The sequence below is a fragment of the Saccostrea echinata genome, unplaced genomic scaffold (assembly GCF_033153115.1).
Source record: "Saccostrea echinata isolate AGI-Se365-2 ecotype Australia unplaced genomic scaffold, CSIRO_AGI_Sech_v1 ptg000086l, whole genome shotgun sequence".
Classification (NCBI taxonomy): Eukaryota; Metazoa; Mollusca; class Bivalvia; order Ostreida; family Ostreidae; genus Saccostrea; species Saccostrea echinata.
Window position 1 is genome coordinate 23,493 of NW_026889835.1, and position 72,089 is coordinate 95,581.

The 72,089-nt window shown below is 33.2% G+C and overlaps 4 protein-coding genes across 5 annotated transcripts; 3 read left to right on the forward strand and 1 right to left on the reverse strand.

Moving 5' to 3' along the window:
• The first annotated feature begins 26,678 nt into the window (after positions 1–26,678).
• On the forward strand, positions 26,679–28,689 carry LOC133177024 (adenosine receptor A2a-like). The gene has a single exon (XM_061312107.1). It carries the CDS (start codon positions 26,685–26,687, stop codon positions 27,648–27,650), a length of 966 nt encoding a protein of 321 aa, XP_061168091.1. The 5' UTR covers positions 26,679–26,684; the 3' UTR covers positions 27,651–28,689.
• A 14,253-nt stretch (positions 28,690–42,942) lies between these two features.
• On the reverse strand, positions 42,943–55,609 carry LOC133177025 (cystathionine gamma-lyase-like). Of its 2 annotated transcripts, none has more exons than XM_061312109.1 (13): positions 55,412–55,609; positions 55,222–55,303; positions 52,657–52,752; positions 51,475–51,584; positions 50,781–50,915; positions 48,901–48,958; positions 48,418–48,495; positions 47,473–47,625; positions 46,964–47,085; positions 46,803–46,855; positions 46,448–46,586; positions 43,236–43,298; positions 42,943–43,137 (listed from the first exon to the last, which is right to left on the reverse strand). In XM_061312109.1, exons 1-12 carry the CDS (start codon positions 55,553–55,555, stop codon positions 43,251–43,253), a joined length of 1,218 nt encoding a protein of 405 aa, XP_061168093.1. In that variant the 5' UTR covers positions 55,556–55,609; the 3' UTR covers positions 42,943–43,137; positions 43,236–43,250. The 2 variants fall into 2 exon arrangements, with proteins under 2 accessions (XP_061168093.1, XP_061168092.1); XM_061312108.1 differs by having other exon boundaries at positions 42,943–43,145.
• A 2,806-nt stretch (positions 55,610–58,415) lies between these two features.
• On the forward strand, positions 58,416–66,030 carry LOC133176997 (ubiquitin-conjugating enzyme E2 U-like). Its single transcript, XM_061312072.1, has 10 exons — positions 58,416–58,511; positions 58,725–58,792; positions 59,568–59,652; positions 60,082–60,174; positions 60,640–60,737; positions 60,841–60,967; positions 61,627–61,815; positions 62,170–62,266; positions 62,364–62,485; positions 65,635–66,030. The coding sequence occupies exons 2-10, from the start codon at positions 58,727–58,729 to the stop codon at positions 65,748–65,750; spliced, it is 993 nt and encodes a 330-aa protein (XP_061168056.1). The 5' UTR covers positions 58,416–58,511; positions 58,725–58,726; the 3' UTR covers positions 65,751–66,030.
• Positions 66,031–69,389: 3,359 nt separating this feature from the next.
• On the forward strand, positions 69,390–71,190 carry LOC133177138 (uncharacterized). The gene has a single exon (XM_061312243.1). It carries the CDS (start codon positions 69,397–69,399, stop codon positions 71,173–71,175), a length of 1,779 nt encoding a protein of 592 aa, XP_061168227.1. The 5' UTR covers positions 69,390–69,396; the 3' UTR covers positions 71,176–71,190.
• Positions 71,191–72,089: the final 899 nt, after the last annotated feature.

Here is a 72,089-nt window from a genome sequence, read left to right on the forward strand (position 1 = left end):
GAGTCGCGGAGTAAGGAGTTGATCCTTAACGTCGCGGGTTCGAATCCCAATGTGGGACGTGGAAATCGTCCTTCGGATGAGACTGTATAAACCGAGGTCCCTTGTCGCAGTAGCTAGGTGCTGGCACGAAAAAGATCCCTCACTGCTCAATGGCCCCGAGTGCCGAGTTAGGTCAATATGCAGCTCTCCATCGAAAAGTGGTGGCGTCTCTATGTGAGTGAAAAATTCTCGAGAGGGACGTTAAACAATAGGAAACAAACAAACAAAGAAAACGAACAGGGAAAAAACAAGGACTCCCTGGAAACACAAGAGAGGGAATCAGGTGCATAGGAGGAGAAAGCATTCCCTGTCGACTGGGTCACATCCGCCGTGAGCCCTATGTAATGATCAGGTAGACGGAGTACTCCGTATAGTCAAATGTAATATAAAGTAAAATGGTATAAAACTCGTCAGACAGAGTACCCAATGATAGGTCTTATTTACAAAAAAGGTCATTATAACGACCATAAAATTTGCGGAAAGCTTACTTAGTAATTTTGACGGGGTTGTTGAAATCCTTGTTAAATTAACTTATCTGTAAGAAGCTTTCCTCTATTTAAAAAAAATGATCTTATTCAGAGCATGCTGTTGCATATCGATAGTTGGAAGGCATAAACACTATATGCAGGTGATGTTGGAATATTTCTACATCAATAAGGGAAGTTGACGATGGAAAATCTTAAGTCATCCCGTTTGTCACACAGTTTAGTTATTAGTTTGACATCTACAGTCTACAGACTCTGTAGTGTCTTTTATTTCGAGTTCACTTGGATATATCGAGTCGACGTATGAATAAAGTAACTGCTGTTAAATGATAAAACGTCGTCGTTATATCTACAAGTTAAGCTGAGGACCACAGCAAGAATTTTCTTCTTCTCACGAAGAAGTTTTGAATAAACTCTGCCTCATAGGAATATAAAAAGATAAGTTCAATTAAAAGTATTGGAAGTCGTTGAAATCGTGACCGATCAATTCAGTGGTCAGCCGTCAAAAGTCGACCAGACATTGTCCAGAACGTTCTGAAATGCGCGAAACGTCAACAACTAATTCGACATTAAAAGCATTAGATATAACATCATCATAAGAGTAATTGTCTAGTTTCAACAAAATAATATCATTTTATATTACCACTTAGGAAAGATGACGGCATGATTTGCAGGTGTCATAACAGTATATCAGTTGAGGTTCACGTCAAAACATGGCTGACGCAAAATAATTCCTGAATTTTCCCTCCCGATTCGGGCATTTTGGCACGAGACTGGAGCTGAATTTTTTTATGAGATGAAAAACTACATGTATATGTAAATTTTCTGTATTGACCAGATTCATTTTAATTGAAGGCGTGCTGGTTTTTCTGTATACTGTATTTGAGTGGGAAGTGATTAGGTCCTGAACTTGATTTTCAAGCACCTGCTTGACTTCGACCTAAACAAACTTGCGTGCTTTAATGGATGGCTATGTATTTTTTGGTACTAAGTTTTACAAGGTCTGAAAAGGAACCCTCTCAAAAGTTTGTTTAAAATTAAGACCACTACTCAAAGTTGCACACTTTTGGTGAGAGTATATAGCAAAATTTAATACTGTTGTGCAACCTTTAGTGATTTCGGAGAAGTAAATATTAACTTGACCAAAATTACATGCCTGTTGCCCCTAGCTATCAAGTACGCAAAGATGATGTTTATCGAAACAAAACATTTTTAAAGTAACATATAATTATTGAACAAATATCGGTTAATGGCCACAAAGTCATTAGGGTTTTTGTTGTCTCAGTTGCTTTAAGAACAAACCATGGTACGAATTATTCTAATAAAAGATAGTTAACTATGATAATCATCCGCTTTTAGAGACACTGTGATGATAACTGAGAAACAAATGAGTCTTGCAATATTGATCGACTAGCCTAAGGTCAACATTAACTATACACCCGGACACCCACCTTGTTTTTTTTTTAATATTAAAAAGGAGAGAAAGAGAGCATACTATACAAAAACAATTTATAGTTTACATCTATAGAAGAAAATTCATCGTACGTAAATTCATATTTACGTTTTGATTTATTGTCCCCTCTCCCACTTTCACTGAAAGTGGGAATATTAATTTGAGTTTCTCCGTCCGTTTGTCGCTTTGTCATTCTGTCTTGTGTAACAATATATACTTATTTCATGATTACGAGGGAACAGACAAACTGTTGTCCCTAGGTAATGGGGAAGACCTTGGAAACTGTTGACCGAGGTTTCGGACTCGGGCAAAAGTTTCCCAGGTCTTCCCCATTATCGAGGGACAACAGTCAACTGTTTCCCAAGTTGTCATAAAATAAGTGTTTTATTACCTACCTACCATGGCCGTAGGAACCGGGGGGGGGGGCGTGCCCCCCCCCCCGAATAATTTTGCCGATATATAGAATACTATAGAAAAAATAGCTGCTATATGACTGTGCCCCCTCAATAATAACGTCTGATGACATTCTTTTTTTTTTTTGCTTGTCAAGGAATTTTGGTAGCTGATAGTGCCCCCCAACTGAAAATATATGGTTGTGCCCCCTCAAAGTGAATTTGCTTCCTACGGGCCTGTACTATAAAATTTCTTAAAGATAGAGACATAATAATCAATGGATTTTAAAATACATAGACAAAAGTTTGTATTATTTCTTGAAACCAAACAAGATGAATATTAATAAAATTCTCACAGTGATTGGTGTAAAATCAGAAAAATTAATGGGGGTGATATTATCATGTACTAATAAATTGATGTATCGTAACTCCCAATGGCTTAAAGGAGATTACTATAGAGTTTTAGGTCTAAAGGCCAAGGACAAAAATTCATATCTTTTTTTTTTTTTTTAGATCTTCTCCTTTTTCATTGTTATTGAAAATCATGGTCAGTTGGGTCAAAACCTGCTGATACATCCCAAACTCATGTAAAAGTTTATTCCATGCCAACGCTAGATAAAATACCTTAAACTAAAAATGAGACTGTTGAAACCCCCGTTTTATCAATTTATTTTCAGTGACCTGCCTCAGTTTAAAAAAAAATCTTACCTACTGAATCAGTTGGGGACATAAACACCAAAATGCAGGTGATATGGAATATTGTTATTTTGGGAAGTTGATGATGGAAAAACCCCAACTGATATCATTCTGTTCTCCATATAGTTTAGTTATTAGTTAAACATGAACATCTACATTCAGTAAACATCAAAATATAACCTTGTTATTTCTTTTATTTCAGGTTCACTGGGTCAACTAATCAACGTATGAATGAAAATGAATATTGTTTTAAATTGACAAATGTGAATGTCGAATAAAAGGCTAAAACAAGAATTTTCTTCTCATGTAGAAGTTTGAATAGATTCTGCTTCATCAAGAATACAAAAACAGACTGACAGATAAAGGAACACTATTTTTGCTCGTGGTGATTCCAATAGATTAATGAAAACCTGGTCTCCAAAGACTACATAGCTATTGTCAATGAAAAACTCCAGTGTCCTTTTAATATCAACTTCACAGTACTGGTAATCATGTGTAGAATTAGGATGATTTTTGAAAATGTAATATTTTATATAACCAATCATAAGATAGGAATATTTCACGTTCCATTATCATTGGAAAGGCATTTTTCTAAGATATCAAAAAGCCCGATGTTTAATTTATCGTGAGGAATAGTTGTATAAAGTCTTGAAAAGTTGTATGTTACGATGTCATTGATTTTGGAAATTTTTTGTTAAATCTTAAAGTTCTCTTACAAAGTGTCAGGTCTTCCCCTTCATAATTAGCCCATCGTCAGGAATATTCTTTGACGGAATTCATAATAGAAATGAAGTTTTGTTCCATTTGAAATATAGGGCTTCGGGGCCTCACTGGTTTTTGAACTTTTTAAAACAAGTGCTTTCATTTTCAACTAATATTACATCACCAGTAATGTTTCCAACAGGGCTATAGCTGAAAGGCGAGAAAGAACACTTTGGAGGATTTTGGTTAAGATGGTCATTATATAGGCACTATAGAGTTTGTTTAAAAATAAAAAGCTTGGATGCAACAGTTAAATAGGGTGTAAATTTCAATCATGGTTTGAATGCATGACTTAACTTTTTTATAATTACGAATGAAATTAATGTTTAAGCATCTACACCTTTGTTGGAAAATATCAGCTAAAAGAAATTCGAATCGACGACTGATACGAAATTATTTTTTCCGTTACATGTAGCAGTTTAAAGAGCCTATGATGGGCAACATACATGATGACAAAAACCAGCTTGTATTCTGGTGTTGAAGAATCCAAGTATGGACTTGCATAAGTCTTTTCAAATAGTTTATTTTAAAAGGGTTAAAGGAACAGAGTAATGTTTTGTGCTAAAATGATGTAGACCTAATTGTTTATTGACATTAGGTTAAATCGAATCAGATGATACATTGTATATACTACTGTTTGGTTTAACTGTTTGATCGATGCCTATGACTACACCAACAAAGTTTGTGTATTTTTGAAAGGTCTCATCGCATTCACATTGACACACTGTGGGCTTGAACGATTCTTCTCATTTTTTTTTTGATATGGTCGTTGCAACCATATGGGAAGACAGTGTCCAGTTTCCTGATCCACTTTTCTTCTCAATGTCTACGGAATGGAGTACCTAAAGTGGGCCATTGGTAGGATCTTGATGCACCCCTCTCCAAATGTTTATCTTGAATGATAAAACGATCGGTGATATTGAAATGTTTATAAAAGATGTTGATTACCCCTATTGTCTATTGCAAACCCATATCCTGACATTCTCTTGATCAGTGAATTTTTCGTTAATCCTTCCTTAAATGGGGCTCAAAGATTGTATTCAATATGATAGACAACGTTAAAGATGTATAAGTTAGATTTTCCAAACTTAAAATATGAAAAAAATTAGTTGATGAGGTTGTTTTTTAATATTTACATTTCTAATTGCTTTCTTTTTGATAACTATTTGAAAGTAAGTTGTGGTGATTTATCGATGATTAATTTCGCCAATAAAGGTCAAGTTCCTAATATGCATGTCAATCTCTCGCGGCTATTTCTGTCTGACGTCATTGGCGGGGACTATGGAAATTAACATGGAATGCCTCGGCATATTTTATAGTTTATATTTATACTTTTATTTCACATATTAATGTAAGGGATCACTGTCTTGTTTGTTGGGTATGCCAACACATCAGCGACAGTTGGAAACTTAGCCCGTTATGCAATTTATCCTACGTTTTCAATTATCGTTGATTCGCTGGCATACCAAATAAACCAGAGAGTGATTCCTAAATATTTACATTTCCAATGTCTTTCTCCGAGATAAAATTACAAATTGTAAAAATACTTTATTTCTACATAAATCTACTGGTTCATCGATAGGCGCGGTTAAAAAAAAATCACGTGCGGGGCGGGACAAACAGAGACAGAAGCGGGGCTATTAGCACGGGAATTTGCAGAATCAGGAGCATGTAAATATAAGGAATAACTGTCAGATTTTTTGGATTCATGACGATGATCAATCGATTGGCTTGCGTGATAATTTTATGCATAAACGCCTTCGGCGTTTATGCAAATTATCACGCAAGCCACTCGATTGATCACATCATGAATCCAAAAAATTAGACAGTTATTCCTTAAATAAGCTGTATTTTTGGTTATCAAAATATCACATGATTATTTTTTGGAGGGCACTTAAAAATGAAAAAAGACGTGGTTCGGAAAGGAATCTTAAAAACAACTCTTACTGAAAGGTTACAATAATTTTAGTAAAGGTATTGTTTGTCTTTTACCAAAACCTGTCATCTTATTATTATACATGACAAAATTTGTATATTCCGAATGGTAATTCAAGAAAACGATAAACAGATCTTGGGTGATCAGATGCTTTACTTCAATGGCATATTGTTATAATGTTTGAATGTATATACCAGTACACGCTGATGGATAATAAACCATGCTTTAAGCATATATAAGACGTTGTCCGGCTACATTTCAATGACAAACTGCAAAGAACTTTCTTATGCAATTATCCGGGTTACTCCCTCCTAATGTACATCATTTAATGTTCTCCTGATCAGGTGTCGTTCTGCAATACTATATTAATATACATACCCAGTGAAATTAAAATATGGACGGTGATCCTTTATTTGGATCCAGAGTCCTTATCATACAGAAATAAAAATGATGGAAAGTTTTGAGTGCACCTGAGACAGGGTTTGAAACGAGAACTTCTGATTAAAATTTCAATGTGTGTATGGCGCTGTCTTTTTTACTGTTGTCTTTAAATGAGACATACAACACAATTGCTTCTGTTCAACCTCTTCCTCTCTTTAAGAAGTTTGAATGCAATGGTCAGTAAAATTAAAACAACGCCCTTATAACATTGTCTTCTATTTTGACGACTGAATGCACTGTTTAGGGCTTAAAAGAAACGTGGAAGTTACAGAATGCTGTTAATAATCTTGTAAGTCTTGCCTTAGCGTTTGGACATGAAAGCCAAGCGGCTTACAAAAACGTAAGGGTTTAGACTTATAAGGCAAACCTTACCGTGTGTACGGTCTTCATCAGTTTGCAGGTTCTATGTTCGATACAATGACCATATAAGCAAATACAATCTGTCTTAATGTTGGATGCTGACTGACGTTTGTCATACTAATTGTTAGACTATTATTTACACACTGAATTGTCTAAGGATTTCTCCGTTTTCCATCTCATTACAAGAATCACACGGCGGTTGTGACCGGTTTACAGGGGATGCTTACTCCTCCATGGCACCTGATCCCACCTCTGATGTTTTAGAGGCGTGTGTTTGCTCTGCTCCCAATTTGTATTGTCTCAATGGATTTTTGAGCTTGATTAATGTTTGTTTCTCTATATTTTATTCAAGAGATTGTGCCAAAACGTTAAGAAATTGCAAAATAATTTAGGGTCAGACGCGGAAGTCGTACGGAATCTTTTTTTTTTTTTTTTGGGGGGGGGGGGGTTATATTAACACACAATATGAACAATGATGGACAATGATCTCCTAATTTCAGTACTTCACAAAAATTGTAAATGCAATGTGCGAGTATTTTAGCTTGATCACATCATGCAGTGCAATGATATCTTCTTTACAAGAATAAGTGGCATTATTTGATGTCCTTAAATATCTTTACATGCACTAGTTCAATTCTGCATACTTTTTAAAAAGAAATGATTTTACTATGTCTTAGAACAAAGTGTATTTAAGTTCACCTCTTTAATTCCAAGTTGTGTGGACGTTATTTGACATGGGAATATGCAAAAAACATGTACATATGTAAGTCTTTATCAAAATACTGATACATTCAGCTTGTGAATGGAGACATCGAATATAACGAATATCACATATAACGAGTTTTAAACTGATATCCCAAGCATCTCGTTACTGTAGTAATTGTAGTCCACTGTAGTTTAAATTCTGAGATTGAATTGAAAATCAGTACACAAGGTTGAAATAGAGACCAAATATATGTATTTTTTTTTTTTTAAAAATCGTTACAATGGAAAACTTAACATCATAGTTAACATTGACATTTTATACTGTTTGTACTCCAGTCGTATCAGAGGCAAACACTCTAACAGCCACTTATCACCTTTAAAGCTATATTTTTTTTCCATCATGGCGCTACCATTTATTCCAATTAAAACAAATTGCTTGATATTAAATCAAGAATGATATGTTTCAACTTAATAAACCCTCTTAAGATCAAATATATATTTTTAATTATGTCATGTATCATTTGATTCGGTATTATCTTTCGCCTATAAACAATTAGGTCTACATCACATTTGCACTAAACTTTACTCTGTGCCCTTGAAACTTTTAAATTGATTATTGGAAGAAGCTAAAGCAATTCCATACTTGGATTTTTCAGACTAGTGTTTGCGATTATGGATGTTGCCCATCATAACCTCTTTAAACCGCCACGAAGATAATGATTTCGAATCACCCCATCCATTCCTTAAATTTTAATATATCAAAGGTATAGACATTGTAAACATTAACAACATTCTTAATCATAGAAAAGTTCAGATTTGTATTTCACCACATTTTAAGTTGAAGTCTACACCTTGCATTTCCTACACTTTCCGGAACCGTAGCATCCAATTCTTTTTAATTATAAACAAACTCTACAGTGCGTTAATATTGGGCATCTAAAACAAAAGTTGTTTTTGTTCTTTCGCTTCTTTCAACTATACTCCAGCTGGAAATATCATTAATGGTGATGTACGTATAGCTTAAAATGACGACCTAAAAGCTATAAATTGAAAAGGTCCTAAATTCAAGGAGCTAAAATCTCTCAAATGGAAACAGAACTTCATTTCTTTTATGAATTCCGTAAAGGGTATGCTACGATGGGCTAAATATGAAGGGGAATACCTAGACACTCTGTCACGGTTTTAGATTTATACCCAGTATTAAAAATCGCATTAGCAAATAAAAGGGCAAAATGAGAAGTATCTTTCCTTCCGTTTTCAATAGACGGAAGTGATAAAAGAATTAGAAAGACTACTTGAAAAGTATATTTTGATTCCAGCCGACAAAGTTTTTAACAAAATAGTCTTTGTTTGATAGGCTTATTATGACAGATGAATTTAGAACTATTCGGTTTTTAAATTTCATATCTTGTAATCAAATCTATACTCACAGTTCCCTTTCAAAACATGAAATTCTTCGAAATCACCTTTCAGTTTTAAGTACTTTTAACATTCTAGTCAATGGAAGTGGGTTTGATTTTCCTTACCTATACCTGATTCCAATAGAAACATGAGGTTATTCAAGTTCGAAATCGGTGAAAATTTTAATTTGAACGTAACTAACATATATCATGTTTATCTACACTCAATCTCGTATTTTTATTTTTTAGCTCAGATACGCCATATATATAGCTTTAAATGGTCAACCAAGCCGGGCCCCTATCCTTACTCCTCACCAAAATAACTCCTGTGAAGGAGAAACATCAGGCGTATTGTGCTACAACATATTCAAGAAGTGGATTCTAAAAACACTCCAGAGATCTTTTTGAAAATTTAAATTTTCAAATTTTTTTAAAACATCAATAGAATCAAAACAAATGACTTTTCTACGCTTTACTCAACCATTTTTCACGATAAATTAAAGAAGAGGTTTTTAATATCATAGACAACTGAATCCTCAATAAAAATGGAACTCGTAAATTTTCATATCTTGTGACAGGTCATCTACAAAATTTATTTGTTAAAATCCATTCTGATTCTCATACAAGTACTCTGAAGTTGATTTTAAAAATATGCTTGAATTTTTCATTGACAATATCATGGATCACGGTAGGGTGTTCGCTTCGTGATCGGGGTTCCGGGTTCGATGCTTGTTCGCCGTGCCACGTCAAATCTAAGATGTAAACAGAAGTAATAAATGTTCCTTTGCCGAGCACCCGGCACTCCTCACCACACTAGAAGTGAAAGTCACGGGTCATCGTAGGGACTGGCACGATGAAAATCTTCACTGCTCAACGGCCCTGAGTGCCGAATATAGGTATAACTTTGAAACATTTCACTGATATATGGTGACGTCTCTACATATATATGTAATCTATGGAGACCAGGTCTTCCAACAATCTGTTGGAATTCCGTAGGTACTAACTGTACTCCTTTATTAGCTGACCTGTTTTTATATTCCTTTGAAACAGAATCTATTTACAAACTTTTACATGCGAATCCATTCAACATTGAGATGTATCGACGACGTTTTATCAGTTAACAATAGTAACTTTCATTCATATGTCAACTCGATATACCCACGTGAACTCGAAATAAAATGTTTCGTATTGAGATGTTTTACTGCTCATAGACGGTAATGGCCATTCCATAAATAATCTTAAAGGAAATGGGATGACTTCAGCTTTTCCACCGTCAACTTCCTTAATTTTTGAAGTAATATTCCAATATTACTTGTATATTATATTTATGCTTCCTAACTGTTTCAATACACAAGAGGATGCTCTGGGTACAATCAATTTTAAACCGAGGCAAGCTACTGACAAATAAGTCTATTTACAAGGATTTTAACATTCCCTTTTAAAGTCAGCATTTCATAATTTCTATGGTCGTTACATTGACCTTGTTTATAAATACAACCTATCATTGGGTCGTATTTTGTGTGACATGTTCATACCATTTGTTAGATTATTGCTTTTATACTAAATTTGACTACGGATTACTCCGTCTACCTGACCAATACATAGGGTTGACGGCGAGTGTGACGAGTCGATTGGGGATGCTTAGTCCTCCTAGGCACCTGATCCACCTCTGACGTTCCCAGGGGACCATGTTTTTACCCTGTTCATGATTGGTTTTGTTTAATGGATTGATGAGATGGATCACTGTTCGTTATCTTCATCTTTTATATCATAGTTAATGATGGACATGGTTTGGTTTTTCTCATTGTTATGCCAAACTTTCTTATTTTATTTCATTGTGTCTTGCGAATAAAAACTATACATTATTGACAACATATTTATAATATATTTTACATATTTTTCAATACCTAAGCTTGACACCGATTCCATATCGATGTTTTCGAATATCACCAAAGGCATTGATAGTTTTAAATGAATTTATTATCATTCGTGATTCCTCATGACCTTAGGATAAAAAAAAATTATATTTAAAAAAAAACTCGTTAATAAACTTAATTCAATTGCCAATTTATCTGATAAGCATATCACCAACGCTTTGTCGCATTAATCACCCACTTCAAGAGTGTATTGTCACAGAGAACTCAAGTTCTCGACAGAAAATAGTCTATAGGTACTTGACTACAAAATAAACAATAATCTCTTAACAACGTGCATTATCATGCCAAGTTTTAATATCACTTTTCATTTCAATGCTAATTTACATTTTTTTGGATAAGTATGTTTTTACAATGCTTTGCCTGTGAATGAAAAATGTGCTGTTTAATTCACCATTGTGTAATTCTGGAAATATAAATTATAGGCCATCGAAGAGAACCCATTGAAATGAAACGTTTTATAAATCGTTTGAAATGATAACTTGACCCCGTGTAATCAGTTGTTTGTCAAGCAGAGTTAAAATCTTTTGATGTTTGGATTGATAAATCCGCTATACGAAAATATACTTCCACTCAATGGAGCACCATATATATAATCCATTTTCCAGCTCTATTAGAAAAAATAAAAGTGATCAGCGCTGTTGCATCTTTCATTTCTCCTGAATGTTGTAGGATGATCTGGACAGATAATTGTGTAGACAGTGTTGATTAAGGGATAGGTTGTTCCCATAAGAATTTTCGAATACATGTTATAAATGCATACAATAGATAAACTGAATATTCCAGCATTAAGTATGTTTGATATACATATTACCATAATTTTAAAGCTGCTTTTATTTAAGCCGTTGTTTGTTCTCGTTGAATACTGTTAATATTGCTGGTTTGTTTGTTTGTTCTGTATACTTCGACTGACCTAGCCCTATTCATAACCGATATCTTGTCTCTTTGCAAAAGTGCGGTGGATTGTCGCCATATCTTGTTCGGTTTGGAAGAAGGTCGGATTGGGGGCCTACCCAAACCAAATTTATTGTATGTTTTCTCTATCACATAATCGGGAAACCACATGGTTCTCTCCGTATTCAAAGTCAACATCGTGCTTTGTTTTGAAAAAGATGGAGTTGAGGTATTCAGTCTTGGTAACTGTACTGTATTCATTTTTGTAGGTGACACAGTATGAAATGTCAGTCCGCGCCGAATCTTTGGTCTTCTTGGTGTTAAATTTTGAGTAGGTGACTTTTGCAAAATGTTGTTGGCTTTCTCAGCTAATGTTTTGGATTCTTTCACGCTGTGATCTGTTGTTTCTACTTTCTCTACAGCTGCATTCTTTCGAACATAGGCACTTAAACGTTCATTAAAGCGTTTATCGCGTATTCTAGGAATTGCTTTGGTTGAGGCATCGATCGAAAGTTTGACCACATTGACATTTGTATTATTATCCCTTTCTAAACTGTTTTGGATGGAGTCTCCACCTCTAGAAACATCGTCTCTCAATTGCTCAAGGCTTTCACCATAGAAACCATGAAAATATGGTTTTCTGTCTATAAATAAATGCCTGTCCCTCTTCACGTCTTCACTAAATTTGTAGATATGTTCAAGAGTGAAAACTGGAGAAGGTGGATGGAATTTCCTCGGATCAACGATTGTTCCATCAGCACGGGGAATAAAAACATTAATGTATCCGCCTCCGTAATCAAATTCTGTTGTTGTTTTCCCTTCGGACATTCTGAATTAATTCAGTAGAACTTTGTCCACAGGTTCATTTTGAAAGAAAATCGCACATGGCAAATCAAACACAAATGTTTTGTAATTCTCTTTTGCTCCCAAATTGTAAATATTTGTTCAGAAAAGAACACTGCTTTGAATTTCTTCAAACTGAAATCTAACGATGTTTTACGAAGGAAAATATTTTTAGAACCTCTCAAACTTAAATCCCAGTTCTAGAAAAAAATCACGTAACGCATTAGCATAAATAGTTTCTTTTCTTTAAAAGTTGATACATATAAACCTAAATTTAAAGATCAGATAAACAGGACACGCAAAACGCTAAGTTACAGAAAATTAACATATCCTTTAACTGTTACCATTCACCGACTTCGTGTCCAAAACGCATATATACCTCTCCGCCACTTAGCGGAGTTATTTAAATTTTATACAAAGAATCAGTAATCTTCCAGCTGAAAAGACTTTTGAGGGACAATAAAAGATCACCAGTGATAAACTGTATACATTAATTATCGTCATCGATCTCCAGAATGACTAGGAGATTTTAATACACGATTTGAATGCACAAATAAAGGGATAAAGGCCTTTTTGCATCCGCCATACGTTCTTTTGTCCCGGTGTGTTAGCATAACCCCGGTCACTTCAGTGGCCTTTATCAGCAATATATCTGATCTAATCTAAGAAGCCCCCTTGTACCCTGTCATATTGCAAATATCAAAATATTGTATTAACTACCTGCGTGATAAATTTAATAGATTCCTAAATATGTAACATATTTGTGGATGAATATCCAAGTTTTTTTTTAAACATACAGATCTCTCAATGCTACCCCCAGAAGGTTCCAACAAATGAGTTTTTTTGTGGATGCCACCTCTGTTCTGCATTTTTGGACATAGTTTAACCTTTAACTTATCGCAACAAGTATTCTATCTGTTTAGAAGACCATGATGTGAAAAAAGCATGCAGCTTCTAACATATTACGGGCATATTTTCTTCGCTTACCTTGTTATGTCGCTACACAACTGTAGTTTTCTAAGAAATAGAATTCTGACAATCTGGTATGTCTGTGATCAGGTCCGTAGAACGCTGGGGGTCGGTGTTTGCTTCCCCCTATTATTTCTGTGTATAGTATTTTGCTATAGTAAATTTTCATTTAGATGCTGGCCCCGCTTCACTTTTTGTTGCGGTGTAAGGTCGAGCAGTGGGAAATACCAGGTTTAAAAAAAAATACCAAAACGTAATAGAAAGCCCCCCCCCCCCCCCGCATGATTTTTTTAAGTATGGACAGTTAAGTTGTTTTTTGTTTTTGTTATTTTTTGTGGTTTTGTTTTGTTTTGTTCTGTTTTTTTTTTCAGCTTGTCAGATTATTTTGAGACCCCCCCCCCCCACTTCTTGGACAGTTTAGTTTTCCCCTTTTTTTCCTTCTGTTTTTAGCTTGTCAAATTAATTTGGAAGTCCCTCACTTTTTGGTAAGGTTTTTTTTTAAATGTCAATTTGTTTTTTGTTTTTTTTTTTGAGGTTGCCACCCCTTCCCTTTTTTTAAAACCGTTGCTATGGGCCTGCTGTCTGATTTTCATTTCCCAGAGAGAATTACAGCTCTGCATCTATTTGTTAGGTTAATTTTTAAAGGTGCTTGGACATAGATTTGAAGTTAATATTTTCTCAAGTTTTCGATATAATATCATAACTTATATGTTGTTATAGCATTTCAAACGGAAATAAAATAAATTATTGAAACTACAAATTTTGGGACTCGTTTGATTGACACATCATAGCACTTTCATAAAGCAAACTTTATCCTTAATACTTAAGAAAAGTAATATTTTTGTTGTGTATTAATGAAATATATTCAAACTATAATCCAGAAAATTCAGAGTAGAAATGTAAGAAAGCAAAACCAACTCACCAGTATTGTCAGTCCGTGGTCAGTGATGTGTGCAGAGTTTAAAAAATTAAACACACCAGTTGAAACGTAAACATTAACAATAACAGATTTCGTACCCTGTTTACAAAAACAGTTTACGTTTCATGGGTGTGTTCAATTTGTTAAACTCTGCACACACCACTGAGCACGGACTGACAATACTGGTGAGTTGGTTTTGCTTTCTCACATTTCTACTCTTTATTTTCTGGATTATAGTTTAATATTTTTCATTAATGCACAACAAAATTTCTACTTTTCTTAAGTATTAAGGATAAAGTTTACTTTGTGAAAGTGCATAGATGTGTCAATCAAACGCGTCCCGATATTTGTAGTTTTAATAATTTCCAGATAAAATAAGGTTTTTTTTTTAATTTTATTTCCATGTGAAATGTTATAAAAACATATAAGCCATGATATTATACCGAAAATTTAAGAAAATATTAACTTCAAATCTATCTCCAAGCACCTTTAAAAACGAAATGAGTAAAGTCTTATTGATGAGAAGAAAATTTTGATTTTTTTCTGGTCCTCATTTAGAGCCAGATGAACGTTCATTAAAATCGCGGTCTGTTTTCAATGGTTTTGATAATAAGCCTTCATATAATACCAACATTTTCTTTAATTCTTTTCACAGGTCATGTTTCTTGTATGAACACGCTACTCAAGTTCACACAACATCAAGTACTATAGAATGTTTGCAAAATATGAAAATAAAAAAGTATATGTCATAGACCTTGATTCTTTGACATCATTTCAGTCAGCATATTTTTTCCCTACTGATGTCACAAAAGAGCTGTGAAATGTTGGTATAGTACACTTTCATAGCCCGTATTTAAAACTATTTTTTTTAAAATTGTTTATCTGACATTTTTTTCGTAATTTTTACAAAATCACTAAAGTCTACAAAAAAGAATATTATGTGATATGATGAGATAAACATGTGGTCATTGTCTATGTAATTAATTTCTTTATACATCATTTCTTTGTATAATATTTCTCATTTGCGCAAACTTGAAGCGATACAAATGTTATGGTATTGATTTTACTAAACACTATTTTAAATGAATAAATTCGAGTCCTTGTCTAAATTGCATACCTTTGATCAGATGAAATAGCCCACAGTGTACATTGTCTGATCAAGTTCATCTCTATTTTTTTTAAGACAAGCAATGTATTATTCCAGGAATTCAACAGGAACTGGTATGTCCCTACATTTATTATATTTCATTAAACATTTCTGAACACCTGAGGTGCAATGTATATTGAATTGCTTGTCGAACTGAGCATAAAGGATTTAAAATACTAATAACTCTAGACACAGTAAAACAAAAGATGATCAAATCACTAGTACGTCTCCTATTTTACTTTGAACTTCTTCTTTTTTTTTTATACAAAATAGAGGAGTTAAATTTCCTTATCAAAGATATCAATTAAAGATATATGCTCATTACTCTGCTACAAGAACTTTTTTACGTATTTGAAAAAAGCTCTCGATAGTCAGTTTACAAAATCCATTCGCTCTTTAAGCAGCAAAAGTTTTGCCACTAGACAAAGTATCACTATACTCAGTATGCACTTTTAGCCCACTTTGCTGCACACAAATTGTTTAAAAGGTTTTGTCTAATCAACTTTCAATCTTTACAGCTGTTATGAGAAGGCATATCTCTCTACATGCCTTTTCTTCACCATTGAAAGCAAATCGGTGTTCCCTTCTTTGAGATGTTGTAGAGTGCGGCTTGCTGACAAGTCTTAAGTGATGATGAGCTACTATATTTTTGTCCACTAATGTAAGACTGTTTGTTGCAGCAGTAATTATATTTTAAGACCACCTGAGTACACAAAATGATCTGTTTAAATCCATTTTTGTTCGTTACTTCCTATTTTCAATATTTTTATCAATTTTCAATTTCTTCTCTGGAACCACTGGGCAAATTTCAGGCAATCTTTCTATTTCTTAAAGTGGTATCCTTGGATGATTCGGATTGGGTGGGGTCATTTGAAAACTCCTCCCTGGTAATAACCACAGATGAAATAAATTCTCCTAAAATTACATTTTTTTCAATTTAGTCAAATCTTATCCAAAAAAAGGAGAGAAGTTTTATATAGTAAGTCGCCTTATAAAAATACTAGATTTTAAAGTGATTTTATTATACATTATTTTATAGGACATTTTACTTCATAAGACATACACTAATAGCAATTGAGGTCAACTAGAAACGTTAACATTCTACTTATCAATTTTTGCTTATATTTATTAATAATTGATCAACATTTTTGTTGCACTCCTGACCAAGATCTTTAAAGTAAAATTGTGAAGCATAAATTACATCAGAACATGTTCCATGTATAAAAATGTGTTGCACTTCTGACGGTAGAAATAGAAATCTGGAATACAGAAAAATCCTGTGAATGATAGATTTATTTGGTAAAAATGTCCCTTGTGTCTTCATTTTCCAAAAAAAGAAAGCAAAACATTGTATACTGATAATTTTTTCCAAGTTGAGGGAGGGGGAGATGTAAAAGGTAAAAATAACAAACAGTGATAGATCTCAAAAAATCCACAAACAATACAGATGCGTGAATAGGGCAAAAAACGCGGACCCTTAAAATTTCCAGTGGTGGGATCAGGTGCCTAGGAAGGGTAAGCATTCCCTGTTGACTGGTCACGCCAGCAGGTCAGTCAGAAGGGACTATCCCTAGTCAATTCAGTACAAAACAAAGGCTTAACAATTGATATGAAACAAGTCAGCCAAAATACGACCCAATGATAGGTTATATTTGCTAAATAGGTCATTATAACGAGCATAAATTTAAAAAAAAAAGTGCTGAAATTAAACGAGGCTGTTGAAATCCCTGTAACATCAACTAATCAGTGAGTAGCCTGCCTCGCTTTAAAAATTGATCGTACTCGGAGCAAGCTCTTGAGTAGCGAATACGTTGGGAGACATAAACACCATAAGCAGGTGATAGTGGAATATTACTACATGAATAAGGAAAATTGACGATGGAAAAGCTAAATTCATCTTGTTTGTCATACAATGTAGTTGTTAAATGACATGTTACACTCCTGACATAAATGGATATGCACAGATACTTGACTCTCTTTAATACTGCTTCTGATTTATACGACATTTTAAACCTTTAAATGATATATCGGTTATTGTTTTACACTTTGAAAATTCAAGTTTGTCAAGAGTAAGTTACTACATTCTAATATTAAAGCTCAATATATTAATTTTTTTAGGAAAATCTTTATTTGTATCTTAAACCATCATTATTTATTGAACAAATCTTCAAAAAATAAGAAATTTTCAAAATGTCACGGAAGGAAATTGCACTCTTGATATTGTTAGGCTCATTTTTGGGTATAACGTTTTTGTGTCTTAAGATATCAATGAAATGTTTGGCAGACATTTAGTCAGTATTAAGACACATGCTGAGCTACAGAAATTTATTCACTTAGCCTGACTTTTTAGTGCAAATTGATCATGATGTGCCTGGTCATTATTTTTAAATTCGCCCTACGGCAAAATTGGTGGAGAGTTGCAATATATTTCAATGTAAAGAACTAAAAGACAGAATGTAAAGAAAATCTCAAAAAGGTTTTTTAACTTTATTTTTACTGACTATAGACAACAAGGGCAAACTATCAATTAAATTGTATGGTAAACGAAACGACATCTTTCCATCGTCAATTTTCCTTATTTATATAGAGATATTCCCCTATCACCTGCATATGGGGTATACATGTACGTTTCCCATCTTATTCGATACTCAAGAGCATGCTCTGAGTGTGATCGATTAAACCGAGGTAAGCTATTGACAGATAAGTTGATGTTACAATGATTTAACAACCTCTTTTTAAGTCAGCATTTTGCAAATTTCTTGATCGTTATAATGACATTGATATCAAATATAACCTATCATTAGGTCGTATTTTACTTTGTTTTTATATAAAGGGCTCAAGGCGGATGTGACCAGTCGACAGGGGATGCTTACTCCTCCTATGCACCTGACTCACCTCTGATGTGTCCAGCTGTCCGTGTTTTTGCCCTCTTCACCATTCGTTTTGTTTACTGGATTTTTTATATTTATCACGATTCGTGATTTTTGCTTTTTACATATTCTTGGCATATCGCAGTAGCAGTATTATTTATTCTTTCCTGCTCAGAATATATATATATATATATATATATATATATATATATATATATATATATATATATATATATATATATATATATATATATATATATATATATATATATATATATATTAGGGATGGCAATCGAATACAAAACTGCTAATCGGTTAACCGCAAGACGTTCCGACCGATTAACCGGTTAATCGTATCAAATACACATTTTTCTGACCTTTTTTTTTTTAAAGTAAACTCTATTCATATATGCAAGAAAACTTTACAAAAAAAAAAAAAAAATCAGTAATATTTTGTATATGCTTAATCACTACACTTCATATGCTTTATTTAAATTTCGATAGAAAAAAAAAATAAGAAAACCATGAAATGTCCATCAGATATTTAAGACTGATGATGTTACGCAACATTATTTTGCATTATCACCATAAACAGAAAATGAGACCGAACTAACACTTAATTTGCAATGTTTGTTTAAAAACATAATTTGGCAGACAACTCTAGAAGATAGACGGGTAATATACACATTGTAATCAGGTCAATGTACTCAAAAGAAATTTTAATTAATTAATATCATTAAAAGAGATACAGGAAATGTACAATGGAGTTTAACGGCATGGTGTTTAAACAGCAATTAACACTTCAAAAACTGACCAATTACCCCCAACGGCCTCAATTTGAAGAGCCTAAATCAATTAATTACCTCCAAGTTGGCTGAAATAAATGTGGAAAACTTATCAACATTCAGAGAATTTTTATGATGAAAATTGATTTCTGAGGAAGTTTACACATATATTTTTTCCCGACTAACCGATTACAGATTTGCCAACCGATTACCATCGTTCCGACCGAGTAATCGGTTAACCGGTTAAAAATTGCCATCCCTAATATATATATATGATGGGAACACCAGATGGTGATATACATGTATGGTATTATTGAATGAAATGCATGTTAGACAGATTAGTATCCTGTCATAAAAGGCTTTATCATCAGGAAGAGAAAGAACCAGATCATGTTATTATAGAAAATCATGGTTCCCTGTTGTGAAACAAATTTATATGACATACCTTAGTTGATTTTCAATCTCATGAGGATTATCTACATTGTAGATTTTGAATTGATAATTTCCTAGTGTTCAAATATTTATACATTTGAAATACCAACAATATCTATTGATTCAGAATGTAACATTAAAACATTGTTAAAAGAAGAAATAATTGTTAAAAATCGAGATACAGCTGACATTCATTAGTGTCAAAAATTATATAATCAATCCATATTTGCATATTTTTTTTTTTTTACATCACTTTGACTTCAGTATTGTTCTGTACAGTTTGATAAATTACAGCCTATTTGAATAGTATGAAACAGCTCCAGCAAGCCTACCATTACGGATGTCCAACCTCTGTAACATGTGTTTCCATTTGTTTTGTTTTCTCACTATCAGGAGAATATGACACGCTTAAATCAATCAGTGAATTGTCCGTTTATGGTCTTATTACAAGATGGTTAGTAAGTGAAATTTACACAACTGTTACCGTCCCATAAACAAGCACAAAGTCAGAGGGAAGAGAACGAAAAAGGTAAGACAATTAGAATGAATTTAGATTTCGAATTTCAATGATATATTTGTTAATTATTAATAAGGTCCCAAATGTAATGGAAATTGTTATTTTGAATGCAAGATATTTTTCGCCTTTTGGAATATAATAGATGAAATTTTTTAGAAAAAAAAACTATCATTAAAAAGGTATTTCGGAATCAAATCTATTTTACTTGCAAGTGGAAAAAAAAAATTCGCATTGTTTAAGATAGTGCAAATTATTCAGAGAAACTAATGCTATATTTCTTGCTTCTCAATATTTGAACAATTTATAACGCCCAGTAAATTATTCTGAGATTGGGTAATTGCACCACTGGTTATAAAATAGGAGGCCAATTAACAGACAGTATGTCCTACATAAAACAACACTGAGAGGAAACAATATAGAATGTTCATTTGTATCCCAAGATTTTCATTTGAACTGCACTTGAAAAAATTTCAAACAAATTTCTGTTTAAGATATTTTTCTGTGAAATGAAATATGAAGATAACGAACAGTATTCAATCTCGAAAGTCCAATGAAACGATACAAATTTGAAGCAGAGCAAACACGGACCTCAAAATTTAGAGGTGGGATCAGGTGCCATGGAGGAGTGAGCATCCCCTGCCGACCGTTCACACCCGCCATGTGCTCCTTGTCATGATCGGGTAATAACGGAGAAATCCGTAGACAGTTTAGTGTATAAATAATGGCCTAACAATTAGTATGAAAAACGTCAGTCAGCATTTGATTCAATGATAGGTTGTATGTGCAGACAAGGTCACTGTATCGACCGTAAAACTTGCGAAAAGATGACTTTAAACGAGACTGTTGATATCCTTATTTCATCAACTTGTTTGTCAATAGCTTGCCTCGTTTTAGAAATTGTTCATACATAGAGCATACTCTTGCGTATCGAATCAACTGAGAGACATAAACCCCATATGCAGGTGAAAAGGGTATATTGCTACATAAATAAGGGAAGTTTACGATTGAAAAGTTGAAGTCATCACATTTATCATAAAGCTTTGTTGTTAGGTTACCATTAACGTCTTTTTCTAGTAAAATATCTAAATATGAAACAGATGTGTCAGAATCTGTGGTATCTTTTATTTCAAGCTCACTGGGATCATCATGTATGTTCTTTCTGAAAGTCACATAAAAAAGACTTATGACTCTTTTTTCCTGATTTTTCACGTACACACTACATGCAGTTAATGTTATTATAACGCATTTGTATCCGTTCTGTAGGAAGGAGACAATACGCTATTATCGACCCATTCTTCTGTGTCTTTTATAATTATACATATGTCTATTTTGAAATATTTTCCAGTGTTTTTAAATCCATGAAAAGTACTTCCAATTAGAATTTAAAAGGATTGGGAAATTGGTATTGGATACTGTTCAAAGAGTGAAAAAGAGACAACATTGATCGAAAATCAAAGGAAACAAAAAAGATTCGCTATGCATCATTTCAAAGAGTTCAAAATGTTTCTGAACAACAATATTCAAATTATGTATTTTTTATTTTGTAATTATTTTTCTCATTAAAGTACAATTTGCTAAGTTGCCTGTCCATTTTTATAAGGTTCTAACGGTAACATCTCACTTGAACGAAATCCTAAGTTATCCTCGGACTTATCAGAACGGAATATACTGGTCAGTAAATAGTGTCAAAGTGGTGATAGGACTATCGGATTATTTGTTGAATCATACAAAGTAGAACTTTTATTGAATCTTTAATTAAAATCAATTGATCGGTAGAAAATATTTTATATTCTGTGATAAATCAAATCGAGACCTAGAATGGGCTGTACTTAAAAAAATTATTAAAGAAGGGGTTTGCTATTTTATTATCAACGTAATAAAATGAGAAGGTAATTAAATATCAGTTCCAAACGCTTGACATTTTGTATCGAAGTAATTGAAAAGATGAAACGGTTTCACGAAAATTGTTATGCAAAATTCTCCGATGAATAAGGGTCTCTAACGATGCACTTCTACAAGGCTACACTATCAGACTGCAAATTCAAATAATTATCGGGAAGTCGACGAATTTATGACACTGTTGATAAGATATGTTTGTGCATAAATTTTAATTTAAACACTAACAATAAATTCAAATAATAATTGATATGAAATAAAGACTATACATGAATTATATTTTATGCATAACTATACTAATAGGCATAGCTTGAATTTAACTGATCCATGATTAGGGAAAGTTACTGGGCAACAGTTGGGAAGGGGGAAAAGGATGTTAAATTATTGCTACCTGTAAATATTACTTTATTTTGCCGATATTCGGTGAAATACAATAAAATGTTGTTGTGTAGATGAATCTTTGTCATGAGTATCAACAAACATCTGTAATGCCTTCATCTTACTATTAACGTGGGTAATAAAAAACCGAGATTCCTCTGATTTTTTAAAAATATATATATATTTGGATTTGCGGGAGGTGGCTTTTCTACGGAAAAATATTTTTATCACATGCTTAACCCTTTATCCATTTGATATTTTCCTTTATACATGTCTATATGTATTCTTACACCTTATGATATCATATAAACAAATACATGTACATTATTTATGGGCATTTGTAAACATGGAAGGTAGAGGTAGAATTCCTAATTATTTATTTAATAAAATAATTGAAATTACAAATCTTGCTTTTAAAAGGTCTTTCTTTATTTCTTTGAGAACTATTTTAGCAGCGTAATATTTCATTTTGTGAAGTTGTAATCCAACTTAAAACAGTCGACAGGCAAAAAAAGTATTTAAAAAGGGATAAAACCCATAGAAATAGCATAAAACTTGATAAAAAGAATCTCCCATGTATGGGCTCGGGGATAGAACACACACACACCACTCGTTAAATAAAAATCATATCTATTCACAAATCATGGGAGATCCTATATATATAAAACAGTTCTTCGGTATACTTAAAGAATACAGCACAGAACGTTTGAAGTAATTATCTTGTCTGAGATTTTTTCCGATCACATCCCAGACAGGAAGGCATGGTTTTTATTTCATGTTTAATTTCAGATCCCTGATGCAATCAGTTAATAGTGTAATTTACAGAATAAATATTTTTTTAAATATAATTATCTAGGACCACCGTATTGCTCTGTCCTTCAATGTACAACTCTCTCACTTTTTGATACATTACCCATGCAGTGTAACTAAAACATCTAATTTTGGGAATGGTTGATTTGTTTGTCTAAACTCTTCCGTACTCAAGATTTCAGTGACAAGACTAGGTTATTGAAATCGACATCTTTTTTCTATTTGTAGAACACATTAGATGGGATATTTGAGACAATAGCTTCGGTAGTATGACGCATTCATATTCAATAAATCTTGAATCTCATTTTATTAAAAAAAAGTGTTAAAATCCCTGAGAACAGTCTGATTTTGAAAACAGATTACAAAAGATACAGGAAAAATCTTTCACGTGTTTTTAGTTGGTTTTTTTTTCTTCATCTTTTATTATCATTTTTCTTTTAATGCTAAAGATAATCTAATATAAGTATTTCATCAAAATGCCACGATTCGTTAATTTTCGATATTTTAGACTGTGATGTAAGTAAAATATACAGCTGTATGGTCCAGGTTCGTTAAAAATACCAGAAGAGCTTTACAATGGTAAAATGTCTGTCGTCCGTCTGTCTACCTGATTGTAACGACACTCCTCCTACAGTGCAGGTCAGAATTCAATAAAATAATTAGCAAGTAAACTATATTAAGATACATATTTCTATTATCATCTTTTGATTTCAACGATGATGTTGTCATGGTTTTAAAGCAGAAAAGTCAAGATAAGCTTAGACTCCTTTTTGGTCCCTAATTTGGGGTATCTCTAAGAAGTATATAGTCCATAATCAAAAGCCTTTTGTAATCCCTTATGACGGTATATATTGTCGTGCTGTATACACATTGTCGTCGACAACAATATGTGCTGTGAACATCTGCACATTTTGCCGCCACAATGTTGTTTTAAAAAATATTTTCTGGGGACTTGAAGAGAGATAGAGAGGAGAGAGAGCAAAAAAATTGCTTTCGACGTCGAAAAATGACCATTTTGCCTGTAGAAAAAGTAGCATTACCCTTAAATTCGATAATAAAATTTGCGAATTGTTGACAAAACGAGACTGTTGATATCCTTGTATATCAACTTATCTATCAGTAGCTTGCCTCATTTTAGAAATTGTTAGTAAGTAGAATATGCACTCGCGTATTGAATCAACTGGGAGACATGAACTCCATATCCAGGTAATAATGGTATATTGCTACATAAATATGGCAAGTGGACGATAGAAAAGTTGAAGTCATCACGTTTATCATAGTTTTTTGTTAGTTTGCCATTAGTGTCTTTTTCTAGTAAAATATCTAAACACATGTAATGCTCTTATATTACATTTTTTATTGCTTGTTCTTCCAGTGTTCGTCAGAAAAGCGCAAGAAAATTAGACGGTGAGAACCAAACCTTGTCATCAATCACCTTTTTTAAAAAAAAAATTACTTTCGTATCACTCTTTTGGGTTGGGGGTCATTTTTCAACGGGGGTCAATTTTTTATAGGTTGCACATGTTGAAAATTACCCCTAGGGTTCTTTTTCTACCAAAAAAATATACATTTTTCTACGGCTAGGAGGTCATTTTCCAACGTTAAAAATGACCCCAGTTATTTTTCAACGGGGATCATTATTCGTCTTTATAGTGACAATATGTGTCTAAGGACGACAATGTGTGCAGTAAGGATATGTGCATATTATCACCGACATTTTGTTGAAAACGATTAACGCCACATCCCTGTTCCAAAATGATATTTGCTTTTAAGTAAGCATACACAGAGGTCACAAAATTGACCAACTTCGTAATTTTCTCATATTTATTCAATTTTCATCACATTTTAGGCACATTTTATTTCAGAAAACACAGAGCGCAAGCTTGTTTATTAATTTACATATTTTATGCACTAGCATCAGATACATTATGTGTATGAAATTTCTAGATATGCAAGCTTGCGATATATGTTTTCTTAAGTAAAAAGTACCTTAAATGTGAAGAAATGGTCTAAATTCTCATCCTCTTGTTGCCTTTTGTACACTTTGAATTAAAACCGATGCTGGTTTTGAAACAAGCATCATTTAACGCTTTTAATTGCAAATCATTACTACTTTAACGGCGTGTTGATTTTCATAACGAACAGAACCTTTTTCAATTACCTTACTTTGTCTTATCTGTGAAATTCTATCATATGTTATTCTTCCTACTGTTTTACCTGTAATCCGATTTCATTAAAATTTGATAACCAATAAAAAAAAGATAAATAATTCTGTGTATCTGATTTAGATTAAGGCGAACGTGTTGTTAAAGTTACTAAAAATAAAATTAAATTCTGTAAAATTCTTTCAAAACGTTACGCTTCTTAAGCTATAGTCCTTATTCAATAAAAAGGAATAATTAAGAAAACTACACTGATACAGAAGATACATATTTTTTGTATCGATTTACTTATTTTAAAGTTTTAGTTCCAGGTACTACTCCTCTTCTTTTATTGTAAATGCAAACTAGTAGAACTATAGAATCGTCAGAGGCCTCTGAATTGGTTCAAAATCATTCAATTTTTAACTGAGTATGAGGGTAACATAAAGTTAGTTGGACCTGAAGGACTTAAGTTGCCCGAGCCGAATTAAGGTTGAGAGCAACGTTTTATGACTGAACACAAGATATTCTCCGTTATATCAATGCGGCAACTAACAGTTATAGAGGTCAACACAAACGCTGTAGTCGAGGTAAAGATAAAGTGCGAAACACTTGGGATAAAAAAAAAAGTACAAAAGTTCTACGGTATCATGCAAATTCAATCATAGTGTATTGTGCATGGTGATGTGATGTTTGATTCAGAGGAAAAAATCTGTTTCATAGTGTTTGAATTCTTTTTAACGATAGAATGATAACAAAATCATTCAAAAACAGGAAACCTGAGTGTACGAGTCAACAAGCATGTAAATGATTGATCTACAAAAAATTGTGCTAAAAGGCATATTTCAAAAGTAAGCGCATAATGATCTGGTTTTGGACCAGTAACACAGCAGACATTGCAAATAGAAGCATTGGTGTGTCATGAAAATATGGAAAGATCTTCAGGGCTTTTTGTTAGTTTTGGGACGAAATAAAGTTAATTATAGTAAAGAGTTACCTTTATATGGAATTTATCATGTTTAACGTAAATACGTATGTTAATATTGCTGATCTTTGAACTCACGTTGCAAAATGTTTATGTTTTTTTTTTTTGTTTTTTTTTTTTAATAAATTTACGGAATTCTGTTAAAAGAAAAGAGCACTGTCTCAAAACGTTTTAACGTCAAAAGTATTTATTTAGGACGTGCTGAAATCTCATAAAATTAACACAAGCATCTTTATCCAGTTATTTGCTCTCTTCCTCTTCTGTCTTTCCGTATCAAACACAAACAAAATTGTGAGAGCATTTCCTATTCTGTGATTTTTTTTTTCTTTTTTTAAACCTCAACAAGTCAATGAACTGAAACGGTTAACTGCTCATTGTTTGAGATGGAGAGAGCAATTGACATATTTTTGATTTTTTTATTGTGTTGAATTCAAACTTAATTAAATATAATGCCTATTTTATCATCACTTGTCTTTTTTTTTCCAGAAAGTTGTCATGTCCTCTGCCAACACTTCTACAACCGAGCCACCATTTACGTCCAAGCTGATCGTCTTCATAACGCTACAACAAGCCGTGTTTGTTCTGGCGTGTGTGGGCAATATTTTTGTGATCATCATCTTTGTGAAGTTCTTAAAGTTGAAGACAGCCACTAACAAATTTGTCGTAAATATGTCCATCGCTGACCTATTTACCGGTTTTACGTCGGGAATTCAGGTCTTGTATTTTCTGGTCGTCAGTCTAAACACTAACATGGTCCTGTGTTTTTTGCGTTACCAGGTTTTAAGTCTTGTAACCATTTCCTCCCAGTTATTAGTAACGTTTACAACCTTCGATCGTTTTGTTGCGATATGCCTGCCTCATCACTACAAAAACTTAATGACCAAAAGAGTATCAAATATACTAGTCATTGTGGCATGGGTATTTGGAGCTCTATTGTTTCTTATTCCTTTTGTGGGTGCTCATAACTGGGACTCGGGTATCTTGTGTTTGTATCATGTACTATTTCACCGATCCGTTTATCTCATCACGGGGTTTTCTATGTTTATTTTTATGGCAATTTCAGTTGTTTTGTATTGTTTTATCCTACATAAGGCATGGAAATACCAAACTCGAATAAGACCTGGAAATTCTCTGAATGTTGAAAGACAGAAAAAGATTGAAAAAGACATTCGTAGCGCTCGTATAATGGCAATCGTTACAGTGGCATTCAGCATTTGCTGGGCACCATATACCGTCTTTCAAATTCGATATGGTTTTGGAATAGTCAATAATGAGCTTTATAGTCTTTCAAATTGGTTGGTTTTTCTTGGAATTTCAAATAGTATTATGAACCCTTTTATCTATGCATGGCAACGGAATGATTTTAGACAAAAGTGGTTCAGACTTATGCCTTGCTGTGGCAAGAACTGGGCTGGGAGGGATACATCCATGACACAAAATGTTTCCTCCATCGCCAGTTAGGTTCTTTGTTAGAAATTGGTGTAGGAGTTTTTTTTATCGGGTTAACGTTGTTTGTAAGCTTGAGGGACCAGCTCGATCATTATTTGTTTGAGTTGTTTGTTCTTTTCCGAAGAGAAATCACGTTGACTTCAATAGCTGGATGCACTAGATTTTCTCGAATTCTGAAGAGCTTTTTTAAAGATTTCTTGAAATCTTGTCGATGCCAGGTGAAAATGAATGGGTTCATAATGCTGTTTAACATTCCTAAAAATACTAACCAGTTCATGGTTAACAATTCTGGTAAAGAATACACAACCCCAAGGCCGATTCCAAGAGGAAACGTTGAGAATGGAGCCCAACAAATGGAGTTGAACAAGGTCACTAAGCCCCAGACTTTAGCGGACTTGACGTCATTTCTTAGTTTCATTCTTTTTTGGCGAGTTTGAGAAGTCTCGAACGTAGGTTGTCGTCTGTTTAAAAATGACCATGCTCTTTTCAGAATCAGAAAATTCATGAAAAAAGAAGACAACATGAAGGAGTAAAAAGATATTGAGTCAATGAGATAAATATACTTATCGAATACTAGATGGTAGAAACAGAATTGCAGATTGTTCCAATTATCCTGGGTCATAAAAGGCAAAAGACCGACAACAAGAGCAAAAGACCACGCTAAAATAATGAAAAAGATCCCCAGTGATTTCTTCATAATGTTGTTATATCTGTGTGGAAAATAGACTGCTACAAGACGGTCGAGAGTGGAAAACAATAACGAAGACTGTGAAGCAGTGGTCATAATTGAAATAATGCGGTACCGTAGAAAACAAGATACTTTGTTTTGGTCTATATCAGGAAAAAGGAAGTAGAAAAGTTGACTTCCGCTCGCAAAACCTGTGCATAAGTCTGTAACTGCTAAACTGACGACCATTCTATTGCTGAACGAGTTGAGTTTCAGGTACTTCAGAATCACGACAATGACAATGAAATTTCCGGTAAAAGACAAGAGAAACACGCATTGCTGCAGAGTCAGGAACAGTATTAACGAGGGAGACGGAGTGGTAGGTGGTGGAGGAAAAGATTGGTTGCTGACCAGGCTCTCATTTTGGTTCATGTTTATCCACGGCCTGGAAGGATAATGAAATTTCAATGTTAATCATGCTTCTTTTAAAAAAATCAAAATAATTTTGCACTGTATTGAACTTCATTGCATTTACATTGTTAAAGATTTGTTATCTTTACAAGTACTGGGGATATTTGTAGTAACGGGGAATATATGTTCTTAAAAACGATGCACTTTTAAATAGTAAGCACAGATACAGTAAGACTTACCTAAGAGGACACCTTTAATACCAAAAAAAACAATATGTGTTAAGATTGATTGAACAGAAGGGATTAAGTGTACTGGTGTAATTAACACATAGTCTCCATTAACATGGAGAGACAAGCATGTATCGTTTTAGTTCCTTGTTTTATGACAGAACGGCTGGTTAGCTGTCTCTTTCGTACTCTGATCCTTGAATTTAGAATTAATTGTGCTGTTAGGTAAGGATCAACACCAATAACAAACAAATGAATCCTGACTAGGCAACTTGATGAGAAACATTGCAATGAAGACCAAATTGGTATTCTTTCCTTAAATTCCTTTTTTTTATTAGAGCACTATAGATTCTGGTGTAAATAAACAATGCAATATTAATTTCTGACTGTTTTATTGTAAAAAAAAAAAAAAATCTTTCGTAGCATATGCTTTGAAAACTGTCAGGTTGACGAGTGGTATAAACAATACTTGAAAAAGTCATTATTTCAAAGAAAAAGTAAACTGGAAAACTGTCTCAAACACTGATGTTATGCATAAGTAATGGATATATGCCGAATACTGTTCTATATGTAAAATTATCAGACTGCTTGAGGCCCGTTAGGGCCGAAAACAGTCTGATAATTTTACATATAGAATTGTATGAGGCATATATCTTACTTAAAACATTGCTATTTAAATGTCCAAAAGTTACCTGGAGAAGTCCGATAATTACACAACAGGAGTTCAGGCATCAATAGTTTTCTACCTGAAACCATCTAATAAGTAGACAAAAGAAAAGAGAACGTTTTTTTTCTTTAGAAAGTAAAATCAGTGAGTAAACTCTTTTGGTTCATTCATTCAATGGAAGTCGTTTGGCTTAGCAGGAACTATGGACAGTGGTCAGGTGATGAAGGATTTTTTTATGATTCGGAATTTTTTTTTAGTAAGTGTGTTTGACATTGATACAGATACAGTGTTGGATGTTATCCTCAAAATGCATTTAAAGTAAAAATGCGGATTTTTATCTAAAATTTTGATTGGATGATATAATGATAAAGTGCGGTCATTGGCGAACTAACCTCGTTAAATGAAGAGATTCGCAGACTGGTTCTTTATCAGAAATGGATTTAAACTGGCTTATTCACAGTGCTGTATCGAAAACGCTTTGCAAAAGACCGAATAGAAAGTGTTACTTTTGAGGAAGGTTAAAACTCCAGGTTTGCTATTTTTAACAACTTAATTTCCTCGCGTTCGCTTTCCCTGAATTTTTTCTCCCTAACTTTTTTTTGGTTTCTGGACATATTTAACCTTGATTTCACTCTAGTTGTTGTTTTTTAACTACTGTCCGATTTTGTTATCACTGCCGTCCGATAATATATTATTGGACTGCTAATTATTATTATCGGACGGCTACAGGTAAATTTTTAGAGTGCAAGAACAAAGGCATGACGTCACAGCAATGTTTTAACAACAGTTATGTTTCTATATTATTATCAAAGAAATCATAGATTTTTTAAAGAAACAAATTAAACTGACAATTAATCTGATCAATACTCGTACATGAATATAAAAAAGGTTTAAAGAAAGGTTTAAAATCTCACCTTGATAAGAATATCGTTCAAAACATATGTGTTAATTAATAATTCTTAAATATAATAGAGAAATAAAATCGTATGTGTATTTTGGAAAAAATACTTTCCTACATTTAATTTAGATAAAAAAAGTATTATTTAGAAAGGTTCCTCTTTCTAGTTACTACATACTAATAGTAAATTAATTTGTCGTATCCAATAAATTACGTGATAACATCACATCAGAAAAATGACTTACACTAACATGGGCTATTTTATTAAGAAAATACGGAAATCAATCTGCACGTGAATAATGATTCCTTAACCTTAACAAATTAATAAATTATTTGAGTTTGTATCCGGCTAATAATATAAAAAAAATTATTATCGACACCTTATAAGTATAAAAAAGTTTTGAAAAATTATAAAGCTGCAAAAGCATGCAATTTTTAACATGAATTTTCCCTATAAAGTTTATGCTAAAACAGATTTTTAAATTACACAATCCTAAAGAGCTTTTAGACATGTCTTAATTTTAATGTTTGAAACAAACTGAGGAAACACTTTTATTTTATTTTATTGCAATTACCCATTTAAAAAAGTACTTGTTTATATTCTGTGTATTCAACCTATTTTGAATCGTGAAATTTTTTTATTTTCTTAATGTACAAACAATTGAATCTTTAAAAGAATGATCATATTTTCGAAGGAAAAGTAAAAATTAAACCTACCTTGCAACACTGCAGCTGATATTTGATTTTACCTTTTCAGCGCGCAAGATCAATATAAAAGAAAAAATTAAAAACAAAGGTTTTATGTTTTGACTGTGATGGCGTCAGACAATCGTACGTATAAAACAAACCAATAAAAAAGAGCACGGGTAGACAGAAGCGAGTACATGAAACTAGATACTGTCATACGACCCACAAGTAATATTCCTTAAGGGTCTACAAGACGCTCGGTTGTCTCCCTTATCTCCGACGCCGAGGACGAGAATCTGAATGAAGTCACACCGTCACAAAAGAATATTTATATGCTTCTATATGACTAAAACAGTCTTAGTATGTTTCCTAGGTGATAATTGATGGCGACATCAAGTTTTCTTGTATAATTTATATAAATATACATGCAACAAACTGAGCCTGAATTGCTTAGGTGAGCATGAGGCCCTAGGTCCTCTAATGTTTGTCATTCATATACATGTAATAGATTTATTACCAGTCTGAAATTAAAAAAACAAAATTAATGAAAAATATTTCTGTTTAGAAGGTTGTTTTTGAAAAGAATATATTTTTGTTAACGAGTATTTAAAAAACGTTTTAAATTTTCGGCCTGTTTAGAAGGTTGTTTTTGAAAAGAACATATTTTTGTTAACGAGTATTTAAAAAACGTTTTAAATTTTCGGCCTGTAATTGGTCTCCAAGATAAAAATAAAATTCCGAAATCCTTATGCAATTCACCTGGACACCATCAATCAAATTCCAAAATACGACTTGGATACTTCTAAAATATGATAGGATTTGAAGTGCCACATCGACGATTGTTTCCACTATATAATTTTTAACAGAATTTTTAAATAAAATCTTTAAAAATTAGGTCATTAAATTCATCAAAAATATTTTAGCAAAAATTGTTAAACATTACCTATCACATAAAGCTGCCTCCCAAAAGTACCTACAGGGCATTTTCTAGATTTTGCCATCTGCAAACAGGAATACCTTCAAAACCACGTGTTTTCTATGTGTTTGTAACCATCTTGTGTGAACCTCTGGAAGTGGCCCCCTATGCCTTGAAAGAAATAGTCCCTAACAATCTTCAACATTTCACAAAGTACATAAAATATCCTAAGCATAGATACCAAATTTGTAAAGAAAGGGGGGATTTCTCACAGCAAATAATAAATTCTCTTTTATGTATTAAACTACAGTTGAGTTCATTTTGATTGGACAATTAGTGATGTGATATTTGGGAACATTACCTTTTTTTTAAGGAAAACGATGTTTTTCAGCTCGAATTGGCCTCTGGAATGAAAATGAAATTCCAAATCCTTAATGGACATTTACAGCACACTATTAGTCATATTCAAAGGGTGATTTGGCTACTGTGTAAAATATAAGAGTTACGGGAACAAAAACTGGGTTAAGTTGGAAAGCGTCGTTTTCCAACCCCTTATTGGTTCCCTGGGTGAAAATGGAAACTCTAAAACATTATTGCACATCTATAGAACTCACTTTTCATTTTCCAAAAAGATGTTTAGATCTAGAAATGTCTAAATATTTAAGAAGAATTTGAGGACGAAGATAGTGTGACAGACGAACGGAGGGACAGATAAATCGAGATAATAACAATATACCGAATCTTTCTTTTAAAGAAGGTGTGTTTATGGATATTGGATAATACAGGAACATATAACTTTTTGGTGTTTCTAGATTCCTATAATAAGACTTCCTAAATTTATGTTATGTTCTAATTTTACATTACAATATATATATTACAATTTTATTTATACCCAATTCTTATTTGCATTAAATTGAGCATTTCCAATAGTCCTAGGGAAGGATTTGCAATATGGCATTTCTTCCGTAGGAGATTTGCTTCATTGCAATTAATCTGGGGAAAGTTTTGCTTTATTGCAAAATAGCAAAACTTCCTTTAGGAAATTTTTGCAAGGGGGAATCTTTGCTTTAGAACGCCGGTCGTATATCTGTCACACTATTTTCTTACTCAAATTCCTTTAACATACTAAGCAATAGCCAACTAATCTTTGGGAACATAATTTGTGGTATACTGTAGATGTGCAAAAAGAGTTCTGAATTTTCATTCTTATCCTGGGGTCCAACTGGAGGACGAAAACGATAGTTTTCTACAAAAACTGAGTTCCCAGGACTCCTCTTACATTTACACAGGAGCCAAATCATCTTTTGGAATATAATTGGTGGTGTTTTGAAAATATGCAATAAGGTTTATGAATTTGCATTTTCATATGAGGGCTAAATAGGATTCGAATAGCAAAATTTTCTACAAAAAAGCCTGTTTCCAGAACTCCCCTACATTTTACGTAGTAACCAATTCATGCAGATAAACAGAATTGAAGATTATCTCAACGACCACTATGTTTTCCTTAAAGAGGACAACAAGAATCAGTAAAAGAACGAAGCTCGTATTTTGTCAAAGTTGAAAAAAAAAAACAAGCGAGCACCTGATTTCAGCTGCAGCAAGGGAAGAAAACGTCAAGTTATCCAAGTCAAACATGGTAGAAGATACCGAGTAGGTCAAAGCAAACAGTTATAAAGTTCTCGTAAACTCGTCTTTGCCAGAATGGGAGGTAGATAAGGAATACAGAGCAAACCCTATTGCTGATGATTCGTTCGACAAAAAAGAGTTATCGAGTCCAAATGGTAGCAGAAAGGAAGGCCAAAGAGGACAGATTTTTTTTAGAGAAGAATTAATAGATTCGTTCCTTACTTCAAAGAGTTGCAAAGGCCATATTATTTTGTTTGATATATGTTTCTGGTGTCAAGTTGTCTTGTTGTTGGGCAAACTTTCATGAAAATCGGTGACAATGCGTACCAAAAAAAAGTTTTTAGTGGTTACGGAGAATAGCTCTTAAATCAATTCTACTTGGAAGTCAAGAACAGAAAATTAAAAAGTGGGGCTATACAGCGAATAGGTGGGGTGGAGGTTTGATGGGGATCCCCAAACATTGTGGTTTTCCATATCATATGCTTTAGCACTATGCCACCTTCCCAATTAATGGGTACTTTTTTCAATTCAAAGAGGAATCAATATGCATGTATCAATACGATGGATAATGAGCAGGGGATTGTTGGGATTATAATTTGTGCGAAAACATTCATTACTTTTTAAACAAAATTCTATTAATTTGCAAACTGCAGAGTACAATGATTAATTACTAGGGATGTCAATAAGTATTCGAGTGCTCGACTATCGCTCGGTCATATGGAATATTGATTATTTTTTATTCGGATACTCTAAAAAATATTGACTATCGAATAGTAATTCTAAATGCAAGTTAATACATGTAAATTGAGATTGTTTCCTTCAGCTTGTATATTGATGTTAAAGGTAAGACTCTCCTCTAGTGTGGATCAAATTATCTTTTTATAAACGAACAGTAATCAAGTTCAAAAGCGCATTGGAACAATTTCTCCTTCACTGCTGTTAATATTTTAGTGAGGAGTAAAGAAAGAGGCTTGGTAGAACATTTACTGGAACCCGCTATGTATCTTTGTTTGTAAGGATTTTTATGAAGTTTCGGATTCCAATATAAATATGGTAATACAAATTCATTTTGGTTGTTGGGAATATTAAAAATATTCAAAATGATTTTGAAGAATTTCCTCTTTACATGATCCCTATGCCAATCTTCTAGTTCTAGTGTTAATTGTTTAGACCACCAAATGTCGCAGAATGTGTCGTACGACTTGTAAAAAGTTTATGGAAAACGAGGATTTTCTTTTGTAAGCTTTTAGTTATATGTAGCCTCAATTTTCTGCACCGTAAAAAAGACAGACTTCACCATGGCGTTGAATATTCTTATTTTGGTGTTCTCTGATAAAGCTATTGACTTTTATGATGGCCTTAGCATTGCATAAAGACTGCTTTACTATGCTTATTTTGGCTTTAATGTCTTTGTCCGTTCCCCTGTTCTATATATCATATACCAAGAAAGAAAATTGAATGACCTTTTCTTTGAATGTTACAGTTCCTCCATTCTTGGTCATGACCTTCATTAACTTAATTTTATTGATATAGGTCTTAAGTTTCATCTTTTCCCTGTTTCATTCGTTTGTCTCTTATCTTAGAGTGTAAGATAGAAGTACAATATCTTCTGCAAGTTAAGATCGTCCAATCTCTTAGCGAAGCGGCACTTCTATTGCACTTTTATCAAAGGATTGTCCTTGTACCCAGCCTACAGCTAACAGGGATAGTGTTGATGATAGGAGGCATCCTTGTTTAACCCCAGTTGTTTTATGAATCATTTGCGCTTCAGACTTCGCACAGTGTCTTTATTATGTTGAAGACTTAACTGGGATTCCATATATTGTCTTAGAAGTTATTGATAATATCAAACGCTTTCTCAAAATCGCTGAAGTTGATGTAAAGTGATTATTGTCATTTTAATAAATACTTAATGCAGCTTTTTGGTCTGTGCAGATACTGATCGATAGAAATCCGGTTTGTGCGTCTCTCAATACTTTACCTGTTGTCTCTTTTGTTGTATTCCAATTGCGCCCTGTTATTAGCAAACCTAATTTTGTATTCATATAAAGATTTATTCAAAAACTTCTACATGAAAAGAAGAAGTTTCTTGCTGTGGCCTTCAATTCAGCATTTAGATATATCGACAACGTTTTATTAATTAACAATATTGATTTTCATTCCCACGTTGATTCCAGGCGCGGATCCAGGATTTTTTTTTCCAGGGGTTGGGGTGAGGGAGGGTCCACAACAGTAAAAAAAAAATTCCAACCAAACATTTTCTTGACAAGCAAAAAAAAAAAAAAAATAAATAAATAAAATAAAAATAAAAAAAAAACCCAAAAAAACCTAAATTCCTTTCCCTATCCAGAACATTTTTTTGACAAGCGAAAAAAAAAAAAAAAAAAAAAAAAGAAAAAAAAAAAAAAAAAAAAAGAAAAAAAAAAACAAAAACAAAAAAAAAAACAAAAAAAAAACGTAAAATCCATTTCCAAAACGCAAAAAAAAACTTATTTCGTGGTGGTGATGGTGGGGTCCACGGTCCAAAGTCATTTTTTATTTGCTTCAGTTTATACTTTTAGTAACTCTGCAAATTCCAGGGGGCGGATCCCCCAACCCCTCTCGATCCGCGCATGGATTCGATATATGCCTTTGAACTCAAAATAAAAGACACCACAGAGTCTGACATATCTGTTTCATATTTGGATATTGTATCACAAAAAAAAAAACTTTCATGGTAACCTAACCTCAAAACTTTATGATAAGCGTGATGATTTCAACTTTTCTATCGTCAACTTCCATTATTTATGTAGCAATATACCCTTACCATCTGTTTATGGACTTCACCTCTCCCAGCTAATTGATTCGGTGTGCAAGAGCATGCTCTACGCACGAACAATTTCTAAAGAGAGACAAGCTAATATAAACAAGTTGATGAAACAAGGATAACAACAGTTTCGTTTAAAGTCAACATTTTGTAAATTCTATGGTCGATACACTGACCTTGTCAACAAATACAATCTTTCATTAAGTCGAATGCTGACTGACATTTTTCATACTAATTGTTAGGTCATTATTTACACACTGAAAGAATTGTCTGCAGATTTTTCTGTTTTCCCAACCATAACAAGGAGCACGCGGCAGGTGTGAACGGTCGACTGGGAATGCTTACTCCTCCATGGCACCTGATCCTACCTCTGATATTTTTAGTAGTCAGTGTTTCTTCTGCTCCAAATTTGTATTGTTTCAATTTACTTTTGTACTTGATTACTGTTCTTTATCGTTCTGCATATTTTAATGGTTAAGAATCTTTCTTGCTACACACAGCAATGTGAAGCATCTCCATTTGTTGGCTGAGATTAAGATCTTCTCTCTGTGGTATATGTAGTTTGACAATCAATCCTTTCTTCCACTCATAAGGTATTGTTTCTGCTTTTCATAGTTGTTCAACAGTCTAAACATTTTTTCAACTACTTTTTGTCTTCTAGCATCCAATGCCTATTGTGGTATTTCTTCAATTCCTGCTGTTTTCCCCATATTAAAAAAAAAAAAAAAAAAAAAAACAACTAGTAACTGATTTTACTTCCTAACTTATTTCTTGCTCTCTTTTTTTTTTTTTTTTTTTTTTTTTTTTTTTTTTTTTGGTATTCAGGTCTTACTTAAGTAAACTGTCATTTGGCTATTTAGTACCTCGTTGTTCAATGTGTTTGTTCCATCTATATACTGTTCCTCTAGCTTTACCGAATGTTTTTCTTTCTGTTTACATCTTTTACCGCTTTGGCTTTACTAGATCTTTTTACTCAGAATCTTTTTTTAGGTTTTAAAAGAAGTCCTCAGGTCTCGTCTATGAACTGTCATCTCAGCTTTCATAGCACATTCCTTTTTTCTCAGTTTTGCTAGTACTCTTTTAAATTTCCCCATTTAAGATGCGCCTAGTAATTCATTACAATGAGGAAGTTGGTTGCTAAGTAACCTCGAATATTAGCACTTCCCATAAGTCTTGCTCCGCAGTAAAATTTGAAATGATGGAGAACCCTAACTATTTAAATACTTACAATTGAGAAACAATCGTATAAAGCATAGTGACATGAAGTAATATCAGAGAATTAACGGTTTTAAACTTTCTAAATTCTCCGCACAGCAAAAATTTGTCAGACGTGCATTTTGATGATATAACGTGAGCCAGATAGCTAACTGGTTTACATGTACATGATGATGCAAATGGTCTAGAACATGAATATTGAAATGTATCTGTAGAAAATATTTTTACGTTTGATCATTTTAGTCTTGATATTAATTCCAAAGGTTTCATTTGATTATAATACTATATTTATTATTAATTTAATACTCTTCTTTACATTTAGAACTTGAAATTGCTTTCAATCAAAAAGAGCATGATACGATCGTTTGAATGTTGATTTTTCTTGAATAATGACATCGAGTTCTCGACTCCATCGCAAAGGCAGGTGAGTAATTGGATACAAAAAAAATTGATGACAATCCTATATATATAAATGTGCTTTATAAATAAAAATTAATTTCATTACAATGTGTATTGGTAACGATCCTCTGATAAAATTAATGTCCAAATAACTGTATCTCACTTCCATTCTCAATGACCGTGTAGTGTAGAGCAGCGCCGCGAGAATTCCATCGGCATCGAAAGCAAGTTTTTTTAACTTGCCTAGGTAGCCGAGCGGTCTAGCGCGCTGTTCCTGTACTGCTAGGAGACAGATTCCGTAGGTCGAGAGTTCAACCCCCGGGCTGGGGCGGAAGTGGGTATCCTTATAAAAGTGAATTTCTTTGTGCTTTCTGTATTAATATTTCTTCACTTAGGGCAGTTATGTTAGTTTAAGATGTTGTAAAATTGCTTTATATATATATATATATATATATATATATATATATATATAATACAAATATAGGCGAGATCGATCCATAGATATATCGACTTCACAGAAAAGCATAATTATCTACCGAGCACGAAGTGCAAAGTCCATATGCTTTTCTGTGAAGTTGATATATCTATGAATTGACCAAATGAAAAGGCTACGTACATTTGTTATATTCTTTTTTACAGAGAATTTGACGATAGGGACAAGCCGCAAGTTTGTTTAACACATAGAGACTAGATATCAAAAATAAAGCGGTTTAATGTAACTGTGTTTCCTTTATACTGATAGAGTAATTTAAGGAATTTACTAATTCAAAAGGCTACATCTATTTTATTATACAGTCAAACCTCGTTATCTAGAACTCAATGGGACCGAGATAAAACTTTGAGATATCCGAGTATTTGAGGGTAAAATACTTAAAAGAATAAGTAGTTGGGACTTCCAAATCACTTCGACATATCCATGGTAGTCGAGATATCAATGTTCAAGATACCAAAGTTCAACTGTATTTTGTATCGTTTTATGAAAAACATGTCTAACATATTTTATTATTAAGTTGATCCTTATTCAGCGCATACATTATTCTGGAAGATGAGCCCAAATTTTTGAAACAGAGACATTGATCTGCCTCTGCTGGGGATTGAACCTGGGGCCTCTGGCATGCCAGTCCAGTGCTCTACCAACTGAGCTAAAGGGTTAACCCACTAGCCTAAGCTAGTAGGAAGCCGTGTATCTGACACTACCACATTGTCCCCCTCCAGAGAATGAGATGTCCTCATCTCTTTTGGAGTGCCAACACCTGTGGGGCGAAGTTCTGGGGGCAATCACTCTCACCCGCCAGAGAACACCCAGGCCCCACGTTGGGCGCCAAATGTAACAGAGACATTGATCTGCCTCTGCTGGGGATTGAACCTGGGGCCTCTGGCATGCCAGTCCAGTGCTCTACCAACTGAGCTAAAGGGTTAACCCACTAGCCTAAGCTAGTAGGAAGCCGTGTATCTGACACTACCACATTTTTAACAATTTTAAAATTAATGTTCATTGTTCAATATAATCATGTAAGCAGGTGTTGACAGTCTTTGCAAGTCGAGACTTTTTGGTCTGCTATGTTTCTGCAGATGTTTACTATCTGTCCAGGGGTATACATACATACATAATGTAACTCTTACTTAAAATTGTGCACATTTCCATCATAATCATATTGGTCCCATCTTACAGAATGTTTTCACTTTGGTAAAGGCCTCGTGGCTTTTATCATCAGATTGTTTTTACATGCGATATGTTCTCGAGTATACACATTTAATATAATTCTTACTTAAAACTGTGCACATTTCCATCATAATCAATAAGTCCCATCTTACAGAATTTCACTTTGGTAAAGGCCTCGTGGCTTTTATCATCAGATTGTTTGTTTTTACATGTGATATGTTCTGGACTATAAAAGTCTGTTTAAATGCTATTATCATAATTTGATTTAGCTTTGCCTCTCAACCTCCACTGAGGTACGGTCCCTGAATTTCATAATCTTACTTTTACCAATAAAAAAATCCCATGTATTAGAATTGGTTCCAATCAGGCAATGATTCAGAGGAAAGGCTGAGAATGTTTGAATTTTTTAGTCACTAAACATATCACACAAAATGTTAGCACAAAAGAGTATAGCAACAGTCATTAGGAAAACTCAGGTGACCTAAATAAAACAAATAAAGCTTTAAAAGCTAATCATTAATTAAATTTATGCTTCATCTTTAATTCATCAGAAAAATACTTATGCATTTTAATGCATATTGATTAACTAGAGAAAAACAAATAAAAATCTACAGTACTTGTAAATGTGAAGGGACTTTAAGGATAGCACATGTATTTCAATGATGAACTGCATAAGACGCAAAATAAAATGAAATAGAGATACCATCTATAGAAAATATGATGGCACAATACATGAAAATAATAGTCACAAGGAGTTTAATCAGCTTAAGATACAAAATGTTATGTATTCAAACAGAAAATATTCCAATTCACATATAAAATGGAATGTAAAAAAAGTTAGTGCGAGATTCTTCATATGTTGTTTTTCTAAACAATTACCAGCAACAGGAAGATGTCAAATAATTATTTTATTATTACTGACAAAGAGATTCTTGAAAACAACAATCAGTCACACAGATTCAAAAAATGAATTCAAATGTAAAAAGAACTATTCATACAAATTACAGAAAGCTAAATCTGTATTCATCTAAAGAAAATATGTCTGTGGAGGACTATTTTAATTATATAATATTCTTTTATGAAAATATATTTTCACATGCAAAATCAACACTTTCAATGTCTTGATGAAAAAAAAAACAATTTAATGTATCAGCCATCTTAGAAATTCAATATGTATTTAAATGACAGGAATGGAAAACAGTAAAGTACATGTATTGTAACAGTTGTAAACATCTGAACCCATTAAATACAGAGGTTAATAATCTTATCATTAAAGGTAATATCCTTCGTGAGCACATTTCTCCAAATTGCACATTTCAGATTAACATACTGGATACTTCCTAGTGCTGCTGAGATAGAGGTACAGAACAAGAGGCCCATGGGCCACATCGCTCACCTGAGCACATTGGCAAGGCAAAAGCACAAATCAGTTCAGTATTGAAAAGATTACTGGGGGGGGGGGGGGGGGGGGCTTGAATTTTAAACTACCTGATGATGCTTCCATGTCAATATATAATATTTAACAAATGGCTTTGTTGTACTTGAGAAGATTTTTAAAAAAAATTCCCATATATTCCTTTGTAAAAATTTGATCCCCCATTGTGGCTCCTCCCTATCCCAGGGGTCATCATTTGAACAAACTTGACTCTACACTACCTGAGGATGCTTCCATATCAATATGACTAAACATAGCTTTTCTGTTCTTGAGAAGAAATTTTTTTCTATATGTTTCTATGTAAAACTTTCGATCCCCTTATTGGGCCCCACCCTACCCTCGGGGGTCATCACTTGAACAAAATTGAATTTACACTACCTGAGGATGCTTCCATATCAAAATGACTAAACATGATTTTCAGTTCTTGAGAAGAAGATATTTTCCTATATGTTCCTATGTAAAATTTTCGATCCCCAATTATGGCCCATCCCTATCCCCTGGGGTCATCATTTTAACAATCTTGAATCTACACTACCTGAGGATGCTTCCATATCAAAATGACTAATCATGGCTTTGCAGTTCTTCATCAGAACATATCTTCCTATATATTTCTATGTAAAACTTTGATCCTCCATTGTGGCCCCGCCCTACCCCCGGGGGTCATGATTTGAACAAACTTGAATCTACACTACCTGAGGATGCTTCCATATGACTCATCATGGCTTTGCTGTTCTTGAGAAGAAGATTTTTAAAGGTTTTTCCTATATATTTCTATGTAAAACTTTGATCCTCCACTGTGGCCCCGCCCTACCCCAAGGGGTCATGATTTGGACAAACTTGAATCTACACTACCTGAGGATGCTTCCATATAAATATGACCAATTAAGGCTTTGCTGTTATTAAGAAGAAGATTTTTAAAGATTTTTCCTATATATTTCTATGTAAAACTTTGATCCTCCATTGTGGCCCCGCCCTACCCCCGGGGGGTCATGATTTGAACAAACTTGAATCTACACTACCCGAGGATGCTTTCATATAAATATGACCAATTAGGGCTTTGCTGTTCTTGAGAAGAAGATTTTTAAAGATTTTTCCTATATATTTCTATGTAAAACTTTGATCCTCCATTGTGGCCCAGCCCTACCCCCAGGGGTCATGATTTGGACAAACTTGAATCTACACTACCTGAGGATGCTTCCATATAAATATGACCAATTAAGGCTTTGCTGTTATTAAGAAGAAGATTTTTAAAGATTTTTCCTATATATTTCTATGTAAAACTTTGATCCTCCATTGTGGCCCCGCCCTACCCCCGGGGGTCTTGATTTGAACAAATTTGAATCTACACTACCTGAGGATGCTGCAATATAAATATGACTCATCATGGCTTTGCTGTTCTTGAGAAGAAGATTTTTAAAGATTTTTCCTATATATTTCTATGTAAAAATTTGATCCTCCACTGTGGCCCCGCCCTACCCCGGGGGTCATGATTTGAACAAACTTGAATCTACATTACCTGAGGATGCTTCCACATGAGTTTCATCTTCCCTGGCTTTGTGGTTCTTGAGAAGAAGATTTTTAAAAGATGCTACTAATTTTTCACTAATTCTTCATTATCTCCCCTTGAAAGAGGGCATGGCCCTTCATTTGAACAAACTTGAATCCCCTTCACCCAAGGATACTTTGTGGCAAGTTTGGTTGAAATTGGCCCAGTGGTTCTTGAGAAGAAGTCGAAAATGTGAAAAGTTTACAGACGGACGGACGGACAGACAGACAGACAGACAGAAAAGCTCACTTGAGCCTTCGGCTCAGGTGAGCTAAAAATGTTGAAAAATAAAAATTTCTTCTGTTCTCTGTTCTACTACAAATTAATTCTTCTATTCTTCCCATCTGCAAGAAAGTGAATGTAAAAAATCAAAGAGTTACACAATATTCTACAAACAATCATCCATCCATGCAACATCTCATGTTCATACTTACCTAAAGCTCTTACAATTATTTTGCAACCTTTCTCTTTTTGGTTGGACTTCCTTTTTCACTTGTCTGTTTGAAACAATTGTGAAATTCAGAATTTTATTCATATTTTCACCTAAAAACATTTTTACACCTATCAAAGTTAAACAAAATGCATCAAAATAAATGTATGAAATACAATGTTCAGGTTAATTGAGCACTTAAATAAAAGTACATATAAAACACTATAATAAAAAATTCAAAGGTAAATATTAAAAGTTCATTTGTTCATACTTGTGATATGTATTGACTGTACAAAGAATGTCAAGTATTTTTGACTCCATTAATGGGATCACAGCGGGAAACCATAAATCAGGGGAAATGAAAATCTGTTCTGTATTTTAAATTGTTTACCAGCCCCCATTTTTCTTTAATTCGCTCTCACAATACTGGAAATCTTTTTTGATGTGTGACTTGGTTAATGTAAACATCATAATCAAAGGTGTTAAACATTTCCCATGATTCCACTTGCTTTAGTATCATGAAAAAAATGCAGATGACTGGAGAAATAGACTCTTACATGGTACACTAAACTACAGACAGTCTTTATACAAAATTCAACATTGACAATGGGGATGCCGTGAATATGAAATTTTTAAAAGATGCAGAAGTTGCTTGAAATAAGCAATTAATACTACATGCTGAGGTACCTTTGTTGATTGAAAATTTAGAAATAAAAAAGATCCTTTCAGGCCAAAAAAAAATATCAATAGTTTCTCAAACACTACCGCATTGATCAATTTTATTGACAAATTGAAAAGGGAAATAACTCAATTTTCCGGTAAAGAAAATTGAAGTATTCCCCTTTTCATACATGCTAATACATGTAGACAGACATTTTTTTTTTTTTTTTTAGATTTTCAAAATATTTTTTGTTAATACTGCATTTTATAAATTAACTTTTAAACAAATGGAATAACAATTCTAATTAATGTAAGAGGAAAAAAGTAAGAATCAGTTGATATCATCATTTTGTTGAATGACATTTAAAAAAAAATCACCTGCTTATGGAAAAAAAGAACTTGCCACATTGAATTCTGAAATTTTTAGCCTGAGAAACTAAAGATCATTTTTGGGGCCTTATTTTGATTTTGTTTGGTTGATTTTTGGAACAGCATTTTGATTAGCAATGTACAGTATTTTCACCTTAATTTCAGTATTTCCAAGGCTCCTGTACGGTAAAAATTATCACGTTTGGAATTATTGTGTGTGTGCAGTGTTTTTGGCAGGGAGGGAGTTGTTTTGATTCTTTGTTCTCGCTTAATTAGAATTTAATAGCAATTCTCTGTAACCACTGAAACTTCTTTGCCACGCATGGTCACCGATTTTGATGAAACTTTGCCCATTATTACAACTTGACACCAGAAACATATATCAAATAAAATTTCGTTGCTATGTGTCTTGGTTGCCATGGTAACAGACAGAAAAGTTGAAAAAATTGAGATTTTCTGCCACTTTAAATCTTTATTAAGCCTTAATAAAGACTAAGAAAAACAAACAAACCATTCTCCCAAAAACAGGACACCTTGTTGCCACCTATGCTATAAAGAAACTATTTAGAATTTATCTCTAAGTAAGTGGTAACCATGGGTACATTTGGAATACATTTTAGATGCTGAAAAATGCTGAAAAACGCTCTATAGCCACAAATGATAGATGTTACATGATCAAACTCAATCAACAACGTAAGAAAAACAATGAAAAATATTTGACCTCCTGTAATTAGGTATTGGCAGTATTATTCTAAAAATAACTTTCATGGTTGCTTTGGTAACACAGTCACCATGCAAAATCTGTTGCTATGATTGGGTTAATGCTACTATCGTAAGTAAAAACAATAAAATTCATGACTGGCACATATGCATCCTTAGAGCCTTGCAACACCGACAACATAAGAAAAATTGAGATTAATTGTTACTTTGCTGTGTAACCATGGAAACAACGTACTAGTTGTTTAAAGTGATATTTTTTTGCTGCTTTAGGAATTTACCAACCTTTTAATAAAGAAAAATATCATTTGAATCACCTTGAATAGTACTTATCTCGTAGAACTAAAGTTGAATATCATATATTGATAAAGGTTGTTGAAAAATACAACACTGTTGCTATGGTAACCAAGAAGAGAAAATGTTCAATTTTGTTAATTTTTTGTCAATATTAGACCCTATGTGCCAGCTTTTTGCATCCAGTTAGAGATTGGGTGATAGTCAAAATTGAAAGTCAGGTTAGTTGTTCACATATATCAATCATTAAAGTTTTGGGAATATACATACAACGGTACGTATCCAAGGAAACAGAGTATTTTTCAGATTTTTATGCATGTTTTTTCGCCTTATTTCCAAAGCAACTAACTATTCAAAGAATTGAAATTGAATTTTTTGAAATGTGAAAATTAGGGTCACACCAAGGCCTTTAAAAATTGATCATCAGTTATATAGAACTATGCTTTTTAAAAAGATAGGATAAGATTAAAACACTAAGAGAGTAAATTTAAAATCCTTTCGTGGTATTAAAACCATGGCAACCATTGCCAACATATAAGAAATATCATATTTTGTCCTTGGTATATGTTACAAGGATCTCTTCTCTATTATTTGCTTGCATTTCAACCTATAATTGTTTTTATTCTTAAGTGTATGACTTTATAAAATTAAATGAACAAAATTATTACTTTTGAATACTTTGTTTCCATAGTAACGTAAGTTATAGATGATTTACCGAACATGTTTATCATGCATTTAAGACACCAGGCCTTCAATTTTCAGAAACAGTCATTGCAACTTGTTTGCTTTGCTGCAAACGTTAATTGTGGGACTCTGAAGATGTTGAAAAATGCCATTTTTCAAACTTTAGGACATGTTGCTATGGTAACCATGACACGTAGCAACCAATTTTTGCCTGATTTGAGTTAACGATATCAAAGACTTTTATCAGAGAGTTTGGAGAAATTCTGAGACTATGCGTGCCACAGCTCCTATATAAAAGTTCAAGTCATTACAGAGAATGGCTCTTAAATACTGTATCTTTACTCCATACATACAAAATTACTGGTCTTTAAAGAAAAAGATTGTTTTTTTTTTTGGTTCTGAAATTATACACCCCCCCCCCCCCCAATATTAATATTAAATACATTAATATCAAATATATCAGATCTCATTTAATCCAGTAAAAATGCTTACTGCAGCTCTAAGAGCCTGGTCCAAGTCCTGGATAAGATCTTCCTCATCTTCAATCCCAACAGACAGTCGGATGAGATTGTCTGAGATACCCAGCTTATCTCGCTCATTCTCAGGAACAGAAGCATGAGTCATCACTGATCTGAGTTAATACACAAAGTAATAAAATAAATCTGCTAGTTCTTAATAATAATATTTATCTCATTCACATTAAGCTTTTAAAAAACTTTAACTGGAATGACTTAATTTTTTCAAATACATATAAAAATCAGAGTCAGGGGAAGGAATTAAGCAATAATATAACAAACAATTTAACATGTAAATGACAAAATATAATCAAATCTTTTTTTGTACTTACGGAAGTTCACAGAGACTTTCAAAACCACCCAAACTCTCTGCCAGTGTGAAAATCTAAATTCAAATATAAATATTTTCATTTAACCATTAAAAACTCAGTTTGATAGTGTATACCACAGATGGAAACCCCAATAAGTGCTTCAATTATTGATAAACACAAACCTTGACTTTTTTCAGGAATTCTGAGGCCTCCTTAATTCCACCTTTGATATAAAAAGTCACCATCCCACTGTATCCTCTCATCTGCTTCTTTGCAAGTTCATGTTGAGGATGTGATGGTAACCCTTAAAAATAAAAGCATCAATTCCTTTAAAAATATCAAAAAAAAAAAAAACAAAAAAAACAAAAAAAAAACACAACTTCATATTTTTGTACTGTTGTTAAAAGTACTACTTTGGATACATTTTTGTGAAGTTTGATTTGATAAACACTGAATGAATTACTGTAATAAATTTTCACAGAACTTCTAAGACATAATTTGGCTATGTTCTGAGTTTAGGACTTTCATCAAAAAGTAACTTTAAGCATTAAACTTTACTTAAAATCATTTAAAAATACTTGTTTACTCCTAAAGTTACTCTCATTACATGTCTGCATTTAAAGAAAACCCCTAGTTTTACCAAAAGTGAGAAACTAAAGCTCTGATCTTTTCCAGCACTACAGAAACATACCAGGGTGAATAACTTTCTCCACACAAGGATGAGATTCTAAGAAGTGGGCCACAGCCAAGCCATTCTTCATGTGCTCCTTCATCCTGACGTGAAGGGTTTTCAGACCTCTGTTCACAAGAAAGCTGTCAAAAGGGGAGGGAACTGCTCCAAAAGCTAGAATAATACATTGTAAAAATAATACAATGCCATTTGAACATTGTACAGAAACAAGTTCTTTTTACAAATATCTTAAATGAAATTTATACAAGTTTTGTGACAAGAGGATCATACGGATTATAACATTCACTTCAGTTATACTGATGTCCCAATCAGTACAGCATTCATTGTCAAGGTTAAAGTTTTTCAAATATAGGTCAAACTCCAAAGTCAAGGTCAAGAGATAAAATATGTTGCTACATAAAGATAGGTCTTGTAACAAAAAATGTATGTGTGAAATATAAAGGCCCTAGACCCAACTGTTCAGAAGTTACAACTAAGTTAAAAGTTTTTCAAAAGTAGGTCAAACTCAAAGGTCAAGAGGTCAAAAATGCTGGTTTCCAAAGAATGTTTTGTCACAAAGAATAAACATGTAAACTATGTTTATGTATGAAAGCTCTAATACCAACCATTCCCAAAAAAAAAAAACATCAGTATGGCCAAGATTAAAGTTCAAACTAGGTAAAACTTAAAGGTCATATTCAAGAGGTCAAAATTTTTTTTATCAAAATAGAGGACTTGTCAGGATGAATAGGTACATATAAAATATGAAAGCCATATCACCAACTGTTCATTTTGCTAATTTTCTTGTTTAGAAACAACAAATATTTGAAAAGTGTATGCTGGACATGCATATATACAAAGAGAAATATTTTACATGTAGATAAATTACAAATGTTGGACGAACTGATCACAGAATTCGATCAAATAAAATGTGCATTTTGTAGAAACATTGATCTCAATAGTTACCATTCTGAAGGAACCTGAGTCTTTCATTTAAAGCATCATCATTTAATGCTACAGCTCCCATTACAACATCAGAATGACCTATAAAAAAAACAAAAGTATCCAGTGCAAGAAGTAAATTTATGCATGAGAAAATGTATGTCCATGTTAATAATTAATATGCATTCACAGCAAACCAATTATAAAAACTACAGATGAAGCTTGTATCAATGAACAGTTCAAACTGAAGTATTTTTCCAAAGATTGAATATAAAGTTACACAAGATTTGATGTAAATGAGATTGAAACAAACGGTAAAATGATCATCAGGCATTGCTTTAAAATAGGCTAGGTAAGGACCTCCCCTTAAAAGAGAAATTACAATGAACCAAAAAAGGACAGCAAAAACAGCAGGGTCTTAAAGTGTTTGTTATTTAATAACAAAAAAAAATCTGCAAAATTTTCTCAAATAATTCAACAGCAAACTATGTTATTTTACTGACTTACCATTCATGTACTTTGTAAGGGAATGCATGACCATGTCTGCACCAAAATCTAAAGGACGCTGTTAACAGAAAACAAGTACACATATTTATTCAAAGGATCTGTGCTTTATACAAATACAATAAATTTAGCAATTCTTTTCTAAACTATACCAAACATAAAACATGACAATTCAAGTTTTTGAACATGGTTGCACAAATTACCCATACCAACTCTCACTTTCGTAAAGATGAATTTTTTTCCTGATTACTTGGTCAGTTGTGTGTGAAAATTTCATACTTATTTTGTTCATTTGAATGACAACAAAATTCTACATGAAAAAAAAGCTGTGTACTTTTTCAAAAATCTAAACTGGAGGGATGTGGTGCATATAATTATTGATATAATTTGTAAATTTTTTTATTTGTTTGTTTAATGTGTTTTCAAGGCTAATATAGCAATAAATCTATTGAAACTTTATCTACTATTCTTTTTTTTTTGTAAAATATTTTTGACTAGAAATATGTCCATAGGACATGAATGCCCCACCGAGGGTATATTAGTAATACAACATGAAAATTTGTATTAGTGTATGAAATTTGATGAGAATATCTTGAATAGTTTCTTTAAAATTGAAATCTAAAAAAGTTTGATATAGATGATAAATTCTCACCAAATTATGTATAAGTGCATAAGCTTACATAAATATATTTTAAATGGTTTCTTTAAAATTAAGCAAAATGCAAATGTAAGAAAAGTGAGGTCAAGGTCCGAGAAAAGTTCAAGGTCAAATGTTTTTGATGCAGTTGAATAGTTCTCATAAATATGTATCAACATATTAAGTTTGATAAAAATATTTTGAATGGTTTATTATAAACTGAGCTAAACACTTATTTAAAATAAATGAAGTTAAGGTCAAAGGAAAGGTCAAGGTCAAAAAATATTGATGCAGTTGAAAAGCTTACATCAATATGTATTAGCATATGAAGTTTGATAAAAATATTATGAATGGTTTCTTAAAACTGAGCTAAACACCTATTTAAGAAAAGTGAGGTCAAGGTCAAAGGAAAGGTCAAGGTAAAAAAATATTGATGCAGCTGAATAGCTCTCATCAGTATGTATCAGCATATGAAGTTTGATAACACTTTCTTGAATGGTATCTTTAAAACTGAGCTAAAAACTTATTTAAGAAAAGTGAGGTCAAGGTCAAAGGAAAGGTCAAGGTAAAAAACGTTGATGCAGTTGAATAGCTCTCATCAGTATGTATCAGCATATGAAGTTTGTTAAAAATATCTTGAATGGTTTCAATAAAACTGAGCTAAACACTAATTTAAGAAAAGTGAGGTCAAGGTCAAAAGAAAGGTCAAGGTCAAGAAATGTTGATGCAGTTGAATAGCTTACATCAGTATGTATCAACATATGAAGTTTGATTACACTATCTTGAATGGTATCTTTAAAACTGAGCTAAGTACTAATTTAAGAAACGTGAGGTCAAGGTCAAAGGAAGATCAAGGTCAAAAATTGTTGATGCAGTTGCATAGCTCTCATCAATATCTATCAGCATATGAAGTTTGATAAAAATATCTTGGATAGTTTCTTTGAAACTGAGCTTTGAACAGAGCTAAACCTAAAGTGTGACAGAAGGACAGACAGAAGGACAGAAGGATGGAAGGACGGAAGACGGACATAACAAACACTATATGCCCCGGCCATATTCATGGCGGGGCATAAAAATTATCAATGCTGTTGCAAATCTTAATAGCCTGTCAACCATAAATTGGTTGGTTTTGAACATATGCAAGCCAGTAGAGTAGGTCTTAATCCCCCTCCCCCCCCCCCCCCCCCTCCTCAAAAACATAAGTACTTTGGATTATTCAAGATAACAATTTACGGTCAATACTGACCTGAAAGTATGATGACATGAAGGTATTATCTACAACCACAATGATGTCCTTGTTCTTTTGTTTGATGACTTTTACTGCTTCAGTTATGTCTACAATTCTAAGTGTTGGGTTAGTGGGAGTCTCAAGCCAAACCAGCTGTTCAGAATAAATAAATAAATCATATTTAGATACATCATTCTATGCATGACTTTTGTAAGAGGCAGACAGACTGCGATTTTGACAGATATCCTAGAACAGAAAGTTTTAACTGAATTACTATTTCTATAGTCACGTATGCAATACATTTTTCTCTAAAAATATGTGCTAAAGAATTGATGTATGTACATGTATTTCATTTCAGTCTTAAAATTTTATTAAGTCAAAAAATGGTAGGAATCTTACAAAACAGCACTCTTTTAATTGATACCATCTACTCATATATTAGCTTAATTTGAAATAATCCTTGGAATATCATGTTTTTTTTTACTTTTAATTATGTAAAAAATCTTGATGCTAGTCCATTGCAGAGGTGTCTGAGAGAGGAATGAATGACAACTCTGCAAGGAAGATTGACAAAACAGCTTAAAACTGCCTGCACAGTGTGAAACCATCATGTCTGAAACTGATAACCATACTGTGCATGGTGTCTTTGTCTTCATAACATGTCAAGTTTGTTATAAGCAAAGACCATGTATTTTTGTAACAATAATCATACCTTGGTATTTGATTTCAGGGCCTTCTTGATATTGTCTGTGACAGTGCAATCCACAAATGAAGTTTCTATACCCATTCTAGTGGCACACTTCTTAAAATACCTGTTTGTACCTAAAAGGGATATTGAAAAACACAAATAAGCTTTCTTTTTTGTCAAGATTTTTATATAAAGTTGATGGAGATTGGATTACTGTTAATGTTTCATTCTATTCATTTATTTACTTATTCCTAAATGGAGTGCTTATTGTATATATAATTAATACTTGACATACAATAAATACATGTCTGACAAATACTGAAAACCAAGTATCATTCGCAAAAAACTTTTGGTAGCAATTCATCAGTTTTGAAATCCACCTTTGACTATTAATTTTTGCAACAGAGGAAACATTCTACAAAAAATGCACATTTTATGAAATGGTCTGTGGCATGAAATATTTACAATGAAAAGAAAGCTGGGAAACTTGCTAGGAGATAAAAGCTGGTATGTACAGTAAACTATAATAATTATAATCCAAAAATTGTACTTTATCACTGTACATACAAGGGTGATATATAAAAGTTGCCTTTTGCACTGTTTGTATTAATGATGTGTTTTACTGTTTCCATGGCTAAATATTTACACCCAGTTAATATTTTCTCCTCCTTTATTTCACATGAAAACCACTTCCCTTAATCAATCCATTAACTCTAAACTAGTAAGAACCCATTTTACAAAGTGATTTCTTAAGCAGGAGGCTCTTCCGTCAAAACATGCCATGACAAGCAGATCAATACTACTATATTTTACATCCTTGAGCATACTTTATATGATTATTTATACAGATATAAATATAAACCATAAAATGTCTATTTCTTAATGTGGGATTAAAGTTTGCAATGGTTGCAGCAAAAACTTACAAAACTCACTTACGCAAGTTTTGTTCTGCAATAATTGAAACTGTTAATTCCTGCATTAACAAACAAAAAAGCATTTTATTGTTTAAATGATGGATTGGAAGTTAGACAACTTTATTGTAAAAAAAAATTGGCAGTTAGAAACTTGATGGCTTTAGGTAGAATTAAATGTTTCTCTTTAATGATGAAGAGAAATTCAACATTCATCATCTGTCCACTTCACCAATTAATCAACATCATCAATGTTTCCACCCTAAGAGTATTTACAATAACTTCCCTGACTAACCTCCATATAAATCGTCCATACTGACTATATGGTCCCCTGACTGCAGTAAGTAGGTGACAGCAGTAGTAGTAGCCAATCCTGAGGCAAACACCAGTCCTAGGAATCACAGAAATAAACTCTGTATCACATTATGAATATACTGTAAAGGTATGTAAAATTACTCTCAAAACTATAAGCACAGTGTCCCTCTTTAACTGATTATAATCATGAATAAGTGCACTTTAGTCTTAGAATCAGCATGTATTAATCATGTACTAGCTTTATAAATAAATCATGACTGCATTAAAGCATTTTCACAAACATAATGGACTTTAGAGTGTTGCTGACAAATCAAGATGATATAATCTTAACTCATCCAAGATTCCTCTGACTCAACACATCCTTTTCTTTTTGAATATTACTTGCTGGGCTGTTATTCGTATACCTTGGAAATATTTACTGTGAACTGAAGTTGTTTACGGTTGGCAAAAAAACATCACCAGCTTTTGTTATACCTTTAAACATTTTTTCCTATATAAATCTTTACTGAGAACAGTCTAAAATTTCTAATGTTGTTCTAAGCAGTCCAAAAAAATCAATACTGGGCCACTGGGTGAGATGTTGGACCACTATGACGTTTTCTTTGACATCACTTTGTACTTGTAGGCAGAATCAGTCATATTTTATTTCTGTTTGTGTCCGACAGTTACAGAATTGACCAGAGTTAAATCTGCAGTGTGGGTATAGGAAATTTTAAAACATCTTGGAAGCCAGCATAAGATACATACTATTAAATAAAAAGTAATGGTATATTACATCAAAACATTTATTGACTATTTTTTGGCATGATGCATTTTGCCGACTTCTCAATCAAAACTGTTTGCAGACTTGTTGAAATCCGTCGGTCCTGTCGGCAAGGCCGGTAAAAATTTGTCTGGACTGATAACTTTTAAGAAAACGTCGGTCCAAATGACCGTTTGAAAAAATCAAGCGTGACGCAAATTTAAAAAAGGTCGGGATCGGGATGCGCAACTGAAGGTCACAAACACAGAAGAGATGGCCATGTGCGCAGCGTAGTGATGATGGTCAATTTAAATTGTTACAGGAAAGACATAAATATGTAATTTATGTCTCTTATTAAAGACTTTCTATCCTAAGAAAAGAAACTTGTGAGATTGAAGGCTGTTGAAAATATTAAGGGCATTTTGGTGCTGTTATTTATTTTCCTTTCTCAGCGTCAAAATAAGGTACATGTATCTGGTCTGATAAAACTTCGTCCGGTCTGACAGAACATTTGACTTTGTCAGACCAAATGTCTGACAGTGATTTCAAAATTTCGACAAGTCTGTGTTTGCCTTCGGCCTAAAGGCCAAAAATGCATGTTGCTAAGTCAATTAATGTATGGCGTTGCTGAATCCAATGCGCCCCTTTACCCCTTGTAATATCCAAACAGAAAAGGAGGGCATTTACATTAGAAGATCTGGGGTTAAATCTTAACCTATTTATACCAAAAAAAAAAACACTCTATGCACTGACCACAGACTACCGGTAAAAAAAAAATCATGACATTTATAGATTTTTACATTTTAACAGGTTGGGCACAGTTCCTTTTTCGAGGAAGTATTACTATAAAACGGGATTATTCCTCTTTTCAGTAATAAAATCATAACTGTATACGAGAATTTTCGTCATATTTTTAAAATAATGCCCCAAATCCGTTTATTAAATAAAAAGTGCATGAAAAATACGACATGATTTGTTTAAACTTTATTAAACCAACATCGCTGACAAAAAAATTCGGTCCTTTAGTGCTGCAGACAGGAGTTAAGATGAGATTTAATCGTACGACATCATGAGTATTCTTCAAACGGATGTGAATATATCCCTTGTAAGTTATATTATTATTTGTTCAAAAACGGAAAATTTCATAGCTTGGTTTCATGGAGGTGACATCTTTTGAACATGCATAGGGATTTAAACTCACGTGCAGCAGTAATCCACGACTTTTATTTTAATTTTCCCTGTTGATAAATTATACGAAAAGTATGGAATCTTATAAGGGCATTCATGCTAAAACCATCTTTGAAAGACTATCTTTTGAAATTTAATATTTCAAATAATTATTTTCATCTGTAAAAGAAGCAGTGGTATAAAAAAAATTATTTTTTCGATGTCTTTGAAAGAAATGATATAAAATTAAATTAGAACGAATAATGTCATGAACGAATTAGCAAGTGCTGAACGTATACAATCTCACAATTTTAACACAGATAAACTTCTGTAAGAAATTTATATTGTAGAAATATTTCATCACTCTTTTTCAGCATTTTGCAGCGATAAATATTGTAATTTTGAGCATACATAGACTTAATAGACTACAAATATTTGGAGGATGTGAAAATATTCTTGCACTTAATCTTTTATTCAATGCAAACACGAGAATAGAAGGTAAATGAGTGAAAATTCCTGTATACAGTAATGTTTTTATTACTGAAAAGAGGAATAATCCCGTTTTATAATAATACTTCATCGAAAAAGGAACTGTGCCCAACCTGTTTAATATAAAGCATCTAAAGTTCTGCCTACCATGCTTGCCATTTTCTAGGGCTGCTATGCATTCTTCTAGACAGTTTCTAGTTGGATTGCCACTTCTGGAGTATTCAAAACCCTAAAAAAAATGTGACAGCTTATTAAAAACACACCATACTATCATTAAAAAGATTCATATTAAAACATTTTTGATCCGCCCCAGTTATTCTATGTTCCAGTTACTAACATGATGATCCCCCGGTGCCTTCTGCTTAAACGTTGTTGACATTGAAATCGGTGGAACCACAGCCCTTGAATTCCATTTTTCTGGCTCCTGTCCTACATGTGTTGCCTTCGTTCCAAATCCTGGAAATGGTTTAAAGTTTTCCATTGCCCTTATAATGGCTTATTCAATATCAAACTGTTCCGTCGTCTACACCACAGTTCCACGCGCACCTGTTGGGTTCGACCTTCACCCTCGAGATGCTCTAGGTTGTCATAAATTCACTTATTCGTTTTAAATAAAAACGATATTTTAAAATGTTAGGAAAATGAAGATTAAAAAATAATTAGACATGAACGTTGAAAAATGATCAGAGCAAATAATATTTTTAAAGTAGCACATCACGTAGTAATGTAGGTGTTGTCTCTGAAAGTTTTTGGCGCGAAATTTCGAGAGGCAATTTATGTATGATTTACCAGTCAAATCATTCTACAAAACCATGGCCAATTAAGAATTTTTTTATGTCGCTTACAAATTTACTGTTGTAATACTAAACTATAAATTAAAGATCGATTTCAACTCTAAGACTTAACATACACACATGGTTTTGTAAATATTTACCGATATATATAATGCAATTACAGTTTTGATATGAACGTAATATAATGTTGAAAAACGTATTCCACTGCAAATCTAAATGTCGCTTCATTTATTTAAAAAATTTCAAGATAAAATTTTCAGCCGTAAAAGCGTTCCGAATACTTTTTGTAATGAATGTTAAACTGAATGTTAAATGTTAAAGAAAGTTTTTTTTATCCTATATTAAAAGAAATCAAACCACTTCGCGCAAAGAAATGCATGGATTTTTTTTTCATGCGAAATTATAGCACGTCGCTAAAAATCGATAACGTTGACTAGGTCTTGCCCTCCCTACCCACATCCGAAATATAGCTTTGGAGTGTTGGCAGTCAACCTTGACTGGTGCTTTATCCCAACCCTACCTCCACCTCACGAAACAGAGTTTTTGGTGTTTGGCAGTTTTCCTTTTTTTTTCTTCTTGTCAAACTTTTCCAGTGAGGATCAAGTTCTGGAAAATAGATAACCTGTACCTGTTTATTTTGGAAATAAATATTCTGTCCTGTATAAAGGCATGAACATAAATAATCAGATTCGACAAAAATTTAACCCACTCTCCACCCCCCCCCCCCCCTTTCAGAGTAAAATGGCCGTTCCATAAGCAATACACTCACACAAACAAGATTCATACGTATATTTAAATTACGTGTACCTAAAAACTACGACTAATGATTATGAATCACGGCCACCAATCGCTCTAACTCATATCCAAATCATATGAAAAGGATTGAAATGTGATTTTGGGTCGAATCACATTCCTTGTTTTGTAAAAAATGGTCAAAATACAAGAAAAAGAGCTCAACTTACCTCCGAAGCGAATGCAAAAAGTCCCTCCAGTGCATATCCGGAAGTCCTGATAACGAAATCCTTTTCATATCATTTGGATATGAGTTAGAGCGATTGGTGGCCGTTTGAATGGCACCATTAGAAATCCAAAAGATAAAACTTTTTCTAACTACTGAAGAGAAAAAGTCAACTTTATTTTGCTTTAACCTTTGCTTAAATTTAGAAAGTGCAAAAGACTACCAGAATAACTTTAAAACAAGATGTGTCTGTGAAACACTGATGCCCCCGTATGGCAACTTATAGTGAAGGTTAAACTTTCTCAAGTGCAAATCAAATATGTTGGGTACCCAAAATAAGGTATTGTCTCGAGGAATATACCAGTGAAATATGAAAGCCCCAGCAGCAACCATTCAATAGATATGGAAAAGGTTAAAGTTTTTTCAAGAGTAAGTCAAACATCAAGGTCAAATGGTCAAAATTAATGGTGCCCAAGGAAATACCTTCTCCCAAAAAATACACAGGTGAAATATGAAAGCCGAAGCACCAATCGTTCAAAAGTTATGACCAAGGTCAAAGTTTTTTCAAAAGTAGGTCAAACTCCAAGGTCAAAGGGTCAAAGTTGTTGGTATCCAAAGGAAGACCTTGTTATAAGGATTACATATGTGAAGTATGAAAGCCCTGACACTAACCGTTCAAAAGTTATGGCCAAGGTTAAAGTTTTTCAAAAGTAGGTCAAACTCCAAGGTCAAGGTCAAAGGGTCAAAGTTGTTGGTATCCAAGGTAAGGTCTGTTTTCATACTTCACATGTGTATTTCTTGTGACAAGACCTTTCTTTGAATACCAACAACTTTGACCCTTTGACCTTGAACTTGGAGTTCGACCTACTTTTTTGAAAACTTTAACCTTGGCCAAAACTTTTGAATGGTGAGAGCTAGGACTTTCATACTTCACATGTGTATTTTTTTGACAAGATTTTCTTTTTGGTACCAACACTTTTGACCCTTTGACTTGATTAAATTAGAAAGTATTAAAGTCTTAGCCACAACTATTCAAAAGTTATGGTCAAAGTTATAGTTTTCAAAATAGTAGGTCAAACTCCAGGGTCAAGGTCAAAGGATCACAGTTGTAAATATTCAAAGAAAGGTCTTGTCACAAGAAATACACGTGAAGTATGAAAGCCCTAACATCAACTGTTCAACTGTTCAAAAGTTATGGCCAAGATTACTGTTTCCTAAAAGTAGGTCAAACTCCAAGGTCAAAGGGTCAAAAGTGTTGGTATCCAAAAGAAAATCTTGTCAAAAAATACACATGTGAAGTATGAAAGTCCTAGCTCTAACCGTTCAAAAGTTATGGCCAAGGTTAAAGTTAAACATCGAGTAACTCTTTTTCCCTCACGATACACAGCTCTAGTTGAGAGTACCTCATCCTATCATCTTTGTAACTCAAATTCCAATCATAGATTTTTTTTTAAATTTTTTATTTATTTTTTTAGCGATTAAATCGGAACAGGCAAGCACCTTGAATATTCTGTTTTGGTTCTACAATTATTTTCAATTAGATATTTCGGAATGTTTCTCATGTTTATCTACAAATCAAACAAATTGCGCGAGACGGTACGAAAGATGTCGCGAAGAAAAACAAATATGGCGGAGATACATCGAAAATATTGAATGCTGCCAAGTATTTGTGATCCATATTTCAGGTTCTGAACATTTTACGATAGAAAATTATTTCTGAGAAGTATTCTAGCTTTATTTTTTTTTTAAATTATATTTGCGTCAGTGCTATTAAGTGTGCACACTATTTATTTACATCGCTCGATTTTGGCCATATCTTTGACAGTGTTTGAGCACAGTTCATATTATCTTTGATAATAATTCGAGTGATAATGTTGAAGCTTATTGTTACATTACAGATATGTATTCTAGAGCTCATCTATTGATAGAAAATGAATACAAGAAGCTTCTTGAAGATCAACCATGGGTAAAGTATGGCTTTTGTAACGTGATAATGTTCAAGAATAATTAAGGCAGATATGTTCTATTTACAATTTATTTACATACATGTATATGTATATACCAGGGCTTAATCGAAACTTTTATATACAGAGTCCTGTACCCTTCCAATTGGGAATTTTAATCCAAAGCAGTAAAATTTGGAATAAATTGATGTCTTATGTTTTACTGTAGAATACGGAGTGAGATTTTAGGTTTATTCTCTATTCGTATCTTTAGAAATCATTAAAATCTCAAAATTCAAGTTATTTTATATAAGAAGCACTGAAAAATTCAATCTGCCTCTCATTTGAAAAAGCGCCAATTTTTAAATTAGACATGGGTAGACTTTATGGATCCCCAGATGCACAAGATCTGCGGGGTCATTGCACTATGATGTAAGATTTATGTCACTCAACTGATAAGGGTTAGTCTTGCACACTACTTGACTGGTTATAGGGTTAGTCTTGCACCCACCTGAGAGATTGGGGTTAGTTCTTGCACAAGTATTCAACTGATTAGGATTAGTCTCACATCCATCTCAGAGATCAGAGTTAGTCTTTGCACATTACTTGACTGATTAGAGTTAGTCTAGCATCTGCCTGGGAGATTTGGGTTAGTCCTCACATATCATCAGAGAGATAAGGGTCAGTGTCTTGTTCTTTTAGATTAATTAAGAAATTCAGTTGCATTTGTATTTTCTGCAAGATATTATTTCAGTAAACAGAGAAGCTGCATAAGTACATGTATCATTCATTTTTAAGGGTATAGAAGCCATACCTTTACAAGATGACAGTATTTTTGAGTGGGTAGCTAAAGTAAAAGGACTAAAAGATTCAATATGGGATGGTATGTAACATGAAATAATTTTTTTATATAGATTCTTAAAAATGATAAATGCAGAATGTTTGTATTATTCTTTTTAATGAAATGATTGCATTGTTTATTTATTAATGGAACTTTTATTATAATTGAAAAAGGATGGTATTTTCTAGCTTAGTAGGCCCATATCTACATAATATATATTTCAACTTCAATTTTTAAAGTATGAGTGATGATGAATAATTTCTTGAAGATTCCATTATATAAAATTGTAATTTCCCAGTGATAGGAATAAATTTAAGTGTATTTTAGTGCTCCAGATAGATGGGAAAATATACAATATCTCATTGATTATATTTATTATCAGTCCTTTTCCTGAAGATACGAAAGGATGATACCAAAAGAACATGTTTTATGAATTGTGATATTTATTTCATTTATTAATGTTCATTGCAGGTGGTGTATTCAGACTTTACATAAAATTTGATGAACATTACAATATTCGTCCTCCGGAAGTGTGTTTTCATACCATTCCTTATCATCCAAATGGTAAATACTAAGATTATTTGCACCTGAAGTAGTTTTTGCATATTATGTACTCTTCTATAAAAGTGAAAAATTATCATGAGGATTTTCTGTATAGTTGTCTTATCCTAAGTGCTCTATTATCTTGCCTTGCTTGTGCTCCTCAAGATTCCCCCCTCCTCTCCCAAGATTTGCATTGGGTACATGTATATATATTGTTTCCATATATAACAAAAATATTCGTTATCCAAATAAATAATAAATAAAGAGAGAAAATCAGTGGGAGAGAAGTATGAAATATTTGGCTAAGCCAGGAATAACAAGAAACTCACAAGGTTTATACATGTATATGGCATTAAAGAAGCGTATTTCACTAGATGTCTCAAAAATGTTTGTAGGCACTGACATTGAGTACTGATTTTTTTACTTAGTTTACTAATCAAAGAAGTGTTGCAATTGATAATTTATAAAATATTAATTTGTTTACAGTTGAAATGATAACAGGAAAACCATGCATTGACTTCTTAGATGACTTTTCGAAATGGAAGGATTCTTACTCCTTGTCTTTCATCCTTGTCACAATACAGGTTTGTATACTGTATTTGTTACATGTACCTTACCTAAAATCATATTTTACATACATGTATTTAAGAAGATTCTGAATTAAGATTACATCTCTTTTTTTTCTAGCATTTACTCTCCAACCCAAATTTAGACAGCCCTGTGAATCAAGAAGCTGCAGAGATGATGCTTCATTCACCTAAGGCCTATAAGCAAATGGTGCTGGACTGTGTCACAGCTAGTCAGAGAGTGGAAGGTATCCGATCTATCAGCTGTTCTGGCAATTCTGAGATTTAAATATTCATTGTACCCTAACCTTTCTAAAAAAATATTTGTATATTGATAGCAACATCCATTCTTCTATCCATCACAGTATTTTCCTCATTTTCAGAACTTTTAAATTTTAAGTGTTTTGGAGCATTTCTGTTTATTTCTAACTATAATCTTATTTTGACTATTCTTTCAAAGATGTTGTATAATACAGCTATAGTTTGTGTGCTGTACATATGACCTATATTTTCATGATGAGCAATTTCTATCTCCATACCCAAGCACTTGTAATACCACTGTTGAACAAACTTGTATGTTTAAAACTGCCAAGGATGCAGGAAATATTGTAACATCAGTTTTCAGTTACATCTTATTGCAATTTTCTTAATAGAGGGTCATTCTTTCTTTGGCAAAAAAACCCCTTTGTTCATATATCATAAAAGTGAAGATTAGTTAGGGCTAGATTTACCATTGTTTTAATTTTTTTTTCAAAAGTAATTAATTACTGCTGGGAATGTAAACATAAAGAGAAATCATTGTTCTATTTATTGTTTATGACAACTTGGAATGATATGCACATTCTTTGTTGTTCTGTTGATTTATTTGAATGTTTATAACTTGATCCCAACCATTTTAACCAAACAGCTGGGGTAACTCCACATCAGGACCTAGAATCTCGGGTCAGATTTGTCACACCAGATGCACAGAGGAAACATTACACAGGAACCACAAGGACCGCTAATGCTGCTGTCACACGCCTGTCCTTTGATGATTATCATGCAACCTGGAGTGGAATTGCTACCTCTAAACCTACCATGGATACTCCTAATCCTTGTAAGAAAAAAATAGAATAAGAGGAATTGGCTGGAAAGTGATTTGTTTTTATATTTTTTCACATACATTTACATAGAAAAACTTTGGAGTGTGTTACACAAATTTTGACAGGTTTTAAAGAGTTTAATATTTTATTTTGCTATTGTAATCGACCCAAGGGATGACATTCTTTGATTGCTTGCCTATTTTGAAGTACATGTGTATTAAGTAAAATTCAATCATGTTTTAAAGCTAAATTGTCCTTTCTATAAACAAAATTTCTGAAACATAAAATGAATAGAAGGACTTCTCCAATTCTACAATTTAAAAGGTTAGGAGATGAATTTTCATTACTTAATGCTCTATATTTTACAGTATTGGAGGCAATAAAAGATAAACCTGGACTACAAAAAGCACATTTAGGAGTTCCCCAAGAAGAGATTGATGAACAAATGAAAAGACAACTCGAAGAGTAAGAAGAAGAGTTACTTCCCTTTAAAAGAATTTTCATTCTTTTCTCAGAATTTATTTCTAGATGATGAAACAGTACTAAACCTTTAATATTTCAGACATAATGCACTCATGTATGGAAACTTTAAGGTAAAGGCTAATGCTGATGAGGAGAAGGCAGCAAAATTGGCAAAATTAAACAGAATGAAGAAGATTTATCTGCCACCAAGACTCTCCCCAAGTGAGTTATAAAGAGTGCTTCAACATCAGTAAAGTGAATGTGAAAGTTGATGACACTTTAAGATCCTGTCCTTTTTATTTTCAGTTATGCACTTAGGGAGATTTGCTCCAGTCAATTGCTTTAGCTTGTGGTTCTTTTGTTTTACTTTTCTTGCAATCCTAATTAATTGAGGAAAAGGATGATTTCTAGGCAATTAAATGTTTTGTCCTGTTCTTGATTTTTATTGTTTTCAGGATTTAAGAGATTGAACAGTATTCCTTATCCTCACCTTTTTCATGTATCCAAACACATCAAGCCTTTTTATAACTAGAGTGTTCCAACGGACCCATGTGTCACCTGCTCTGTAGCTTCATTAATGATAACTAAATCTAAGAGTGGTCAACTTTTTATTTACTGTTAGCATGATAGTTCATGCATATCCCTGCAAAGAAAAAATGGCATCCATGGATAGTTACATGTAAGACTGTGATAAAATTTGACAATCAAAGAAAATATGGTTCCCTAACCCTCAACACGCTCAAAAGAATAATTAAATTGAAATTATGAAAATAACTATTTATCATTAAAACATGTTTCCAACAATCCACCAAAAGAGATTTCAAGGTCAAGTGAATTATAATGCTGGTATTTTTCATAATGTCTTATAACAAATGATGCACATGCTGAATAACATAGACTTTACTCTTAAATGTCGAAAATATGCTGTATATCTGTACTATGAACTTTTTTGAAAAGTAGGTCAGTGGTCAAGGTCATGAGGTTGATAATGATGATAATTTACAAAAGCCATAGTGCCAAGCAGTATATATGCAAAATTTCAAATCCATACCTCTTACACTTCTCAAGATATAGGGTGCGACAGATGGCTAGACAGACAGACGCGAGGTAAAGTGATCCCTTAGTACCGCTTTGCTCTGCAGGCCACACAAAAACACGACTGCATATTTAGATTAAACTTCCTTAGTGATATTTTAATAAGAGAATCTAAATTCAAACATGATATCCAAGATTCCATGTAATGTTATGTTTTATGTCCTGTTACATGTTGTACCAAGCTATTTTTGACATACTTTAATTGATTCATAGAAATTTTCATTTGATAAATTGCATTGATAAACAAAAGAATTAATCTTATTTTAGGTAACTGTAGCATAAAACAATCCTGTGTATCATTAGATTTATTACTCTATATGCTTAAATAGTTAGATTGATAAAAACTTTAAAGATTTCCATTTAATTAATAATATTAATATGCCACCTGCTACTTTTTCATATTCTAGTATTAATTATCTAAGGGTCAGATGTGCTTCTCCTTATGATTCTTATAAAACCAAATGTAGTTTTGCATGCATGTTTGAATGCTCCCATCACAGAATGACCCTATGAAATAGTTATCAATCAACAATTATTATCTGTAGATGCTGAGTGAATCTAAGTTTTTAGCTCTATGTGGGAAACTTTCACAGGCCTCTAAGTGACCTCTAAAATTAAGGCGCCAGCTGGCGCCTCATCAAAAAAATTTAGTCGCCACTGCAAATTTTTAGTCGCCAGGCAATTCTTTTAAAGGTGCCAACTTTAAAAGTTAAAAGTAATCAATATAGGGACATGTGCTTACTAAAAACAAAAAGTTACTAAGAAAACATATGTCCATTGCTAAAAAATAATTTCCTCTTCTTTTAAATTTCTTCTTCTTCAGAAAAAAAAAAAATTGTTAAAAATGTTAAAATTTCTGGAATTCAACGATCGCCAAGTCAATTTAAAATGGTTGCCAATTTGGTGACTTAGGAAAAAAATTTATGCGCCAATCAAAATTAAATTAAATTAATCACCAATTAGGGCCCTGTTTCAGATCATGATTTTTGTCCATTGACCTACTTTCAACAGAGTTGCCTGCATGGCACAGTGGTTAGAGCGTTTGCTCTAGAGTTGCGTAGTAAGGAGTTGATCCTTACGTTGCAGGTTCAAATCCCACTGTGGGATGTGGAGACCGGTCTTTCAGATAAGACCGTATAAACCGAGGTACTGTGTCGCAGTAAGTGCTGGCATGTAAAAGATCCCTCTGCTCAATGGCCCTGAATGCCAAGTATATATACAAAATTTGCAGCTCTCCACCGGCAAGTGGTGTAGTCTCCGTATGAGTGAAAAATTCTCAAGAGGGATGTTAAACAATAATATACAAACAAACTTTCAACAGATATTGCACATGGACATAGAAAAATTCCAAATACTCATGTTTTTTTCCTTCTTTAATTTATAATAATTTGGACTAATGAATGCAAAAGGGCCGGTTTTAAAGGGCATTACAGTATATCTTTCTTGTTTAGAAATGGATGTTAATTGTTTTCAAGACAATACCTTTAAAAAATGGAATGTGCACTAATAGAAAGCTTGCTTCAGATTGCTTTGAGGTCAATCTTTAATCTTTGAACAGTTTTTTTATACTATATATAGTTCATTTTTACTTTCCTGGGATGTCTTTTACAGTCATTGAGTCAAAGTACATGACTTTAGTGCTAAGTAGCTAAACATTATTTAAGGTTAGGATGTTTTCAAGTCAGTGGGGATTTGTTTGATGAATATCTAGTGCCCATATTAAATAGATTATGGATTCACAGGGTCAAAGAGCATGACTTCTCCTCTCCTGAAAAAGAAAAACTTTTTCTTAGTAGACTGTACATGCTGTTTTGAAGTTCACTTGAGAAGTGGTTCATGAGGATAACAAAAATGTCAAGCTTTGACAAAAATTGCTCTAATTACGATAATGCTTTGCATAGGCATGTGAGCTATAGAGCTTGTGATGAACTCTAAACTTTTTAGAATATGACGCAAGGGGTATTCATTACAAACTGATAAATGCACATGGAGTGGGGCACAACAGACTAACCTTTGACTTTGTTTATTTTGTTATTCATTCTTATGGTTGTATCTCAAGCATTGATATCTCAAATAACATGTCGAAGTAAGTTTTAAAGTCCCAAACTGCATCTCTTTATGTACCGGGTATTATAATCTCTATCTCAAACTCTCAGATATCTTGAATTTTTTTTTCTCAGACACATCAAGTTCAAGATAATGAGCTTTGACTGTATGTATATTTAAACTTCATATGTATCCACGTAATATTTACCCTCAAAAACTTATTTTATCAGCTCCATCAGTTCAACCCCCACCAACCAAGGAAAGGAAAGAGGAACCCTGGGAAGATGAAGTGGACAACCTTGTTGAATGGTCGTCAAAGCTTGATGCTGATGAACTAGACATTTAAATGCTTTGCATTTGCTGGCAAAATGTGATATAAAAGCAATGTTTCATGACATTTTGATATCACTATTAATATGAATATTAAGAAGAGAAATTAATTTGTATGTACAGGTATGAAGTAAAATTAATGAATGCAACAGAGGTAGCAGAAATATAGTATGAGTTGTCCTTTACATCAAATTTTATTATTCAGGCAGTAAATGAAACCCTGTCACCAAAAATTATTTGTTTAATGTGTGTCTAACTCAGTGGAATCAATGTTTATCAAATAAAATGAACTTTTACTGTGGTTTCCATGTTCATGATTATTCAAGAATTATAATTAAAAATACTAAAGGAGGATTTGTTACAGCTTTGGTTAAGATTCTTTGTGCATATCGTAGTCCCCAAAGGAAGGGATGGGCTTTAGATTAGAAATATTGAAATATTGAAAACATTTTTAACAACTTTGATCGCACATTAGAAGCTAGGTTTCATTGAAATATTTATTCCCAAGAAAGTGAAATTTTAAAACTGATATGCCACTGGCATTCACATGCACTTTTTTAATTTTATATTAACTACAGTAACAGATGTCCAAAAGTTTAGTCCATGATGCAGTTTTTCAATTTCGAAGTTTATAGTTTTTATCTTTTTCTAACTACATGATATTTTCATGTCATACATATAATTTTATCATATATTTTGTATGAATCCCTTCTCATTAAGCACTCATTAATGATACAACTTTCGTAAATCAAGCACCAGGTTAACCATTCATGATACAAATCCACTAATAATCTTATTTGGAAAGTAATTGTCATCCATGATGACATGCATTTCAAAGGTGGATCCAGAGGAAGGGATATGATTTGCTGTGTTCTAGCATAGTAAAGTAAGCTGAAAATAACTTTGGACCCACCCCACCCCCCAGGAAAGTGGTTTGAAAAGTTTAAAAAAGATATGTACATGAAGAAAAGAGTTTTTTTCTGTGAAAGCATATCCCCCACCTATATCCATAATCTTTTTTTTTTACTGAAAATGATACCCCTCCCCCAAAAAATCCATGGATCCAACCTTGTATTAAGTTTAATTTTAATTCCCTTAAACAATGTTTGGTTGTTGTTTGGGATATAGGAATCACCCTGCACATCTGTCCTTCTGTCCATGAAATCTTTTCTGGGCTATAACTTTGTAATCATTGGAAGGGTGTGTCTTGACCTTAACCCAGGGTCACTCCAACAAGTTAAAGGTGACTTGAAGAAATAGTATAAAATTCTTGTCCGATCTACATTTTTCTATGGACAATCATTTGAAGTTCATACTTCATGAGATTGCTTATGATCTGAAAGTGTGTCATGACCTTGAATCAGGGTTGTTTGATCAAGTTTAAGGTCACTTGAAAAAAAATGTTTAATTCCTGTATTGACCATATGTTGTAATGGAGATTTTTAGAGACTTACACTTATCACAAATATTGTATATGATCTGAGGGTATACATGTATTGACTAAGACCCAGGGTCATCCCTGCAAGTTCAACATCACTGTGTTATGTGTTCTGTCTATAACTCTCAAACTGAGGCTTATTAGAAGTTGATATATGACATGATTGCTTATGACCTAAGTGTGTGCTATGATCTAACCCAATGTCATTTTGGCAAATTCAAGGTCACCAGCAGAAAAAGTATTCAGTGTGTCTAGTTCATAAGTTTCTAATAAATAAACATTTGAAGTTCATACTTCACACAAATATTACTAATGTCTTTAAATTGTGATATGACCTCGACTCAAGGTCATTCTGGCAATTTCATTGTCACTGGTAATAAAAATATTATTCTTTTTGTCAGAAGTTGAAACTTCAAACAAAAATTATTCATGAGCTAAAAGTATGTCATAGCCTTGACCTAAGGTTATTATGGCACAGACAGAAAAGTGTGACATTCATGTCAGATATCTTTCTAATGGAGAAACATTGGATGTCCAAATTTCACGCGAAGATTACTCATGACCAGAGGATGAGTCTTTTTTTAAAAACTTTTTTGGCAAGTTCAAGGTCACATTTACAAACTGCAAATGGACACTTTCAACAATTTTTAAACCAGGGTCATTTTGGCAAGTTCAAGGTCACATTTACAAACTGCAAATGGACACTTTCAACTATTTTTCGACCTCTAGCTGTTGTGAGTTGTTATTTAAAATAAAGTCAAACTTCATTATCTTGAGGTCAATATGACCGAAAAAGTTCAAAATATTAGAGTTATTGAGGTTATTAAAATATATATGGAAAAAGTTGTTGTGACTTCCACCTCAATTTAATTTGTCTAGAATTTGTTGAATTTAAATAGGGAAGTACTAGTATATACTTAGCGTATAGTTCTTTGATTAACGTTTATTGAATAAACAAAGAAAAACGATTAAATGGTCTTATTTCAGAATATTGTGTAACTATTAAAGGTGTCGGTGTACTGAAAAATATTGTAGTGTATATTTTAGACTTCAATACAACTGCTTTCAATGTACCTCAAATAAAAAAAAATGCGCTCATTTTTTCCCTGTTTTTCCATCATTTACCTTTTTACACTAACAAAATTAGGATTAGGGCGTTAATAAAGTGTCACATCATAAAGGGTAGATGTTGACTTTCAAATGTGAGCACTTGAGTTAACTTTAGTGATGTCGGTGCTTTGAAATAACCCTTGAATTTTATATTAGAGCGAAAATAAACACGGAAATCATTCAAAAAATTTTACTAACCCACATTCATATATATAATTATATACATATATTTAACGGAAACCCTTTATTTCTTTGTCATTCTTTTGGTGCTCGGGAAGTGTGTACGAAGTAAGTATTTGTGTGTTATATAAGCGATTCTTAAACTATTTACCGTTACTTTTATGTACTGTATTTTTCCTGTTGTTAATTCTCAATTACAAGACTTCCAACGTGTTAAAAAATAAATTAATATGCTAGCTACATAATTATTCCGGTAAAACAACACCATTTTTAATATTGCGTAGATAAGGAATTGTTTTATTGTTAGAGTTTATTATTATTTTGGTTCCCATCATCCAGTTCTTAAATTGTTTAAGATGAAGGTCGTGTTAATATCGAAAACAAGACGTTTACGAAATAAAAGAGTTAAAATCCTTCCTGATCATAATACAAGTCTATAATATATAGTGAAACAAGACAAACGAATTAATGAACCAAAAAATATACAGACAAATAGACAAAGAAATAAATAAATTAACAGGAACATGAACACCACTTGGACATTTTTTTACCTTCTTGGGCTTCTAAATCTAATCCTGTAATGTTTTCAGCAATTCTAATTACTAATGTAAAAAATAATGATTGATATCTGTTTAGCCCGTGATTTTGTAAGTATGTAAGTTTGCACTTGTATCTAAATCATGTACACCGCCCTTTCCACCCTCAAGTTTAATCTTTTAACGTAATGGGGAGTGATCGAGAAGTTTAGTTGAAGTTGTTACAAAGACAAAATAAGGAAAATGTACAAGCTTTAAAGCCAATTGAGTCTTTAGATAAAAGAAGTTTAACGTTATAATTCGAAAATATATGCTTTTTTTTTATTAAATAAAAGTTGATAAAAAAGTGTTATAATCTTATTATATTTTGTATTTTTTATTTCAGTAAAATAAAAAAGATGGCAGAAAATTCTTCAATGTTAGCACAAGATCCTGTGCGATGTGAATTCTGCAGAGCAAGTAATGCGGAGTATGTTTGTAAGACCTGCAACGACCGCATCTGTGCGATCTGCGAAAAGATTCATCATAACATTCACTCCAATTCAGAAATAAAGTCTACAAAACTGGAAAAGGTACAAGGGTTCTGCAAGCATCACTCCAGAAATAGATACGAGGTTTGCTGTTATGACTGCCGAGTACCAGTATGTACAACATGTATTATAGATTTCCATAACAAACATAAAATGGTTAACATGTCCGTCTTGTTCGAGGAAGACAAGGCTGCTATTGTAGACGATATAGGGGAGATGAGAAGCAAAATTTACCCCGAAGTAGAACTGATAGTTCAAGCTGCAAAATCGACAAAGGAAAGTATTCCATCTAGATGTCAGATGGTCGTACAGTATCTAAAAGGCAGGGCCGAAAAGGTAAAGGAACAAATAGACAAGTTCTTCGAGGAGGCTGTAATCGAACTTCAAGAAATGGAGAAAAAAGATGTTAAAGCATTTCAGGAACACATAGCTCAAATTGATGGTATCCTGTCAAGGTTACAGAAAACAGCCAGCCTATATGAAGGCCAACTGCATACAAGATATGAATCTGACTTAATTCTATTTCGAAGAGCTAATCCGGGAATTTCTAGTTTTAGGTCTATTCCAGACACTCTTAAGTACTCTCCTCCCTTCTTCAAAGGCGGTAAAATGGACAAAGCAAAGCTAAGCAAATTTTTTGGCGAACTTCAGTCGTCATCAATAAAACACACTAAAATAAGAAAAATAAGACAAAAGACAAAACGCGCAGATACCAAGGCAGCTCTGCTAAGTAGTTTGGAGAACATCTTGTCAATCCCAGCATCAAGCACTGTTCCTACCAAGGCTACTGACCAAACTCCGTCAAAACCTATCAGCAGGAGCACATCCATGACAAACTCAGCGAAAAGCGTGCAACACTTCAAAAGAAGTTACAGTGTTCTGACATCCGTGAACTGTGTGTCCCCAGCAAAGGCGTGGATAAGTGGACAGCATCCAGATATTAAACTGATGGACTTGCAAAGTGGAGAATGTGATACGATTTCCACGGACTGTGAGACAACTGGGCCCTCTGATTTGACCATTACAAAGGACTATGACATCATTTTCTCCGACTTTTATGACAGGTCAGTGAAGCAATTAACAATTGAAACCAAGGAAATGGTAGTAATTTTTCGAACTGACTGGAATCCAAAAGGTCTTTGTTGTGGAAAGGAGGATGAGGTGTTTGTGTGCCTTGTCGAAAACCAAAACGGAAAAGTTGCAAAATTCAAGAAAGGCGGAGAATTGTCACAAGAGTTCATAAATGATTTGGATGGGAACCGGCTTTTTGAACAACCAAGTTACATTTGCCAAAATTCCAATTTTGATCTCTGCATTTCCGACACAGGGAAACGCGCGGTCATTGTGCTAGATGCCAATGGCAATAAGAAATTTGAATATAGCGGAAGTGATGCTGACGGTCGTTCGCCGTTTGATCCTCGTGGCATCGATACCGAGGTTGGAGGTAACATTGTTGTAGTGGACTATGGGAACCATGAAGTCATTTTAGTAAGTGACAATGGAAAATTCCTAACGTGTTTGCTTGACCGAAGTGACGGGCTTTCCCGACCCTGTGATGTTAGCGTTGATGGCGAAAATAAGCTCTGGGTTGCAGAGTGTCGCACGGGAAGGCTGAAAGTGTTTCAATCGACATCATCAGAAATTTAACTAGGGATGTCAACGAATATTCGAACATTCGAATATTCATTCGATGAGTTTATATTCGAATATGAATTTAAAATTCGAATATTCGATGTTTTTTAGATTTCACAAAAAAAAGAGATAATAAATTTTAATTAGAACAATGCTGGAATCATCCCCGTTTTATTTACTAGCGATCCTCTTATTTCTTTCAATACTTTTTATATTATAGATCTTCTAAATTATTTCATTTTGAGTACGGTATAAAAGAAATAAACAAGTATCATTAATGTATAAGACAAAAAGTACTTTCAATAGTTTTATATGATCGGATTAGAATCGAGGGCATTGAAATGAAACTCTTCTTGAATGTCTAAGAGACACGTGAAGAGTGTACTTATAAAATTAAATTTTATTGATCATTGAAGTACATCTTTGATAGAATCAGCCTGTAATATTGTAAAGGGCTCAATTTCAGAATAATGCATCAATTACTTGATTATCTGGGGTTGTTTACATTCCTGAATTTTAAAATCATTATCGGGAACGTAATGACCTAGGAAAATTGTCTATGGAAGTGTTTGTTTATGTTTTCAAAACATTGTATAAAGATTATATTATATCTCTTATTAAGCAGATAATTGTAATTTATTCCGTGTTTTTAAATCTGAAGAGTAAAGATCAATCTTGCCCCTGGTTAGACGACTGGTTTGTCAGTTTGAGCTTGTACATACAAAAGCGTCGGAAGCAAATTGAAAGGGGGAGGGGCAAACCAACAACTAAAAAAACGTTTGGAGGGCTAAGCCCCAGTTTCCAATATCTATATTATGTCTATCTTTGCAAAACAAAGGGGGAGGGGGTTACCCACCCCCCCCCCCCCGGTTCCGACGCCTAAGACCGCGGAACATTAACTGGCAAAATTGGAAATATGCAGCTTACGT

Coding starts and splice junctions, on each gene's coding strand:
- LOC133177024 (XM_061312107.1), top strand. CDS start 26,685: ATGTCCTCTGCCAACACTTCTACAACCGAGCCACCATTTACGTCCAAG.
- LOC133177025 (XM_061312109.1), bottom strand. CDS start 55,555: ATGGAAAACTTTAAACCATTTCCAGGATTTGGAACGAAGGCAACACAT. Junction 55,304..55,411: donor AGGCACCGGGGGATCATCAT/GTTAGTAACTGG, acceptor CATTTTTTTTAG/GGTTTTGAATACTCCAGAAG. Junction 51,585..52,656: donor TATGGACGATTTATATGGAG/GTTAGTCAGGGA, acceptor TATCCCTTTTAG/GTACAAACAGGTATTTTAAG.
- LOC133176997 (XM_061312072.1), top strand. CDS start 58,727: ATGTATTCTAGAGCTCATCTATTGATAGAAAATGAATACAAGAAGCTT. Junction 59,653..60,081: donor AAAAGATTCAATATGGGATG/GTATGTAACATG, acceptor TGTTCATTGCAG/GTGGTGTATTCAGACTTTAC. Junction 61,816..62,169: donor CATGGATACTCCTAATCCTT/GTAAGAAAAAAA, acceptor TATATTTTACAG/TATTGGAGGCAATAAAAGAT.
- LOC133177138 (XM_061312243.1), top strand. CDS start 69,397: ATGGCAGAAAATTCTTCAATGTTAGCACAAGATCCTGTGCGATGTGAA.